Source organism: Pseudorasbora parva, chromosome 14, assembly GCF_024679245.1.
Source record: "Pseudorasbora parva isolate DD20220531a chromosome 14, ASM2467924v1, whole genome shotgun sequence".
NCBI classification, from domain to species: Eukaryota; Metazoa; Chordata; class Actinopteri; order Cypriniformes; family Gobionidae; genus Pseudorasbora; species Pseudorasbora parva.
The window spans coordinates 43,001,414-43,073,502 of NC_090185.1; the positions used below are offsets into that span (position 1 = coordinate 43,001,414).

The window sequence follows — 72,089 nt, forward strand, 5'->3', positions numbered from 1 at the left end:
GCTTCAGCTTGTGGATGTATATAGAACCTCGTTGGGTCTGAGCGATTCCCAGATTCTTCTCGAATTACCTCGCTTCCTAGCCAAAGAACCCAGGAAATGGTTTTCAGTATTGAGTGAACACATCACAGCCTGGACACAATTCCGCACCCTTTTTAAAAGTGTGTTTCTTCCATCAGACAATCAAGAACGCATCTTGAGAGGCATCCTAGACTGTGTTCAGGCACCTGATGAGCCTTTTCCAACATTTGTGGCGCATCTATTGAGCGAATTCAAAAAGTTAAAGTCTCCACCAACAGAACAAGATCAAATTGAACTGATTTGTAAACATGCATTAGAGCGATACAGAGTCGCAATTTATGGTACACAGATCACGTCAGTCGTCGACCTCCTGATGCGGGCACACGAGCTCCATTCTGTTCTTGGCCCAAATAGCCGTAATGAGCCTCAGCTACCAATGAAAGATCGAGCACGTGAAATTTACTGCTTCAAATGTTCTGAACCTGGTTTCACCTCCCGAAATTGTCCAAACTGCTGCTTTGCAGCACAAGCAAATGTATTCCCGGGTGTTGAAAAGCAGAACTTTCAAACAGGATATGGAACACCAGGTCGTAGTCAGAGTAGCGAGAACCAAAGCAATAACAACAGGGGTGAGCAGGAAAACAAATTCGGCCAACAGAAGGGAAACTTCAGGGGAGGGAGGACATTTTACAGGGGCAATCCTCCCTCCAGAAGATAAATATGCCCCAAATCTCTCCAATGTCCACCCTTGAGCCACCCGTCCTGGGTCATGTGGAAGACCCGGCTTCTTCTTCATTCTGGAACACACCGTTCATTGTTAAAGTAAACCTCTACAGCAAAGCAGTTGATGCAGCTCTCGATACAGGTGCTTCCCTCTCCGCGATTCGGACTGATATTATTTCAGGTGTACTAGGAGGCTCTGAAAAAGTGCACCCTTGGTTATCACCCCCGATTCAGTTAGCTAACAGAGCAACTTGCAGCCCAACCGGGGTCATTTGGCTGAATATTGGATTCCAAGGAAAACGTTTTTACCATAGATTTGTTATTATCCCTGATCTCGCTTCACCACTTATCTTAGGGATGGATTTCATGTTAAGAGCTGCAGTCAACATTCATATTCCATCCAGGACTGTAACCTTATGTGACACTATTGCACCAGAACCATGTGAGCTAGCAAGTGAATGGATGGAGATGCCAGGGATAGGGTGCGTGATGTTCATGGACATCCAAAAATCATACTTAAGAAGGAAAGTTGAAGAGGCATGTTTAGGACAGGAACAAAAAGCTCAGTTCCTTGCCCTCGTGAAAGATTTTTGGTGCATGTTTGATGGTCACTTGGGCCATACGTCAATGGCGGAACACATGATCGACACCGGTGGTGCGAAACCTGTACATTTGCCACCTTACCGTACTTCCCCTGAGAAAAAGCAGGTAATTGAGAGCCAGATCAAGCAAATGCTGGAAGAGGGAATTATTGAACCCTCGTCAAGCCCGTGGGCTGCGCCAGTAGTGATCGTAAAGAAACCTTGTGGAGAACCCAGATTCTGTGTTGATTACAGGGGTTTGAATCAGCTCACACTGAAAGATTCATATCCTCTACCCCGGGTGGATGAATCATTAGACTTTCTGTCCCGTGGGAAATTTATTACCACTCTGGACCTATCTCGAGGGTATTGGCAAGTGTCCGTTGAGGGAAAGTATAGACCAAAAACTGCGTTTATCTCTCACTGTGGCCTATTTCAGTTCAAAGTCCTTCCCTTCGGGCTCAGCAATGCCCCCGCTACCTTCCAAAGGGTCATGAACACTGTGCTAGCTGGCCTGATTTATAAATGCTGTGCAGTGTACTTGGACGACATTGTAATAGCTTCTCCGACCTATGAACAACATCTTGAAGACCTTCGTGAGGTTCTGTTGAGATTACAGACAGCGGGTCTCTCTCTGAAGCTGAGCAAATGTCAGTTTTGTCTAAGTGAGCTCATATTCCTTGGCTACCGTGTCACACCAGAGGGTATATCTCCAGACCCAGCTAAAGTAAAGGCGGTTACCGAGTTCAGAACGCCAAAAGACACAAAGGATGTCAGAGGATTCCTTGGCCTTACGGGCTATTATCGACGCTTTGTACCTGGCTATGCGAGTAAAGCAGAACCACTTTTCCGTCTCACCAGGAAAGAAACGCCGTTCTGCTGGGATGAAAATTGCCAGGCCGCTATGGACTTCTTGACAAAGTGTCTCACATCAGCACCAATTTTGTGTTTTCCGAATTTCACACGGCCATTCTTCATACACACAGCTTTTGTTTTATTGAACTTAAATGCAATGTACGGACTTGTAAGAATGTACTGTTGTGCATTGGGTTTTGTTTTTCTCACCCTGTAACAGCTTTTCAACTGTGGCATGTATGTATAGTTGTTAAGTGAAACAGTAATGCTCCTTGGTTGTGTACGGCTGGGGTCAGCCTTTATTTGACAGGGTGAATCTGTAACAAGTACAATTCGGTGCTGCTCCTTTAAGGCTGAAGGCACCTCTTTTTTTGACTCGCTCGCTGAGTGGGCAGTCCTTCAGATGGAGTGCGAGCTGTTAGCTGCATGTATGTTTTCTGATGCTCTTTATCGTTTATTTTCTTCTATTAAGTAACGCTGTCGTTTGTGCAAATTAACGTTACCCCATGTGTGCATGGGAACGGAGCTAATAATAAACTCCATGTGAAACGCCAGATGGCCGGCCTACGTGAGTTTGCTTGCTCTTAACTGCCTCCATTCGCTCCAGCTATCCGGTCTCCCTCTCTCCCGAAGCGTTACACACTGACAACAGTAGTCCGGCCAGGATATTTTCATTTATTTAAAAGTTGTTGTTGCAGCCCTCAGCTGATGTTGATGATGACATGTAAGGTGTGTTCGACATCAGCTGCGGCTGGATGCATGACGTGAAGTCGGAGACTTTCTGCTTCCCGTGGTGACGCTTGCACTGCGTTTGCAAACTTTATCACAGCTGAAGTTAAATAAATGCAATATTTCTCAAATACACAGATGTTTCAAATTATATTTTCATCCAATACTTTATGTACTGCTTAATAAAGCGTCTATTTGGACAAGATTAAAGTTCAACATATAAACCTACACTATCAATGAAGTGTTGTCAACGGTTTTTATCAGTTTTAGTTTGATAAACAAAATAACATCGCGACTACATAAGAGGTTTTACTGTTATAAATCAATGATTTGTGAGCATTAGCGTGACATAAGTTTTTAGAATAAACACGAAACGCACGTGATCGCTGTCATAAGGCGAATCGGCCAATCGTGGATCAGCTGTGTCGTCATCAGAGCTCGAGCAGCCTCCTGCAGCCACCCTTGAGAATCTGCAGCGGCTGCATCAGCCGCCTGCTCTCGAATCGCTCTCGCGGTACTTTGTTGACATACGTCACAGTCACGTGCCGTCGGCGCTGTCTCAAGTCGGACAAAATTTCTAACCGGCATGCACTGCTTTAAGTCAGCCGTCGATCGGTCTGCGCATCGCTAGGTCAAGTCGAACAAGCCTGTTGTGTGTTTTGCCCTGGAGCTCCGCCCCCACCTATCGCCCAATCACGAAGTCAGTAGTGTTTCGGAATCCGGGACAGAGAAATGGAGAAAATCTGTAACTTTGACTACACGAGGAGAAAAGAGAACTCTCTGCATGGGAGACAGTCCTGTAGCCAGAAACTTCCTCCAGACATTATGTACAACATACGGCTGGATTCTTTAGCTGTGGAAAGAGAGTGGCAGGACGTGAATTATCGGACATTATTGGCCAGAATCCACTTTGAATGGATGTCGATAAAAAACGTTTGCGAAATAACGGTTACCATTAACCGCTGTTTTTCTCCCTCTCATGATAAGTCATTCCAAAAAGTATGCAACGTATGTTGGTAAGTGTGTGTGTATCCCAGCACCGCATTAGCCATTATTTTTAATGGAAGGATAGGCGTGTTATCCACGCATTCATTAAAATTAAAAGAACGAAATGTTTGAATTTGCATGGTGGTAACTCAAAGGTTTTTCTTTTCCTCGTTATTTTGGCTTTGAATTTCATTTAGAAATATGAACTGAATTTAGAAATGCTTTTAAAATAAAATAAAAAAATTGCGTTTAAAAAATGTGTTTAAACAAAACACATTTTTTGAAATGAAGACAGCGTTTAAAGGGAGTGCGTTCAAAATAATCTGTTCTCTGAATCAACGATCTTTGTGAGTGTACACAAATAAAAGTAGACAGTTTATAGTTTATAATTATGTCTTGCACATATCTGTATTGATAAAAATGTCTATTGTATTGTGAGTTATATCTGCTGCCATAAAGGTCAATGTCCACCAGAATGAGCCGGCGACTTCATAAGCCATGGGTTGAAGAAAACGTATAGCCTATTTAATTAGGCTTTGTTTAAATATTAGCCTCTAATATTTTTATTTATTTCATATGTTGACTATTTAAAAAAGCAGCATGAGTAAGATTAGTTTAGAGTATCTTATGTAAGATTAGAGTAAGGTTATACATAAGATGCGCATATGTCTGGAGACATGGAGTGGGGTCAGGCATTGAGTATGGTTTTGAATATAAGTCTTTATTTAAAATGAATTTCGTTTCATTTTTCAATGAGTGTGGATTTCTAGTGTAGCCTATTTACTTGAACTTCTTAGGTAGTCTAATATCTATGGTTTCAGAGGCAGCCAAAATCAGAATGGGAATGGACCGAATGAAGCTCTCTCTACGGGCCTGACGTGCGATGCCACGCTGAGTGACATATCACTGTCTCACGCAGAGAGAAATAATGCAAGTTAGCCTACTACATAATCAAATATGAGCAAGTAGATAATACAGAAGACAAACAGAATGTGGGACCGGACAGCCAAAGGAGAAGGCTCTCCGGCCGCCACATACGACAAACAGAAAGTGTGCCTGAATGACTTATTTCATTGGAGACAACGAGATCTGCCGTTTTAATTCATCACTTGCCAAAAAAAAACCATTACTATATTGGGGTTTCAGATGGTAATGTTAGCATCTGCTATCTTTTATTATTAATAGTATGTGGTCTGATTTTTCCCGTTGCAAGAATACTTTTCTGTTTCTTATGGGGTGAGTTTCCATAAACATCAAAGTTTGTCGCTTTGTGTTAATTCTAAGAACACACACACACGTTATCTCATGTTTAGACCTTCCCATACCTACCTGTTGTTATTAACTGTCGTTTTAATTCATCACTTGCCAAAAAAACCCATTACTATATTGGGGTTTTAGATGGTAATGTTAGCATCTGCTGTCCTTTATTACTAATAGTATGTGGTCTGATTTTTCCAGTTGCGTCTGTCGTTACTGTGCAACCCTGCAGCTTTACAGGGGGTGTGGCTTATGTAAATGAGATGTAAATGAGCACTATTGTCACTCCCAGCAGGTGAGAACTGCAAAACTTTAGAGGCCGGTTTCTCCCCTTTACACTTTTTTTAAATGCCTACATTCAAAGGTCCACAACTTCTCCAAATATTATCAGATTTCCGTGTGTTACACATCGTTGGAAAGCTTGGAGACTACACTTTCAGAATCTGTGAATAACTCAAAATGCCCCAGAACCGACTTGTGTCCCTACTTTCCGCGATTGGTCAAATATGCATACCATTCAGTCAGGAGCTTTCTCCACAGTGTCATTTCTCTGTAACGGACACAGCATTTGAGGACTAGTTAGTTTTGTTTTATTTGATGATTTATTTACCTCAGGTGCTGTCTTATGTCAAACTCTATATGGGTTCCCTTGCGTATCTACGCACACTCTTTAAAAACACTGTTGGTTGTTGACACTAAAATATATCGATTGAAATCTATACATTTATATTTAAATTGGATAAAGGAAATAGACTGTTTAACTCTCTTATTGATCTCTAATCTCTACATGAGGGGAGCAGTCAGTAATGGTCAGAAATTCAGTAGGAGTGGGATTAAGAGAGAACTGTCCCCTTGACTCTTGTACCCACGAGTACATTTCGAAGACCCATTGGTACATGGGCTGCTATTGATGTGTTTTGGGGGACCCGGATGCTTCTGGCCCCCTGATGTAACTCTCTGACTCTCACTTGGTCGCCCCATGGGCTTTTTTATGCACCTTTTCAGCCATTTTTCAAAACTTTGTGTGTTAGCTGGCCCAGGCAACCCCCAGTAACGGCCCCCGAAATGCTTCTGACACCCACGTGTGGGAATCCCACAAGAGTAAGAGAGTTGCAAAAATCTCTTAAATACTAAAAATTAAAGTGCTAAGGTGCATTCCTAACTGGCCATTATTTGTATTCTTTATTTTAAAAGGTTGCACATTTCTGCACATTTCTTTTTTAGTCTTCAGACAAGTCACATTTTCATGATTTTCAGCTGACTGATCCTGACTAAAAGGACAAATCACTTGAAATCAAAGATGTTTTACTGATATGTTGCATAGTTTAAAGTATGAAACAATTTCATTTCTTTTCTTATTACAGTTTTTATTTTTTAAAGTTTTTACACACATTGTAGAACTCTACACACAAATAATAATAAAACACAAACACACACACACACACACACACACACAATGGGCAACACCCCTCAATTCTCCTGCATAATGACATTACTTTCAAAACAATGATATTTCTTCTCAAAATGGCATTTTGTTTTCAAATGACCCCATCATATTGTAACAAGAATGACTGTGTGAGTTTAATGTCTCTGGGAATAATTAACTCAAAAGGGATTTAATATTCAATATTCATGAATTTATGAATATAATTTGCTAGTCGTTCATTACATATTAAAATTTTCCGATAGGGAAAAATGTTTAATTAAATACAAGTAACCCTTTACGGAATTGCTTGAAATTATCCTACTAAGTTTGTCCTGCAAATTAGTTATAGACTTTTCAAATCAATTCTCAATAAGGGATTACTGCTTTACGAGCGCATAAGAAACATTAACTTTACTGATCAGGACAAGTTCAATATTTCAAATGGTCATACAGTTTACTTTACTAAAATAGTAGCATAAGCAGTTAGGTAACGTTAGATCACAAGTTTCATTGACTTTGTGTATGTGGAAGAATAACAGATTCAGCTCATTAAATGTCTTTTGGGAGTTTAATAAACACAGACTAAAAAAAATAATAACACTACAATTCACACAAAGTACACACTAAATATGCATCAAGAGAGTAGAAATATAGATAGTAAACGAAAGAATATACATAAACGAAACTAATGAATAGACTAAAATTAGAGAGATAACGAGATAGAGAGAAAGAGAGTGGGGGGAAGAGGCAGCTTCACTTCAGTTTATCACACAGAGATCTCAAGGGGTTAACTTGTCCCAACGGGAAAATAACACACCCTCTTAACAGCAGTTTGAATTTAGAAATAAGAATACTTGCTTTAGTTTTGGCTTCTCGCGTGTGTGCGTGTGTTGCGAGTTCAAATGTCCTGCGTGTCCGGCGGTTCTTTCTGAGGTCGGGGTGGAGCGGCTGGTAGCTCTAGAAATGGGCTGCGTTCTCCCTCTGAAGAATGCCCTCGGGGGCTAGGAAGTTGGATGCGATGCAGAGGCGAAGAGCGGCAGGAAGAAGAGAAGAGGAGAGAGAGGGAGGGCATCCGAGCACCTCTTTTTAAGGTCTGGGAGTAGTCCCACCCTCCGGGGTTAGACTTAACCAATGAGATTGTTGGGATTTCCAAGCGGGAAATTCCTCTGGAGATTTTATGGCTCTTTGTTTCAAGCTTGAATCAGTGGGTCTCTGACCATTCATAGTCTAATTAATGCAACAAACACACACTGCATTTTCTGAATAAGTGATATACATGGAAGTGTAAGTCGTGAAGTGAGCATTAATTTGATAGGAGACATGACATATATGAGGTTACCTGAACTAGTAAGTTGTTAAGACAAAGACAAAAAGATGCAAAATACCATACAGAAGAAACATTTTACAAGACAGTTATGTGTTTACATATAATGTCCTGGGGTGCATGTTCATTTATAGATGGTTTGTCTATAATTTGAGGCAAAAGCGTGTGTTTTACAAGCTTCGTGTCTTAAACTCTTTGTGTATGAAACTTTTCCTGTGGCCAAATTCTTTTGGGCCGTAAAACGTCTTATCAGATGGTTTCCAGGGTAACGGAGAATCTTTCTCTGTTGTGTTGGGGGAAGGTCTGCTAGTGAGCACAAAGCATTCAAAACATATTTGTTAAATGTAACTGGCGATTGTGTGTTTGATTCGCCTGAGTCGCTACATTATGATGAACATTTATAAGAATCGGTTGAAACACTTGTGTGATCAATGGAAAACAGTTCCCTTCATCATTATTCATCAACACCTTTTTTTTTTCAGTGTTACACTTACTACAGACAGTACATACATCAGATATTTGAGAATATTATTTTTATACTAGGAACACACAAATACATGGCAAACATTTTATTTTTCCCAATGTACACAGTGCAGATCCCAACCTACACAAAGTTGCACATGCAGTGCTCGATATGCAAAATAACAGGATTATTTGCTTTATACAGTTACAGAAAAATTAAAATAATCTATGCTGCATCTTCTCTTCGGTGATATATTTGGCGTAACCATATTTGAATCATATTTGACAGCACAGTGGCTTTAATTTACATTCAAAAGGCTAATTTTATCATTTTAACATTAAGGTTTTTATTTTATTGCATTGACATTTATTCATCTTCACCTCTATAATGTAAAAAAGTGCTACAGATGTTCCCTCTTTTTTTCAGTGTACAGCTAGGAATGATGGAATAGGACTGCGGTTCTATTTTGTGGGTTTTTGGAAACCGGGGTCATGATTGAGAAGGACGGCCGGGGGCATTCGTATTGCACCGCTAGAGCTGAAATTCTTGGACCGGCGTAAGATTGACGAAAGCCAAAGCATTTGCCAAGAATGTTTTCATTAACCCTTAAAGACCTAGAGCGTTTTTGGGGCACCTGACACGCTTCTGCTTTTCTTTTGTTTTTCTCACCCATTCTAGCAGTTAGCATCAAGTGCTATATATCATTTTAAACAGGAGAACCAGAAGTTTCCATCTAGCTCATTTAATATCCTAGTTTGACATTTATTTATTCTGAGAATCGATAATAAATTCATAGAACTTCAAGAACTAATGATAAATTATTTCTGTTTAGCTCAGGGGACCAACCCACGTGTGTTTCCTTGACAAATCAATGCTGCATATGTTGAGGACTCATCCACGCTGACTGCGGAGACTCTGAATGATCAATTACGAGAAATGTTACACATATGGAAAGCGAGCGGAGATTCTCCTCTTGCGGTGCAGTTTACAGAATACAGATTGGATTAGCGGTTTAAGTTATTAAACATATTAGAACGATTAGTTATTTTATAGCCGCGGGTGGCTGTCTCTGTCTTTAAGGCTTATTCAAGAACGAAAGTCGGAGGTTGGAAGACGATCAGATACCGTTGTAGTTCCGACCGTAAACGATGCTGACCAGCGATCCGGCAGCGTTATTCCCATGACCCGCCGGGCAGCGTGTGGGAAACCACGAGTCTTTGGGTTCCGGGGGGAGTATGGTTGCAAAGCTGAAACTTAAAGGAATTGATGACCAGAAGTGGAGCCTGCGGCTTAATTTGACTCAACACGGGAAACCTCACCCGGCCCGGACACGGAAAGGATTGAGAGATTGATAGCTCTTTCTCTATTCTGTGGGTGGTGGTGCATGGCCGTTCTTAGTTGGTGGAGCGATTTGTCTGGTTCATTCCAATAACGAACGAGACTCCGGTTTGCTAAATAGTTACGCGGCCCGAGCGGTCGGCGTCCAACTTCTTAGAGGGACAAGTGGCGTTCAGCCCCGCGAGATGGAGCAATAACAGGTCTGTGATGCCCTTAGATGTCTGGGGCTGCACGTGCGCCACAATGGGCGGAGGCAGGAGTTTTGGAACATCTACCTCAGGTTTAGAGAAAACAGATTTGGCAGCTATTTTCCATGCAAAACACTGTTTTTCTTCAATGCCAGTAGTAATAACCTGTTTGAAACTGTGTGTGTGTGTGTGTGTGTGTGTGTGTGTGTGTGTGTGTGTGTGTGTGTGTATGTGTGTGTGTGTGTGTGTGTCTATAGACCAGGGTATCATAATTAATATTCAGGAAATGGGAAGAAGGAAGTCAAGTCATGTCATCAGTGTGATTTTTATTTCTAAATAAGAGATTTTTGTTTAATGGTAACACCAGTGACGCTGCGCAACTCCCAGGGGATCACTACTTTCATTATGAATTTAAAATATTTATTCTGCTTTTTAAAAAAAAATCAATTACAAAATATATTTGATAGTTATGTACACAATATTGTATTTTAAATTATGTAAAAACCTGTTATTGACCTCAAAGTAAAGCATTTTCCCTCTGTACATGACTGTGGGGATGAGCACTTCTGTGGTGCTTGGAATTTTATATACAACCCCAAATCAGAAAAAGTTGGGACAGTTTGGAAAACGCAAATAAAAAAAAGAAAGTAGTGATTTCTAAATTTACTTTGACTTGTATTTCATTCCAGACAATATGAACACAAAATATTTCATGTTTTGTCTGGTCAACTTCATGTCCTTTGTAAATATGCATCCTTTCCTGTCATTAAGACCTGCAACACATTTCAAAAAAAGTTGGGACAGGAGCAATTTAGGGCTAGTAATGAGGTAAAAGGGTTAAATAATGATGTGATTTGAAACAGGTGATGTCAACAGGTGATTGAAATTATGATTTGGTACAAAAGCAGCATCCAAGAAAGATCTAATCCTTTAGGAGCAAAGATGGGCCGAGGATCGCCAGTTTGCCAACAAATACGTGAGAAAATTATTGAAATGTTTAAAAACAATGTTCCTCAAAGAAAGATAGGAAGAGATTTGGATATTTCACATTCAACAGTGCATAACATAATTACAAGATTCAAGGAATCTGGAGGAATTTCAGTGCGTAAAGGACAAGGCCGCAAGCCTAAGCTGAACAACCGTCATCTACGATCCCTCAGGCGGCACTGCATCAAGAATCGTCATTCATCTATAAGCGATATCACCACATGGGCTCAGGACTACTTTGGCAAACCTTTGTCAAGTACCACAATACGTAGTTACATCCACAAATGCCAGTTAAAACTGTACTGTGCCAAAAGGAAGCCTTATGTTAACAGTGTCCAGAAGCGCCGTCGACTTCTCTGGGCTCGGAGGCATCTGGGATGGACCATCACACAGTGGAAATGTGTACTGCGGTCAGATGAATCAGTATTTCAGGTATTTTTTGGGAGGAATGGACGCCGTGTGCTCCGGACCAAAGAAGAAAAGGATCATCCAGACTGTTACCAGCAAAAAGTCCAAAAGCCAGGGTCTGTCATGGTATGGGGTTGTGTCAGTGCCCTTAGCAAAGGTAACCCTCACTTCTGTGAAGGCACCATTAATGCTGAAAAGTACATAGAGATTTTGGAGCATAATATGCTGCCTTCAAGAAGATATCTTTTCCAGGGACGTCCATGCATATTTCAACAAGACAATGCAAAACCACATTCTGCACACATTACAAAGTCCTGGCTGCGGAGGAAGAGGGTACGGGTACTTGACTGGCCTGCCTGCAGTCCCGACCGGTCTCCAATAGAGAATGTGTGGCGCATTTTGAAGCGCAAAATGCGACAACGAAGACCCCGTACTGTTGCCCACGTTAAGACTTGTTTGCAGGAAGAATGGGACAAAATTACACCTGAAACACTTCATCACTTGGTGTCTTCAGTCCCTAAACATCTTTTAAGTGTTGTGAAAAGGAATGGCAACATTACAAAGTGGTAAATGCTTTACTGTCCCAACTTTTTTTGAAATGTGTTGCAGGTCTGAATGACAGGAAAGGATGCATATTTACAAATGACATGAAGTTGACCAGAAAAAACATGAAATATTTTGTGTTCATATTGTCTGCAATGAAATACAAGTCAAAGTAATTTTAGAAATCACTTTTTTTTTTCTTTTTTTTTTTACATTCCACACTGTCCCAACTTTTTCTGATTTGGGGTTGTAAGTAAAAAAATCAAATATTGCCACTGATGGCTCAAGAAAGTGAAATTGTTCAAATAACATTGTTTTATTTTAAATGTAAAGAAGTTGTAAGCCTAAGGTGTGTTTTTGTGTGTAATACTTCTGTAGGGACAAACAAATGGACTTTTCATAGAATTACCCAATTGTGTGTGAATAAAATACAGGCCCTGCAAAACTAAGCATGTCCAGCGGGTGGCGATGCTTTACTGGCTGGCGGTGATCATCTGGGAGAACTTTATCTGGTTTCAACTTTGATCCTCCTGTTAAAATCATATTCTTTCATTCAATTGTTATGCAACAGGAATGTTTTGCATGTTTCAAGTTTCACTTTATTTATCCTTAGAAAGGAACTTTAGTGTGCAGCAGGATATCTAGAAAACAAAAACAGGATAAGAGCACCACCAGATGCCAACAACATCATACACAACACGGGATACACATCAACACAACAATGTCTCTGTAATGGTTATAATATGTAGTTTTAAGTGTGCCTAATCCATTTCCTGTATCTTGTTCAGGTAATTAAAATCAAAGGCAGACCTGCCAACCTTGAAGAAATTTTATGAGTACTACCCCCCCCCCCCCCGTTGCCCACCCGCCAGTGAGAAATCGGAGATACCGATCGAACACCATAATACATAAATATGCACATAATATACTTTCACCAATTAAGATTTATTAGTTACTCCAGAACCATATACAAGTAGAACATACATGCGATACAATTACTGCACTTTGAATTGAAAGCAAACTGAGGCATAGCCCATGGAAACTTCTTCCACCTGAAAATCTTGGCAGAAATAAAAGTAAACTAAAGACATTTGTAAATAAATAAATGTGCAAAACCAGCAGTTATCAAAAACAGTTTGTTAAAAACAAAAAAGATTGACATTTTCCTAACTTAGAGCTTAAACTGTGTTGGAAACACTTTAGAATAATGGTCATTAGTTAACTACATTTTCATAGGTGTGCCCAAAGTGCACCCCAAAGGGACCAGTGTTGTGCATGAACGCGTTCAATGAACGACGTTTACTTAACACTTTCATATTTTTGCCAAGCGCTGAACGAATCACTTCTAATTTTGGGAATATAAATAAAGGGAGTTCTTACACTGGCGGTTTAATTAAGAACAGGGCACAGTTCGTATGAAAAACGGGTAATGTGAAAGCTGTCGTGCGGACCTGAGAGCGCACTAGAACCACACCACACCTGGAGGAGTATTATAGCGCGGCCCCTTTAAGAGATGCGCGTCCTCCATTGAACTGCCGGTATTGTGTGTGTGTGTGTGTGTGTGTGTGCAGAACTGTGCCGTGATTCACACGAACAGTGTGAGAAACACAGACTTGGGAGCGGTCTTGTTCAGAAAAGTAAACTGCGTATTTGTTTTGGCCGATTGCAATGTATTTAGTTCAATAAAACATGTAATGTAAGCGGTAATGGTGTTAATGATTTACCTCAGATATGAGCGAGAGTGAGCTTCAGTGCATCGCGCTCAGACTGCAGAGATGTGCTCGGTGTGAAACTCAGGAGGCCGCAAATAATTTGTCAAAGTTGCAGGAAAGTTGCGGTGACTGGTCAAAATCGCAAGTCGCACTGAATTCACAGAGATTTGTTGAAGTTGCGTTATTAGTTGCGATCGCAGAATCGCGAAATCATGGATGGACTGCATTATGTTTCAGGGGGTGATGAATATTTGTGTGTGGACAAACAAACAGGGCCTGCAAAACTATGCATGTCCATATAGATGTGTGTCTATAATCCAAAAAGGGATGTGGAGATGAGTTTCCTTCTGAGATCATGACGTCATGTGCGCCCGGTGATCTCCCCGAAAACACCACCCAAAATCATCAAACATATATCATTCTTATCAGTTCATCTAGACGGTTCCAACAAGGTTACATTACAACAACACACAGAAAAAAGGGCATAAATAAATGACTATATTGCAGCGAGGAATAGCAAGGGTGGATTCCTCATGGCTCCCCTCCTCCCACAGTGTCAGGATCTGGGAAGTCTGTGGAAGGTTTGAAGTCCACCCCTGCCTCTGGATCCAGGCCTCAATCCCGGTCCCAGGCGGCTGATGCCGACCAAAGTGTTCTAGAAAGACAAATCACGAGGATCATTAGCCATTGTGGTCATGTTTTACGTGGTTTCACTAGCTGTCAATCCCCGACACACAATTTTTGTTGCGAAATGTGTATATAGATGTTTACCGAAGACACGACGTTCCCGGAGCTTGAGCTGCTCGCTACGCCAGCAGTCGTGCGTGCCACACAGCTGGTGTCTCTTTGCCCTTTTAGGAGGAAGCCCATCCAGAGTCTCAGGGCAAGACTGGACCAGCATGTCAAATACTGTCCATTCATCCACCCGGTCCTGCTGACTCGTGGACGCAGCGGACCCACTTCTACACGACGAAGGAATAAAGAATAAAGAAAGTGCCAATGAATGACTCCTTTGAGTAGAAATATTACACATAACGATCATCTCATTCTCTAGATTTCGTATAGCTAACCGTGTTTTCCAGCAAAATCCTCCTCCAGACGCTGTGGCAAGAAAGCGTCCGCCGGAGTCCGCATCCGGTAGTGCTTCTCAGCGGTCTCAGGAGTGTGTCCCAGCAGACGAGCCTCCGCTTCTGATCCACCGCTGGAAGGTTTTCTGCAGCCGTCTCAAAGGCCATCCTGGCGTCACCGCTGGACACTGGTGGACCTTTGGATCTAGAACACAGGGCAACATTAGAAGGCAAAAGAACAAGAGGAATATGTGTGTAGAAATGTGTTCTTTAGATTGAGTGTAAAACAATACAGATATGCATAATGGCACTTACTTTGCATGGAGTCTAAACAGGTCATTACAGGGATTATGAATCGGCCTTCAGCTGCTCGAAATAAAGAACTGGCCCTCTGCCGTCACATCATCCCCTGACCTGGACCCCTGGAGGATCACCGGCAGAATGTGTGTAGAGTACAGGCTGAACCACTGGGAAAAAAAATACATACATTAAAAACCACACACGCGATTATAATGTAATTTTAAATGCAACCTTACAAGTTCCTGGTCAGTGGTCAGGGGAACTTCTGCGACTTGTGAGGCAGCTCCTTTTTTTGTGCTCCTTTACGGCCACACACACACACACACACACACACACACACACACACACACACACACACACAGTCCATTGAAATGCTAATGAGTTTGGACAGTGCTAACTACATTTTATAAGAGAGACCGAAGCACTTAGTACATGTAGCTCCAGTGCACACTTATAATGTTGCAATTATATTTAAAAAATGAGAAGTCAAACTATCAAGGAGTTATTTGGAGCTCTTATTTTAAGCGTATCAAGTCTATTGGTACTAATAATAGAAAGAATTAAATCAAAGAATTTATTAAGGTAAATAATTAGGTTACCCTTTTAGCATTTTGAAGCATATTTTGCCCCCTTTCTGTGAGCTTCAGCCAGGACCATCAAAATAATTAGGTTACCACTCGTTTTGTTTTGAGAAAACGAGAAAAGTTGAGGTCTTGATATTGTGCAATTGTGTTATTAAAGATTATTAGAACCATTTAAAGAAGGGGGTTACCATTGTAAGGAAGAGTTGAGCATTTTTTTTTTTGTAAATATATAAAATAAATAACTTTTCAAACTTCTGGTACTGACTGGTATCGTGTATAAACTGCTGGTGGGGGAAATGTGTTAATAATATGACTCATTTATACTGAATAATTGCTATGGTAGCAGGGCCGGTTCTAGACATTTGGAGGCCCCGCACCCCCAATATATATATATATTTTTTTAAACACTTAAGACCAATATGATTCCTAACCTTTTTATTTATACATTAAAATTTATATGTAACATATTTTTACTTACACACTTAGCGTGTTGTTTCATAAGTAGCCTGCCATAAAAATAGCTACAAAAGTAAAAGACAAGATGTTTGTATTAAAAGTTAAAAAGCCAACACACTACTACATTTTTTAAATGTTTCAAATAAAGGATCACATATCTTTGGGTCTATTATCTATATTATGCTGATGATTAGATTATACCCTGACATCATAGCCTCCTTACGCCAATAATATCAGTTTAGATTTTTTTTTCATGCTCAATAGCGATTGTGTCTTTCTCTTCTACTTGATTTGTGTACAGCATATTTAAGATAACAATGCAACACACCATATCATATTAATATATAAAAACACTTCATTATGTTCATCCATTAAAGTGGTATCCTGGAACTGTGAATAAATTGAATAAAACAGCAAAATAACAACGACAACAATAACTGTACTGTGAAATTGTATTTTAATAACAATATAATACACAATATAAGACTCTGGTTCAGCTTTGGGGAAGTCTGTGGAGCATCACAAAACACTTATATGGATCCCTGCGTGTCCTTATTGGAGGAGAACTGTCAGAAGCATCCACTCTCTGTTCCCTGCTTGTGGACACTGCACACTCACTTCTACAAGTTCAGTGAATAAACAGTAAAGACAGGGTCAAAGAATGATTGCTTTAAATAGAAACATTAAACAATCCATCCAGGCAGGTGGCCCATCCGCCAACCTAGCCTGACCGACCATCGGAGCCCTCGTCCACTAGATTTCATTTAGCTTACCCTGCCCTTTTTGGAGGAGGTACATCAGAAACATAAACCGGCTGTCCCCTGCTTGTGGACGCTGCACACTCACTTCTACAAGTTCAGTGAATAAACTGTAAAGACAGTGTCAAAGAATGATTGCTTTAAGTAGAAACATTAAACATAACGATCAGCTCGTCCACTAGATTTCATTTAGCTTACCGTGTTTTTCCAGTAATATTTTCAACCAGACGCTGCGCCAGGAAAGCATCCGCCGGAGTCCGCATCCGGTTGTGCTTCTCGGCTGTCTCGGGAGTGTGTCCCAACAGCCGAGCCACCGCATTCCGCTCCACCTCCGGCAGGTTTTTCGCAGCCGTTTCAAATGCCATCCTGGCGTCACCGCTGGACACTGGTGGAATTTTGTACCTAGAAATCAGGGCCACATTAGAATGCAACAGAACAAGAGGAACATGTGTGTACAAATGTGTACTTTAGATTGAGTGAAAAAAAATACAGATATGCATAATGGCACTTACTTTGCATGGAGTCTGTACAGGTCATTGCAGGGATTGTGAATCGGCCTTCAGCTGCTCGACACAGAATTGTCCCTCTGCCGTCGCATCTTCCCCTGACCTGGACCCCTGGAGCATCACCGGCCGAATGTGATTGAAATACAGGCTGAACCACTGGGGAAAAGAAAAACATACATTTAAAATCACACAAACACACACACACAGTTATAACGTAATTTGGAATACAAACGTACAAGGTCCTGGTCAGTGGTCAGGGGAACTTCTGCGATTTGTGACGCAGCCGTTTTATGCTCCTTTACGGCAATACAGGAGCCCTCTGGAAAGCGGGTTCTTCCCTGCCATTCCTCAACCTGCAAACACACAGACATGCACATTCAATGACAGGAACACTAATAAACAAAAGGTAAAATAAAAAAAAATTAATAAAGAAGGCTACTAAAATACACGTACTGTCATATTGGTAACTACTCCAGGCCACTGGAGGAGCTTGAGCATAATAATTGCCTCCAAATAATAGCGGATTAGAAGGCGGTCGCTCTTCTCAAGCAGCTCCCCGGAAACGGCTGCTGGACCCTGTAGTTTCCCTATTAGTGCCAGGAAGTCAGTTTTTGCCAAATCGAGGATCGCCACACAGTCTGCTGGCAGCTTCTCCTTTCCGTAACCCCGGTATCTGAGAAATAAAATAGTAATGTTGAGCTCACCTGTGATTTACGTGCAATCGTTAAAAAGGAGTGATTTTTTCTTTTTTTTAAATACATACCGTTTTTGTGTCAGCTCCTTATTTACTTTTTTTGACATCCCTGCCCGTATGCCGTCCAAAGGATCAATAAAGTCTTTACAATCCATGTAGAGAGTTTTGTCCTTGCTTTGAAGGCTGGTGGACGTAATGGTGTACCTCATGAACCTTAAAGAGAGAGAAAGAAATGATTGTTACAGCCAGAAGACAGCCTATCTGATAATGATCAGTTGACAGTTACGTGATGTGTGTTTGTTACGTTAAACAGTCCTCACCTCTTGAGACTCTTCCAATAATTGAGCACTGTCTGTTTGGCGAGCTGGGTGTGTGTGAGTACATTAAAGTACTCTCGCACCTTCTCCACTTCTCGAACAAACGACAGGCTCGGCTCATTGGGGTCCATGAAGAACATGAAGCGGGACACATTTTCCACCTGTAATTATACATTACACATTAAAAATCTGCGGGGCTGAAAGTGAAACAGTAATTATATATGTAAGTAATGTGTAATATTAGTACATTTACTTAATATAGTATTAGGGCAGGGTTAGGATTTAGATGAGGTTTATTTGCATTTAATTATGCATAATTAACTGGTACTGACTGTTAAATAAAGTGTTCCCAAAATGTAGTTTGGTTCGTCTCCATAAAATGTATGTTCAATGTATGTCGGGTTGTCGTCCTGTTATGGTCACATGTTAAACTCTGTAACAATGGCACCTTAAAATTGAGTGTGACCTATTTTATTCTTTAAATGTATTTATTTATTTGTGTGTGTGTGTGTGTGTGAGAGATTATTTAAAGCGATCTTTTCTTGTCAATTACCTCTTGTTTGCTCCGTTTGTTTCCCAAGTCCACACTCAAGTAGACATAGAACCCCTGAAGAAGAGGGTGATCGATGGGGTGCTTCTTATAGAGGCCCTTTCTTCCCATCTCCACCCGAACATCAGAGGACCAATTCGGCCCCCCAGAGCTGAAATCAAATAAACCAGGTGGTCATATGATTGTGCATATGTTCACAAGTAATGATGTACAATCGCTGCATCTGCTTTCTGTGAAGGATGTAGTGAACCTTTACCTCTGATAGTACTCCTCAGAGCTGTCATCAGATACTGGCTCTGGTTCTGGCTCCAGAGCCGCTGGTGCACGCTCAGCAACCCGCGTGGAGCTCTGAGGAATGCAAGTTGGAGCAGGAAGGAGGAGTGGAACGTTCCTCACTACCAAGCCTTTCCGTGTCATTTCCTCCAACAAGCTAAGAAAAGAAAAACAGTGAATACACATTTGATGGAATATGGAGTATTGTATTTCAAGAGGACAGTGTAGTCAGGTATAATGGTTAATTACACACCTAGCCAGAGGATTAGCAGCTCCGCAAATCTCCCGAATCGTCTGGTACTCCCAGAACCGGCCGGTGTGGGAGAAATCCGCCATTTCTTTTTTGGCCTGTATAACGGTCGCTCGGATGTCCTCTTCCGAGCTTCCCTTCATACAGGCCGTCCTGAGATGGCCAGGGAGAGTGCGCGGAGCCTTCTTGCAGTGAGGGCAGAGGAAGTAAATCCTGCTGTGGAATGCACTGTATGAACAAACAAACAAAAAGTTATTTTACTACTAAAGAACAATTGTAAAAAACAAAACAAACTTCTTTTTTTTTGTTTTACTAAATGTAAAATAAAATTTTCAGAGCCAAGCTGCAAATGTGCCTGGCCTTAAAGCATTTTGTCACAGGAAAATAAAAAGTGCTTTTCTTTCTTAGTTTTTTGTTGTTGCTTATTTCCAGTCCAAATATCAAACATTTATTCAATAAAGATCCATTTACTAAAGTACTAAAATTAAATTAGATGTGTTGTTTTCTGGTGAAATAAAAAAAGAAAACTTTTTTAATAAAAAAAAAAAAAATGCAAAATTGTCAGGGTACACTGAAAGAGGACTCAAATGCAGCAATGAGTGATCAGAAGGTTTATTAAATAAAATAAAACAAGGCAAACAAAACAACCCCGAGGGGGAAAAACAAGACTTGACTTGACGAGCAGGACACCATGAGGAATGCTTGACGAGGAAGGTTTGACGACGATCCAGCACAGGACTGCAAACACAAGGAGATTAAATGGGGAGCAAACAAACGAGGGTAATGGGAGAAGACAGGTGGGGCAAATGAACCAATAATCAGGAAACAAGGTGGGTGGGGTTAGACAATTGACATGAGAGCACATGGGACAAAGAAACACATGAACATGTGCTCACACCAAACGTGACATGAACATGCAGTTAATGAAAACTCATAAACTGCATGTTCACACGAAACATGACAACAAGAAAGCATGCAGCAAGTAAAACACCAGCTGCATGCTACACAACACAAAACACACAGACAGGACAGCGCACACACCACAACACAGAGTGCACAAGAATGAGCGAATGCTCATCCCGTGCACTCACAACAGAAGACAAAACACAAGGAGCATGAATGTCCGAATCCCAACACAAAACCGAAACCCAACTAGACAGAAGTGCCGGGACCCGAACACCACGCCCCACTCAGAAAATGACAGGGACAGAAGAGCACGCAGCTCGAGCATGCTCAAAGCTGCATGCTCAGACAAGACAAAATACAGGAGTGTCAGGACTCTGTCACCAAACCAAGAGAAAGCTAGACCGAAGTGACAGAACCCTGACACAAAATGATCTGCCAATGGGGGTAAAACAAATACAATCTCTGTTTGATTTGTTAAAGTTTATGTTTGAATTAACAGTTTTTTTTTTCTTACCTCATTGGCAGATCATTTTGCTTCTCTTAAGCTTTAACTCACTTAATCTTGATTAATTCCCACGGAAAACAGGACAAAAAATCTCATGTTATTTTAGTTATCCCTTTTATTGACAAAATAAGTTCACAAGCCCTGCAAAAAGCAGGTTATGTGACATACCTGGGTATGTTTAAGGGTAAGTTCGTGGATAACCTCAACGTTCGGTTCCAAAAACAGAGGTCACTTTCTGGGTATGTATGTCACCATAGCAACTGACTCTCTGAAGATAACCTGCTTGAGAGCAGGTTATGTTTCAGTGTAACTTCGTTTCAGAAGGTTGGTGAGCATGGCGTGCTCTTTTGACGAGGATCCTGTGGACGTAGAAGCACAAATTATATGAGTTTTTTTTTGTCGGGAGAGGGTTATAAGACCGCGTATTGATGTGTTTGCATACCCTAATGGATATTTAAAAGAAGGTTATCGTTTTTCAAAAGATTCATTAGTTTATTTAACATGTCTTTTAAAACCGCATATCGCAAATGTGACAAACCGCGGCTCTGCGCTTAGAACAGAAAACATTCTGTGCATAGCACTTAGGTTTTTTGCGTCTGGCCATTTTTTGTACAGTGTGGGCGATTCAGAGCATGTGGGAAAGGCAACTGTGTGTAGAGCCGTTCGTACAGTGTGTCTGGCACAAACAGTTGTTACCCACGTTTGTACAATTCCCTGGCCATAAACCTCTGCTTGTTATTAAAGACGAATTCCACAGAGTGGCAGGTTTGTCCTTTGTAGTAAAATATATGACGCATATGTAATATTTAGTCATATTATTAATATCTATACATGTATTCATTATGCACACACTTCATACTTCCATAACTTTCTGTTTCAGGGTTTCCAAATGTTATTGGGTGCATTGATGGCACTCACATTCCTATTAAAGCTCCTTTAATAAATGAGATTATGTTAATAGGAAATCTATTCATAGTATCAATGTGCAGGTAACAACTTAATTTTTTCCCCTTCTTAAAATCATCAAAGTCATTACTTTTTCCACTAACTATAGGTAATATGTGAGGCAACCCAAATCATCACCAATGTCGAGGCAAAATGGCCAGGATTTGTGCATGATGCCAGAATTTTCCGCGAGTCATCATTATGCCAGACATTTCAGCAGGGTATGATTTGCTTTATACAATTTTTGTTTTTTCGTTTTTACTATATTTGTGTTGTACACTTCAATCATTACAGGACAGTACATTGGTTACTTGCTGGGGGAAAGAGGATACCCTTGTCTGCCCTATTTAATGACACCCTACCCTGAACCTGGACCACAGACACGGTTTAACCTGGCTCACAGCCGAACACGGGCCAAGGTGGAGATGACTATAGGGATCCTCAAATCTCGGTTTCAGTGTCTGCGTGGGCTCCGGGTTAGTCCAGAGAGGGCATGCGACATTATTGTGGCTTGTGTTGTGCTTCACAATATTGCCACTATAAGAGGAGAGAGCCACCCTCCTTGTATTGAGTAAGATGGCCCAGAGGAACACCGACAGATTTTAGAGGCCAACAGAGACGGAAGACTGTTGAGAGACAGGATTTGTCAAAATAACTTTTATTAGTTTTTTTTTGCACTGGTCTGCCAGGCAGTTTATTTCTTCATTTCCTGAAAAACAATAAAAGTAAAATTCATTAAAATGTTTAAATTTAAAATGTTTTTTTATATTGCTTTACACATACAGATAGATGGTGGACACTGGGGCCACATACTCAACTGTCATTGGAGGGGGCAGTGACAGCTGACATGTTGACTGACAAAATAATTGAAGTCATGGGGTTCTCTGGGGAGGCAGAAACTTGGCCTAGAAAAAAAAAAAAAAAGGCTCCGTCATAACTTTCTTTACTCCACAAAGGCCCCTGTGCCGTTGTTGGGCAGAGATTTGTTAATCAAATTAGGAGCCAGCATTTTGTGTTCACCCGATGGTATAATCATCTCCTTCCCAAATGGTACGATTCATAATTGTTCAAAAGAAGGGGTTGGTGGCAAGCCAAAATGGTCAATGGCTACTGACCCCAGCAAAAGAAGGGGAGGGGGCTGATATATACTGGGTGGAGCTGGACGTGGGGGTTAAGCCTGATAGTTTGATTGCAGCATACAACCTCTGGAAAGCCTGGATTTCAAGTTTAGAAACGTACATACCCCCGCCAGACCCTTTTATTGCACCCTAAATTATGACAGGGTGGGACATCATTTATGAAGAATCTTTTAGTCTAATAGAGGGACAGAAATGGGAAGTAAAAGGACAAGGGTTATTGATAGGGAAAAGGGGGTAGTTGGCTCAGTTTTACTAACTTCAGAACAGGAAAATTGGTACAATAACAGACACAGCAGATGACCTGTTATTAGCTGCCACAACAAGGAAAGATTGTTTAGGAAAAATATATATATATTTGATATTAAAACAGCTGTTGGACTCTTGCTTTAAGGTCAGTAAGGATAAGGTACAGGTGTGCAGACAGCAGGTTACCTTCCTGGGACGAACAATTGCGGCTGGGGGTAGTGGACTGTCGGCAAATCACAGAAAATTAATTTTGAATCACCCAAAGCAGGCACTATGTCCCCATGTATGCACTCCTGACTGAACCGCTAAGGCATATGATTAATGATGAGGGCATGAGAAATCCAAAGGCCCGATTGAAATGGACTACAGAAGGGGAAAAATCATTCATAGAATTGAAACAAAAGCTATCCATGGCAGCAAATCTACAGAGTGCTGATTACTCAAAGAAGTTCTACCTAGACGTGTCAGAATCGGGTCAAAGTGCACATAGTGTCTTATTCCAGAAAGCACAGGATAGCAGGAGGGTTTTGAAATACATAAATCTGCTGCTTGATCCGGTAGAACAGAGACAACCACCATGTTCTAGGTTTGTCGCAGGATTGGCCAAGATAGTTGAAAAAGTTCCAATATTGTCATGGGTCACCAATTGACAATATTGACCAGTCATTCTGTGGTGTCGTTCATCAGCTCTGCATTATTCAGTTTCTCACCATTGAGACAAAGACGTATGATAATTTTGACAGCCACTAACATCAGCTATACACATGAGGGAGTGAATATGGAGTTGATGTGTGAAGGGGAGTCACATGACTGCTCACCAATTACTGAAGTGGTTTCAAAAATTAGACCAGACTTAAAGGCAGACAAGTTGACAGGAGAAGGGGTGATGGAGCTATTTACTGACGGCTGCTGTTACAGACATACCTCAGGGTCTTTATGTGCAGGGTATGCTGTAGTTGAGGCTGTGAATGGTCAATACTATACAAGAAAATATCTGCGTCCACAGGCCTGAACTGGCTAAATGACTTATCAATTGAACTAATGACTATTTGTTCCTCTGTTAACAGATGTGCAGGGTTCACCCCATACGAGTTATTGACTGGCCGACAATTTCCGGGTCCAGCAGCAGGACTTCCGTGTGGAGATACACTAACACTGACTGTTAAACCATTTTTTTGACAAACTAACTTCTCTGATAAGTGTTTTTTCCCCTCAGATTTCTGACAAGCTCCCTGACCCACCTCCCTGCAGCTCGGAGTGGGTCCGCCTGAGACAATTTCGGAGGATGTGGTCTTCCCCGCGGCAGTCTGCCCCACTGCGTGTAAAAGCCGGGACATCCCATTGTGTTCAGATGGGGGGCCGTGTTGACACTTGGTATCATATTTCTTCTTGTGTTGTGTGTGATCAACCCAGCAGGTCATTGACTGAGACCAGGTTGGACCTGACTGCGCAGGTCCAAGAGGGGGACAAACAAGAAGAAGAACAAACTGAGAAACAGATAAATGGTGGAGTACAAACTCCTGGGAATTCTGAGGACACGGGTTTGGCACCACAACTGACAGACACAGTAACTCAATTGAACATCACACCAACTCACTCTAACATACAATTCAAAACAGGAGACATTTTTGAAACACCTGAATCAGAGCCAATTGCTCATTGTATAAGTGTAGACTGTGCATTGGGGGCAGGGATAGCAAAACAAATTCGTGAGAGATACAGGGTGTTCAAAATAAAACAGCAGAGAAAACAACCTGGACAGTGTGCAGTAACAAGAGAGGGAGACAGGATTGTTTTCCACTTAGTGACTAAGTTCTGGTGTACTGACTTGCCCTCGTACAGTACACTCACAGAGAGCCTAGTTGAGATGAGAGAGTGGTGTGTGGAGAATGGAGTGAAAAGTGTGTCAGTACCACGGTTAGGCTGCGGATTAGACAAATTGGAATTTAAAGAAGTAATCAAGATATTGGGGGAAGTGTTTGAAGGGACAGAGATAAAGATCACGGTGTATAGCCTATTGAAGTAGAAGGGAAGAAGGAAAAAAAGGAGACATTTTTGGGTTCATTTGGTGATCGTTAACATAAAAAAAAAAATAAAAAAAATTACATTTTTTTCCATAACAAATTATTCGGTCCCACTTTATATTAAGTGGCCCTAATACCTGTGCACTTACATGGTAACTACATGTGTACATAGTATGTAACTACAGTGTAAGTACACACTGGTACATAGTATCTACAGGTGTAATATTTGTGTACTTACACATATGTAACAACTCACGGAATGGTATGCGTAAGTACAAATGTGTAACAGTACACTGGTAACAACACTTTTTTTACTTCAGTAAGTACACATGTAACAGGAATTATGTAACTACATGTTGTAACAACAATATGTATTTAATCAAGTTGTTCCAATTCCAAATGAAATTCAATACTGCAGTTACCAGTTTGGAATACACTGAACCTATATGTAAACCAGGATGATTCCTATATTTATACCATGTATTTATGACTGGCAGGACTAATGTTGAATTACAGCGTACTTACATGGTAACTCCTCAGCAACAGTAAACAATATAAAGTCTACAAAGGTCATTCTTACCTTATTATTTAAAACACTGTATTTACAGTGTACTTACATGGTAACTCCTGAGGAACTGTCCACTTAATATAAAGTGTAAAACGTTCATAATTACTGTGGAATATGCAAAACCCAAACTTGTTAATGTCACATGCCTGTCCTGTCTTGTGTGCACATGTGGGTTTTGTCATTCTGAGCATGTGCTCCTGTCATTGTCTGATCCCTCCCCCTTGTTATCTGATTACTGTTGATTTCTCCCACCTGTTCCTTCTTAATTTCTTCCCCTTATAAGCTCCTTGTGTTTGTCAGTCTGTGTTGGATCCTTGTTTCATGTATACGTCTTCCGTTCCCCCAGTGACTTCTGTTGGTATGTTTTGAGTTTTAGTTTATGTTCTATTATGTGTTTTGCCCCCTCGTGGGTGTTTGTTTTGTATTTATGTTTTATTTTGTTAATAAATTATCACTTCTTCCTGCACTTGAGTCCTCGCACCTTTTCCTTTGTATGTGACGTGACAGAAGGATCCAACCATACTAGGAGGACTCAGCAGGAGGTGTTTTGTTTATTTATTTATTTTTGTTCTCTGTGGAAATGGACTTAGACAGACACTTACAGGTGATGTGGCAGGTAAACTCCAAGTACATCCGTCAACAGGGGGCGGGTGTAAAGGAGTTTGCCTGCCAATTCCTCAAGGAGGTGCATCACCTGTACCTTAACGAGACAGAGAAGGCAGAGGTGTTTAACCTCTGCCTGGACATGCCTCTCAGTCCCACGGAGGTGGAGAAAATGGGGACTCCGGACTTTTGGGAGTTTGTGGACCGGCTGGACTCCAGTCCCTCTAGGACCAGGGTCCGGATAGCTCCGGTGGTCCCTGTTCCGGTGGTCCCTGTTCCGGTGGTCTCCAGACGGAAGAGGAGAAGGAAGGCTCCCTCCGTGCCTGCTCTGGTGGTCCTGATTCCGGTGGTCCCAATGCCGGTGGATCGCGTTCCGGTGGTCCCAATGCCGGTGGATCGAGTTCCGGTGGTACCAATGCCGGTGGATCGTATTCTGGTGGTCCCAGTGCCGGCGGATCGTGTTCCGGTGGTCCCGATGCCGGCGGATCGTGTTCCGGTGGTCCCGATGCCGGCGGATCGTGTTCCGGTGGTCCCGATGCCGGCGGATCGTGTTCCGGTGGTCCTGAAACGGAGGAGGAGAAGGAAGTCTCCCTCTGTGCCTGTTCCGGTGGTCCCAGTTCCAGTGGTCGCTGTGCCGGTGGTCCCACTGCCGGCGGATCGTATGCCGGTGGTCCCAGTGCCTGCGGATCGTGTTCCGGTGGTCCCTCTGTCGGTGGATTGTGTTCCGGTGGTCCCAGTTCCGGTTGTCCCTATGCCGGTGGACTCTGTTCCGGTGGACGCCGCTGGGCAGGAGATGCCTCCCAGGCGTCCTGCTCTCACCGCGCCTCCCAGGCGTCCTGCTCTAACCGCGCCTTCCAGGCGTCCAGCTCTCACCGCACCACTTAGGCGCCCTGCTCTGTCTGCGCCGTTGAGGCGTCCAGCTCTCACCGCGCCTCCCAGGCGTCCAGCTCTCACCGCGCCTCCCAGGCGTCCAGCTCTCACCGCGCCTCCCAGGGGTCCAGCTCTCACCGCGCCTCCCAGGCGTCCAGCTCTCACCGCGCCTCCCAGGCGTCCAGCTCTCACCGCGCCGCTTAGGCGTCCTGTTCTGTCTGCGCCGTTGAGGCGTCCTGCTCTCACCGCGCCTCCCAGGCGTCCAGCTCTCACCGCGCCTCCCAGGCGTCCAGCTCTCACCGCGCCTCCCAGGCGTCCAGCTCTCACCGCGCCTCCCAGGCGTCCAGCTCTCACCGCGCCGCTTAGGCGCCCTGCTCTGCCTGCGCCGTTGAGGCGTCCTGCTCTGCCTGCGCCGTTGAGGCGTCCTGCTCTGACTGCGCCGCCCCGGCGCCCTGCCCTGCCCGTGCCGCCCTGGGTGTCTGAACTTTTTGTTTTTCTCATGTGTCCCTTGTTGACCCCTCCCTTGTCTGTTCCTTCCTTGTCTGTTTCCCCTGTCCCTCCCGTGCCCCCCCGGTCAGTCCCTCCCGTGCCCCCTCGGGCCGTCCCTCCCGTGCCCCCCCGGGCCATCCCGCCCTGGTCTTTCCCTTCCTGGTCTGTCGCGCCCATCCCTAGAGGAGCGTCTGGTAGCCGCTCCTTAAGGAGGGGGTAGTGTCACATGCCTGTCCTGTCTTGTGTGCACATGTGGGTTTTGTCATTCTGAGCATGTGCTCCTGTCATTGTCTGATTACTGTTGATTTCTCCCACCTGTTCCTTCTTAATTTCTTCCCCTTATAAGCTCCTTGTGTTTGTCAGTCTGTGTTGGATCCTTGTTTCATGTATACGTCTTCCGTTCCCCCAGTGACTTCTGTTGGTATGTTTTGAGTTTTAGTTTATGTTCTATTATGTGTTTTGCCCCCTCGTGGGTGTTTGTTTTGTATTTATGTTTTATTTTGTTAATAAATTATCACTTCTTCCTGCACTTGAGTCCTCGCACCTTTTCCTTTGTATGTGACGTGACAGTTAAACACTGTATTTACAGTGTACTTACATGGTAACTCCTAAGGAACTGTCCACTTAATATAAAGTGTAATTGTTAGGGGTCAATGTTGTGTACCATCATTGTTGTTACATGATAATTTCATAGGAACTTCCCACTTAAAAGTAATTTAACAATTTCATGGGTAAAATGTCTAAGTATTAAACATTGATTACTTGTCGGTAAATCAAGTATAGAGGACTGCAAAAAAGAGGGGGGAACATTTAATAAAGATAAACAATGTTTATTAACAAGCATTAAACTCAGGGTTTAACAGATTCTGAAGCAGTGTATAATTCTTGATATTAATTATTGTTCTGAAATGGTTACTGAGGTTAATTTGACAATTTTGATCATGGTTTAAGGAATATCGCAGTATGGCACAGTGCACTGGCATGAATTACAAAATGTACCTCAACAATAATATCTAAACGAGATTAAATAAGTGGATTGGAGGTTTTGTTTTTCTATCTCAATTTATATTTTATTGGCAGCAGTTTACGTTCTTTTTTGGATTTTTCTATGTCAGACCTTAGGTCTGCTGTCAGTGACTCCGCAGAGTTTCTCCTCCTTTACTCTGAACTTTGAGATGCTTCGGAAAAACTCTGGATTAACAAGCTGTATTTCAGCCACAACAGCTGTTAATGCCAGTGTATTTCGGTCATCCCCGACTTTGGTGCATGCCTTACTGATACTCCCTTCTTTCTTGAAGGCGTGAAGAACTTTATTGTACCGCTTCAGTACATCTTCTGGGGTTGTTGCTGTAGAAAGAATAACAAAATTAAAACCAGAAAAAAACAAGACTTGCATCAAACTGATGAATTTCCAATTAAAACACACACCACACAAACATATAAAAAAATCTTGGTGTTCTTGAACTGCTAGCATTTTTTACAATTAGTTTCCTATCATACAAATCATGTTCGCATTTCTCAGACATTTTCTAAATATGTTACTGTTCTAACAATATTGGAAATGCATCCATAATAGGGGTCAACTGATTTTTTCAGGGACGATATCAGTACCAATTGTAGTCAGAGAGAATGATAACTAATATGTGCAATGTGTTGTATGGAGTAAATACACATGAAAGATAGAAAGATGAGATCCGAAAACAGAACATGCGCTTACCACGTGAGCTGTGCTTCGTATTTGACCTGGTAGCTCTCTTGGTCTTCTTTTTATGACCTCTTTTCTTCTTCCGAGTAATGTTGCTATCAGATGACTCTGAAGAGGAGCAAGAACTCAGGGACTCCTCATCAGTGCCACTGCTGCTGCATTCAGTGCTGGAGTCCAAGAGTTTCTTCACTTTCGTCTTTACCCCTCTGTCTAAGAACACAATAACACATTTAGTTAGACAAAAAGTCAAACAAGCTTAGAAAAGTAATCAGCATTTCATGATTGATGTGGAAGTTAAAAAAAATCCTAGTCAGTGATTACTAAATTATTTAGTAAAACAGAGCAAAACAGATATCTTTCTTACTTGAGAGTTTTAGGACAGTTTGACGGAGAAAATCTCATTCCTCTTCAAGTGCCTTTATTGCCTGGGCCATGACAATCAGCTTGTCTTTGTTTATAAAGGAGGACATGAGGAGTCTTCCTCCTTGGAGGACAAAGTTGTGAGGAATGAGACTTTGGAATCTGATGCAAGTTAACAAATTTATTAGAAAGATGAGAGCAGACAGTGAAGGAAATTTCCACAACGGATCTCAGGTTAAAGTGTCACTCAATACTGAACAGTCCTCCTCGGGTCTCAGGGCAGCAGTAGAAAACTGGGTAGTGTGATGCTCCCAAACGATACTGAACAGTCCTCCTCGAGTCTCAGAGCAGCTGGAGAAAACTCGGTAATGCGGTGCTCCCTGGAACTCAATACACGCTCAACCGGATCCAGTCTAAAAGGCAAGACACACCGATGAGCAACGTTGAAAGACAAACGAAAGTTCACAGGATACTGTTGGAAATTTTCTTCTTGCAAAAACCATTTCCCAAAGATCATTTGATTTCAGAAAGACTTTATTCAAATTAACAAAGCCGAGTTTCCCCTGCAGGAGACAACTCCAGTTTTTTGGTTTACCTAGCATATATACCCAGCTGCTTTCCCAAAATGGTCACAACCTTCAGCTAGTTTTCCAGTTGGTTTCCTGGCTCATATGTCACAGCATTCCCAGTTCTTTTTCTGTCCATCATGCATCTTCTACATGTCATTTTCAAGCACGTTGTCAAGGTCCCCAAGAACTTAAAACAGGGCAAACACAACCTCAGCAAACAGCCAATATCTAATAGTGTCTTATATACAGCTTATTTTACATTAAATTCAATAATAAAAATCTTCTACATTCCCCCCTCTGGGGCTTACCTAAGCCCCAATTTTGTATCTTTCTTCCAGACGTGTAGCTTCAAAATCTAGCTTCCTTAGTTATGCTTCCTAATGACTTAAATTAAGTCACTCACTCTTCATTGCCAAAGACCAGATTATGCAACCACACTCTGGATGAGCATCAGAACCAAACATCTCTTTTCAGACATTTTTCTTTCTTTTTTAGGTGTATTTTTTCCTTTGTATTCTTTTTCTTTTTCCAAAAAGAGTAAAAGATTCTTTTGCTCCCTTTAAAACTAGACCATTGTTGTAAGCATGAACATACATACTTTGTTTGCCCTCTTAATTGTTGTCTCATTATCTTAACTTCTTAGCATTTCCATGTGCTTAACCATGGCTTTGACAATTAGTGATATTAACATGAAAATTTCACAGCAGAACAATAACCATGTTGATACAGAACAATCTTAATATTGCAACTTTTAAAGACATCCCTTATTTAGCAAATCACTAGAATTAAACCAGTTTTCTTTAACTTCTGCTCTTACGCCTCTTGTTTAATTTATTCATAACTTTGTCTGCCAATAACCAATAATCAACTAAGGGCTTGCCTATTTTGCCGTCTCATTCTATTTGTTTCATGTAATTGTTCTTATATAGCACAGGTAAAGCATCATCTCTAAATCTCCTGACTATAGTAAATATAAATTAGCCATTTTCTGTTTTTATTTTGCTTGATCCATATAATTGTTGGTTAAACCAAGGTAAACTATCTTTCTTATTTTTTGATCAATTCCTATTTTTATAAAGTCTTATTAATTCCTTAATCTGAAGAAGCAATCTTTTAGTCAAAATCATTTTTAGATGATGAATGATCAGAATATTGTTCTGCATTTGTTATCACAATACACTTAGTTCTTTGTTAGATTGTTTAAATTCTTGCCTGTTTATTACAAAAACTAACAATAAATATAATTTTAACTTAAGTTTAATGCAGTCTGACTGATTGCTTTAGTGGCTCAGTTCAAGCTGCTCATGAAGCAATCATTTCTTCCTTTTTACTACTAACAAAACTCTAAAACTTGATTAGAAGTAGAAACGTAATAATAAAACTCCCTTGTGTGTAATTTAAGTGTTTGTTCATTAATCAATTACTTATCGCTTTTAGTGCTTTTGTTCGATATTTTGGCACAAATGTTCACAGTTCAGACTGAAAATTCTTACATTGCTTATAAATATTCATTAATCTTTCCTTATCATCTAATATCTTATTCCCCCCTCAACATTCTTAGATGTCACAAACTATGCACATTGAAGAATGTTTAAAAGGGTTGTTGCAACAATTTGTCCTTTATCTGAATGGCAAATATCTTTTTTGGCCTTCTTTTGTTGCCTTCTAATGGCCTACTTTTTATTAAATTTGGTTGTGGTTCTGTAAGCACTACTTGATAAATATTCAAATTAGTTGTATCATAGTGTCTTACTAAATCAAGCTATCAAGCTTTTGAATTGAAATTGAAATTCGTGGTAATACCTATAGTCCTAATTCAAACTTTGTTTTAACTTTAGACTGAAATTTATTCGGTATACTTCTGGAGTCATCTATTTTATATTAGGATCTTGTTCATAAGCTCTTTTAGTTCTACCTTTGTAAGCCTTTATAAGTTGTTCTGATTCTCATTGATAATGCTTTAATTAGCCGTACTCTAGCGCTCATTTCTTAGTGGCAAAGAGGCTAGAAGTCATTCTTTACCACAAGTCCAAAGATATCTGCTACTACTATTGTCTAAACTTCAATCTTTTATCTACGGTAGTGATATAGTTTGCATTTTACGTTTTTCTTCTTCTGTATTATTATTATTAGTAGTAGTAATAATATTTATTTATTTATTTTCTTATTCTTTGAAGTTATGGGGCTCTTACAAGTATTTTTGCATCTCAACCTTTTTTTTCCGTCTTATTTTTCATTATCTGCACCTCTACAGTTTTGCAGTTTTATCTCTTGTTTTTTAATCAGGTCTTATTTTACTGGGGTTTTTAAATTGTTAATACGTCTGTTGAGATCTAAAGCATAACATTTGAAATTCTGGGTTGATTCTTCTGCCTTGCATAGCTCCTTATGAGCTTTCAACACTCTGCAACCTTCATTGTGCATCTCTGGTCCAGCCTATCCCCTTTTTTCCATTTGTTGAGATGATGGTCATTCTGTGAGCAACTCTTCACCAGGGTGACTCTTTGCGAGTCGTTGCAATGGGCTTTCCCTCGTTGGTAAGGGAGAGACGTCACTAGTACGCTCTGTATCCCCTACTTCATGGTATGTGGGAATGCTGAAGCTGGCTGATGTATTTTAAGATGAGAAGCATGAACTCAAGTGTCCTCTGGTGATCAATGCACACTCTTCTTATGAGATCACAATGTGCATTCACTGGTTCTTTTTGTTGGATCATACTGGAATCCTTCCTGGAATTGAGGTCCTGTCACCTATAATTGAGACTAAACCGTTTCTTGTTAGTGACAACAACATATAATAATCATCTGCTCGTCTGTCCCACTGTTCCTGTGAAAAGCTTTTGTGAGGCTGAGTGCTGTCCTGTCCCCTTTTAGGGCTCTCAACTTACATCACTAGCAGGGCTTAAACCCCTTATTCATAATCATTTTTGTCTTATACCATTTTTCCCCAAAGAGTTTCAAATTTATTATTTACAATTAGCCAATTCAACTCAGTTATTTCATTGTTTTGTGTCTCATTATCCTTTCCTAATTTCTGATGCATATGGAAAGCACTCAACCCACTTTGCTCAAGTTAACAGTTACATAATATTACACTTTTGAATCCGCTCCGCCAGCTCCATAGCGATATGCTGTAAAGAAATGTAGATATGTTATGCGCAGCGCAAATGTGGCAATATTTTTCCCTCTTTTTTACCACAAAAGTATTGACCAGGAAGCTTAACCAAATTCATCCTTGGTCATTGTTTTATTGGGCATAATTTGCCCTGTGGGCCCACATACTAAATTTAAATACAGCTGTTTTGGCAAAATATATTTTTGCCTTAGTGTCTCTTCAGACACTCTCTGTCAATCCACTCACACTCCACGGCCATCAATCACATTGTATCACACCCACACTCACACCCCATGCCCATCACCCCCATCATGTATTTTTGTTTCTGCTTCAACAGGTTGTGCTCTAATTGAGGAACAATGCCACAAGGTCTGAACATGGCACTGTAGCATTCCCTGTACATAAACCTTTCTTTTTCTCACAAAGTCTAATAGATAGTAGACCTAGTTATGGTGCAGTTGAGACAGTCAATTGTAATTTCTCAAGTGCATTTAATAATTTGTTCGTCTCATTTTAAGTTTGTAATTTTCTTTTTGCTGTTGCTCATGAGCTTCTTTAAGAATGATATTGGAGATCTCTTCATTATCATGGATCCTTGGCCAATAATATTTTTATCTCGTTATCCCACTGATGACAGCATTCTGACTTCATGTTTTTGACTTTGGAGTTATTATTATTTAATCCAGCTCTAGTAAGATTAAATTACTAAACAAGATGGAGTGACCAACATTCAGTTTACCTACCATATTTTTCTGTGAGACATCTCGTGTCTATATTTTCTTAACCAATGAATACATATTTAATGATTTTAGCCCTAGATGTTTAACATTCTAGCCCTTACTATACCAAATCCAGCCTCAGTTGTAACTATTAGGTGAGTTGAACACCCACTATTGTCTGTCAATGCACTGTGTTTTTCTTTTCTCTTTTTTTTTTTTTCATCAGACATAGGGCTGGACTGGTGCCTATACTGAAAAAGCAGAGAAGGTTAGTTTAGCAGAGAATACAAAGAACTGCTATGAGACCAGTGAATTATCAAGATGAATTAAGTGATTATCATAACTAACAAATTTGAAGCAGACTCTAGAGTGATCATTGTAGATGCCGCACCTGTGCCGCCCGTCAGGGAATCGATGTCACTCATTCTGTATAGATCATCAGTCTTTTGAAGCTCCTCGGCTGTTGTTCTGCATGTGTCGTCAGCCGGATGTCACTCAAAGGCCTGTTGTGAAGTCCTGGTGTTGTCGAGTGGAACTTAGGCTCTGTCGTTTCTCAGCCTCTTCTCCATTTTAGCTTTTGACTGATCTTGTCAAAGTTTTGCATGTCAGGATATTGTCTCTGTTCTCGGGAAAGCCTCAAGTGAAAGTTTCACCTTTCCCTGCATTAAATCAGTCTTTTTCCATGCTGACCTTTTGGAAAGCGTCATCTTCTCCTTTCAGGAGGGGAGCTGAAAAAAGCCCATCATCCACTCTCTTCTTCTCTCTGCAGCCGCGTCTTCACCTTTCCCCACTTGTTGCTTCAGTGGTCAAGGCACTGTCATTGAAGCCATCTGAAATGTGAACACTCAGAGATCTGCATGAATCAAATTGAACTTTTATATCTTCTAATTCCAGTTGTATCTGAGCAATCAGCTCTTTTTCTAAATTCCATTCTCTAACCCTTTTCTTCACTAGTTATCAAATGTCACTGGTTGACTACAGCAGTTCCTTCATTCTATTTTTAGTGAAGCAAGTTCTTCGTTGCAGTATGCAGAAAAGAAAGACAATAATCTATCCTAATGATACTGAGTGTAATACAGCTAAATACTTTTCATTCTTCTATATTCACATGCTGGGATAAAAATAATCTGGCAAATAAAACTTCTCAACCAACAGGAATTCTTTCTTGGTTTAATTTGAACCACCAAGTCCCATTCTCTAAGGTCCTATGATTGTTGCAAATTATCTATAAATGTTGAAACTTTTCTTTAAACTTGGTCACCCAATCTCGCTCTCACTCAGCTCAATGCACAAGTTATTTTAACACAAGCATAATTCTCTGCATTGGAATACTTTCTCATACTGTCCTCTAGGGATAAAGAGATAGACATTTTTAGACGTCTTCATATATAATATATAATACTTTAAGCACGTGCAATCTTATTATTTATTCATCTATTAAAATAAATAATTACATTTATCAAATAAATATATATATATTATTATTTTTTATATATATCATATTACAGTATTCTGCAGAACTAATACATTGAAACAATATTCTAATTTCCTTTATTTATTTTCAATACCTCACATTTAAGTTCCTGGGCTCATTCTCTCATTCACTGTTCTCAAGTGACCAGGGAGGGGGTCACTATTTTTACCCACAGACACAGTCAGACAAGACACAGGATCCCACACAGATACTTCCTCAACACAAAGTCTTTACACTATCCCGTCTAACCATTCAGACCTCTGTTGTTTATCTCAGAGCGGTATCAAAGACGTAAAATTCACATGCCTATCCATTCAGACCTCTGCTTTAAAGCAAAGCGGTATCATAGACATAACCTATCGTTTCCCCATTCAGACATCTGCTGAACATCAACAGACCGGTATTCCAAACGATTAGACTATCTATGCAGTCCCCTGTAATTTTACAACAAGGCGGTATCCATAGTCTTTTACACTATCCCGTCTAACTATTCAGACCTCTGTCGTTTATGACAGAGCAGTATCAAAGACGTAAAATTTCCATGCCTATCCATTCAGTCCTTTGCTTTATAGCAAAGCGGTATCATAGACATAACCTTATCGTTTACCCATACAGACGCCTGCTGAACTTCAACAGACCGGTATTCCAAACGATCGTTTTACCCGTGCAGTCCTTCTTGTTATACTTTGATAACAGAAGCGGTATCCGTAAAACTTTCCTTTTCAGTTTGCCCCGAGCAGTCGCTCACTAATTGAACCGGTAACCGGCAAACTCCATCTGTGTGCATGCATTGACACAGATTAACCTTTTCCCTGTATTCATGCTTATACAGATCAACCTTTGTTTACCTCAGTCGTTCGTAATATAGCCGAACCGGTAAACTTACCCTGTATTCATGCTTATACAGATCATGCAATTATTCTGAAATCAAAGATCCTTATTCCTTCTTTAGTTCTTTAAATTTGGAGAAGCTTTTTTAGTGACTTACCACTTCCAAGCGAGCCCTGGTGATCAACACAAACTTAAGAAAAAGCAAAAATTTGCTCACCTCAAGATAGTGGCCACTTGATGTTTGTGTTGATCATTCAAGGTCATCAAGCTTGCAGTGGTTTGTCATCAGCTCCGAAGCCAGTCCCTTCGTGGTCGCCAAATATGTTGGAAATTTTCTTCTTGCAAAAACCATTTCCCAAAGATCATTTGATTTCAGAAAGACTTTATTCAAATTAACAAAGCCGAGTTTCCCCTGCAGGAGACAACTCCAGTTTTTTGGTTTACCTAGCATATATACCCAGCTGCTTTCCCAAAATGGTCACAACCTTCAGCTAGTTTTCCAGTTGGTTTCCTGGCTCATATGTCACAGCATTCCCAGTTCTTTTTCTGTCCATCATGCATCTTCTACATGTCATTTTCAAGCACGTTGTCAAGGTCCCCAAGAACTTAAAACAGGGCAAACACAACCTCAGCAAACAGCCAATATCTAATAGTGTCTTATATACAGCTTATTTTACATTAAATTCAATAATAAAAATCTTCTACAATACACAGTACCGAAGGGAAGCGAAGAAGACAGCTCAGTCTAGTGGCGAGATACGCTTGACAGCAGAAATCCAAAGATCCAAGGAGGAATCCACAGGAGAGGACGAGAGAGAGAGAGAGACTCACAGAGATCCAACAAACAGGTGAAAGGAGAACGGCCCGGGCAAACACAGTCTCAGCTGAGTCCTGGAGGCAAAACAAAAGGTGAATGCAAAAACAAAAAGAAACAAACAAAAAATCAACACGAACCGGCCAACACACGGCAGCGATCACACAGGAGGAAACAACAAACGCACAATGAGAACAAAACATCAGGACATTAAATAGAGAGATGAACACGAGACAACGGTGGAAAACAATCAGAGATAACGAGGAGGGAGGAGACAGAGAGTGTACATGTGGAAACAAGGGGTAAACAAACAATTAGAGCAAATCACACCGGAATCCTGACACAAAGTAACAACATATTTTTTATGAAAAAGTAATAGAAAATCAGCGGTATCACAGTTTTCATATATGAAGGCCAGTATCACGGATATTAGTAATTTATACTAATGTTTTGATGAAAACTAAAAAAGTCCAAATTTAAAACAATTGTCAGGCTTCAAATACTAGAATTTAAAATAATTCTCACTTAAAAACATAATAAATGTCATATTTACCTGTACCTTTCCTATCATATACAAGAATTGAATAAGGTTTTAAAAACACTGCACTGCATAAATTAAAAATAGATGAATCTTAGTACGCTACAAGCTTTCTTTAGTCAAGAGCAATGAGTAATTTTCTCTGTTCCCTTTGTTCTTCGGTTAACTTTACTGACAGAGATAAATAGGCTGCTGCCACTAAGACCTGCAACTGCTGACAGGATCTCACGCATTTCATTCTCTCACTACTGTACTCTTTACTAGTTAGATTTTATTTAACTAATTTAAAGGGTTAGTTCACCCCAAAATGAAATTTATGTCTTTAAGGACTCTTCCTAATGTCGTTCCACACCCGTAAGACCTCCGTTCATCTTCACACACAGTTTAAGATATTTTATATTTGGTCCGAGAGTGTATGCAAGTGTATGCACACTATACTGTCCATGTCATATGGACTACTGTGATGATGTTTTTATTCCCTTTCTGGACATGGACAGTATAGTGTGCATACACTTGCATACACTCTCGGACCAAATATAAAATATCTTAAACTGTGTATGAAGATGAACGGAGGTCTTACGGGTGTGGAACGACATTAGGGAGAGGAGTTAATTACATAATTAAAAATTTTGGGTGAACTAACCCTTTAAGACTGTTCCTCGACAAAACAAATATTTTGGTATAAATGTGTGTGTTATTGTTCGTTCAAGCGCAATACTGGCGTGCAAGTCTTTTTGAGTGTTGTGTGTGTCAGGATGTTCTTTTTTGTCTTGTCATTCATGAATGGTTAAAACAATTTGCGTGGATAAGAGCACAATCGTATAACTAAAGGATGTACTACAGAAATAACAGATGCTGCGTTAATTGCGTTAAAGCTGGACAAAAATTAAATGGCATGCATTTGAGTTAACTTTGAGAGAACTACATGTCATACATTGTTGACAGAAAAAGTGGACAAGACCTCAGCTAGAGCTGCGGTTTCATAAATTTAAAATGCATACAACCTGGGCTGCGTTTCCCAAAAGCATCGTAAGCCTAAGTTGATCGTATAACAATTGCCACCAATGGTCTGTATGATATGAAATTAGGCTTACAATGCTTTTGGGAAACACAACCCTGTTTAGTTCCCCATTAAGTAAATACAAACTCACCTGCTTCTGGAGATGCCACTTCAACAATAGATAAGTCATTATCATCGTCTTTTCCATGGTATTCTTCATCTATTTGCTTGGCCGGATCATCTTGTAAAAACATAAAAGGATAATGTTATCGTCTGACAAATGTAGCCAAACTGATGCAATGTTGCATCAGGGACATTCATCAATACTTAAAGGGTTAGTTCACCCAAAAATGAAATTAATTTCATTAATGAATCACCCAAGTGTCGTTCCACACACGTAAGACCTCCGTTCATCATCGAAACACAGTTTAAGAATATTTTAGTCCCAGAACATATGCAGTCAATGCCCACTATACTGTCCATGTCCAGAAAGGGAATAAAAACATTATCAAAGTAGTCCATATGTGACATCAGTGGGTTAATTAGAGTCTCTTGAAGCATCCAAAATACATTTGGGTCCAAAAATATCAAAAAATATGACCGTGTTCCTCCAAAAAGATTCAAACGGTTAATGAATCAGTGAATCGATCAATGATTTGGATCGCGTCAAACTGCCAAACTGCTGAAATCATGTGATATTGGCGACCCGAAACATTGATCGATTCACTGATTCATTAACGGTTTGAATCTTTTTGGAGTAAAACGCGGTAGAGAAGACAATGCTTAATAAATTCATAGTTTTTGTTATTTTTGGACCCAAATGTATTTTGGATGCTTCAAGAGACTCTAATTAACCCACTGATGTCTCATATGGACTACTGTGATGATGTTTTTATTGCCTTTCTGGACATGGACAGTATAGTGTGCATACACTTGCATACGCTCTCGGACTAAATATAAAATATCTTAAACTGTGTGTGAAGATGAGCGGAGGTCTTACGGGTGTGGAGCGACATTAGGGAGACGAGTTAATGACAGACATCTCATTTTTAGGTGAACTAACCCTTTAACGTGAAAAGGCTTAGCCTAAAATGGCTCAGTGTTCCAAAACTATAGTCAATGATAATCAATTTTTAATCTATGTATATCTGTGTGGGTGTGTGTGATGTAAGGTTTGCACCATATCTGCCCTAAACTAACAGTGTTGGCGATTACGAAAATATATATTTTTAAAGTTTCTGTAATAGTTAATCTACACCAGGACACAGTAGTGTTTCTAAAGCTTAAATATAATAATTTTACAAACAAATTTGGGATTTAGTCGATTTAAAGACCACACAAAATGTTTTATGAAAAGCAAGTCTTTGGGAACAACTTGAAACTATTTGGAAGTCAATAACAACAGAGGCTGTGGAAAAGTACATACAAATTCCAGGAAGAATGCAAACTGTTATCAAGACCAGGATAGGCCATACAAATCATTACATTTTTTTGGTTATTTTGTGTGATTAAAAAATATTTGTTTCACTTAGTTATTTGCATAAGAAATTACAATAATATTTTTAGTTTTTAAACCATTTTTTGACAGAATCCGAAAATACATTCTCTTTATTTTGACAGGTGACGGAGGTGTAATACATTTGACAAGCACTGTATAGAGGGCAGTTTTACCTTATTAAAACCTGTGTATCTGCATTTTTCAAATACTTAAATTACTTTATTCAATCACAATTCTACAAACGGTTACTACCACCATCAACGAAAACAATTTTTACACTGCAAAGGTGGAACATAAGCTGCATGTGACATGATATTTACTGTGTTTATTTACACATAGTGGTTAATGATGCTCATGTACATTTACATTTCATAAGATAAATAGCCTGTAAAAAAATTATTCAGTCATTATATTATATAAGTCAATATAGAGGTAAAGCTGCAATATTAAGACAAAATCATTATGGTTGATTATTGCTCTTGAAATTTTAATGATGATTATTCATTTATTGGTGGAGAAAAAAGCATATCTGACTACAGAAAAGACAAAACAAAGCTAAGAACCGTTAATGAAATTGTTTAGGCCTATTGTTTTTTTTAAATTAGAAATAAAGACAACATAGAAATATAGTACTAGCAGTAGCACTAGCATGAAAACAAAATGGTTATTGAAACTGGGAATATATTAGAAAGCAATCAAAAAACACTGAAGCAGTCCATGACTTCAGTCTAATCCGAGTTACGCAAAATTAATCTCTTGACGTTACTTGCATCTTTTCTCTCTTTTTCTGTTATTTATGATGGCTAATAAGAGATAATTCAGAATTTATTCAGTAAGCGCATGCAACCCTCATGACGTGATGACTAATTAAATTGTCTCTGAAAACTAAGTGTAAAATAAATAATCATCATAGTGGTACTACTAGCTAACATTAGGTCATAAGAAGAGCTGACATGTTAAGTTAGCTAACTGTTACCTTTGTCCAAGAGGTCAATGGCATCAGGTGCGCTGCCTTGGAGGCAGTTCCTCTTCAGAGAAGCCCCTTTCTTTCGTGGCATACTGTCGTGTGGATGTAACGTTAGGTAAGTAAGAGGATTTAAATTGGTAATACAAATGGGAGACTAACGTTACCTGTATGCTGTAGAAATACTCCTAAATCCCGTTCAGTCTATGATCCTGATAGTGATCAAGTTGGCGCCGGACGGTTCACAATGCAACAGGCCAATCAAAACCAACTTACGTCAATGTCACGTTTCACGTAGGCACTAGGCAGCCATTTACCAGCGTCGCGCCAAAAATTTCAAATCGGACAGTAAATCTAGATGGCTATGTGCTCAAGGCAATTAAATAAGTTAATACGCCTGTGCAGTAGTGGAAAACATAGAAAAAAAATAATCAAATGGCTACAGAAGAAAGGCTTGCTGTGCAAGGCACCAAGTTGCCGCAGCTGTGGAAAAAAGATGCGAATTACAACACGCAGTGGACCTGATGGTTACATATGGTAAGTAAGTTAACTTCAGGCACATAGTTTAATTCGTTATTTGGATAGCCTAGTTAACGTTAACATAATTTTAGGGAATGTTGAAGAAATTTTTATAATTTATGTTTGAGTTCACACAAGAAGTCAACATCTGTTTCTGCCATAATAAAACACCATAAGACAGTGTCTTTTGAAACCCAGGGGGTAGGGACGGGAACCCTAGTTTGAGAGTTTTCCCTCATCAGAGGTGTCGGCTAATCTAAATTAGATCTAAGACCACTGTTTGTTGCTTTTCATTTAAATGAGTTCTAAGACAGAAGGGGGGCCATGTATGTGTGTGTGTTTCTTACTTTCCCTCTGTAGGTACAGGGACCATTGTGTCCCATGACAAAAGGGTTGGGGGGGAGACATTTGTTTCATCTTTCCTTTTGTTTTTGTAAAACACTGACACGGGTATAAAAGCTTGAACCTTTCTTTGTTTCCCCAGTTCACACTCGACGCAGGCATTGCCTGGTTGATTGTGGATTCATTCTTGCAAGGATTAAATCTTTATAAAGACACGATTGGCTAAGGTTTGTCTCTTATTCAGAAATGCAACGGAGTTAATATAATTTTGCCTATACATTTTGGTGTCAGAAGTGGGATTCCTTGGATGTGCCTTCCGGACCCTGAGAGCGGACGGTGACCGATCATCCTGGACGTTAGAGTCACAGCCTTACCCCGACTGATTCAGGGAGAAGGGCCGGCTGCTCTAGGGGTCCTGGAGGGTCCAACCACTGGAATTAGAGAAAACGAACCCGGGGTGGCAACGGGACGCTTCTGGTAAGAGACAAACTTAAAAATTTGGGGAAGAATTTTAAATAGAATTTGGTTAAATTGAAATTTTAATTGATAGGGATTAACCATACTGGGGGTCTGAATCTGTGGCAAATGCATCGTGAATTTATGTGTTTTACGGGGTGAAACTGAAATCACGAGGGCGAAAATCGGGCGTTTGGGTTAACGTCCGTCCCGTCTGGTCTGGGTGAAGGATCAGTAAGGACGCTAGGGTTAGCGTCCTCCCGTCTGGTCTGGGTGAAGGATCAGTAAGGGTGCTTGGGTAAGCGTCCTCCCGTCTGGTCTGGGTGAAGGATAAGATCTGTACGGAGACGTCCGACAGATTACTAGCGTGCACGCGAACAGCCACAAACTCAGACTGCCAATATGGGGAAAATCCCAAAGCAAGCTAGCAGAATATGATACACCGGTGTTTTTGTCAAATGGGAAAATTATATGGCCAAAAATGCATGCAAGGTATAGAGAAATTAATTGAATTAATCATGATTTCCAAAAGAGGGAATGCTGTGTTTCACCAGGCTGAAAGTGGTCTGTTGAAGAGAGGAGATTAATCAAAGGGCTGTTGTGGGGGATGTGTGTGAGAAATGCAAAATAACAGTGTTGAATGAAACTGATAGCAGGGAAAGGAAAATGTTGTCTGATCACACAGAAGCCACAGCTGTTTAAAGATCGCTGGTGAGTATGAGATTAAGCAATGGATAACAATTTATGATAAATAAATTAGAGCTAAAAATTTGAATGGCATGATGAGTAACTTGATTAGTCTGAATAAAGATTTTGAGACTAGAGAGCAAATGCTGTAAGCAGCTCTGCTCTGAAGATAGCAATTGAAATAAATAAGCAGAACGTATTAAGAAAATGGCCAGCAATGTTTAAATTATGTTTAGAAAATTATATGGCAACTTAACTGGCTACAAATAAATTGAGAACAAAAGAAATTCAAATTTCTAGGTGTTAATGCTTATTCATGGGTTGTAAAATGGGTGGAATGCCATTAAACCCTGAAGGAAAGATCCCAGTAACTGAGGGATTGTATAATCTGATAACATTAAACCCTGAAGGAAAGATCCCAGTAACTGAGGGAATCTGATAGCTAAATGTGATTTTTGTTTTGAAAAAGCAGATGAATGATACCATTAATTGCAAGACATTGTATGTTTTATTGGACCAGAGCTCTTCTCTGACTGTCCGAGCGATTGCCGCTTTAGACACCGCCTAACAGACTGGGAACCAGACTGAAATGTCGATTGCTGAATAAAATGTGTGGTCAGCGGGGCATTTTTGCACATAACTGTGTCCACTCACCCATAAGGTGTTGAAAATGTGGCAAAACGAGACCACCAGACTAAATTTTGAAAACGAAACTAAATAAAGAATAAATTAAATAATTATTTTTTGGAAAGAAGGAGTTGTGATAATTTTAATTTTAATTATGAGATAAAATTAAAGACGATAAAATATGTTGCAAAGATACATACATTTTGATGTAGAGGATTTAAAATAAATATGCTCTTGCTCTTCTCACTTTTGCAAAACTTTGATAATGCTTATTTGACTGAAATTGGATTGCTGAAATAACTATAGGTGAGTTAATTTGTTGGAAAACCTAGAAGCTGATGTTTTGGGTTGATTATTTGGAAATGTGATCTCAGTCCAAGAATAGAGTTAAAAGGAAAATGTCTGATGTCTATTTGGAACCAATTTTAATTCATAGCCAGGTCTTACACTGAGGTAGTGTGAAGAGTGAAAAGTTTGTGAGAATGCAGTGTGCCAGCCCTGAAGGCCTCAGAGTCTCTCTCTCTTCCCAAATTAGCTCAAAGCTGATATGTGGACTAATGTCACAGTATGTCATAGGATAAAGACACAAGGCATCAGCTGACAATCATAGAGACAAAGATTTATAAAAAATAAACGATTGCCAATGGGAGGGCAATGATAAATATTCATGAAGAATATTTCAAATTTTTCAAATATAGACTACAAAATGAACTGAAATTTTAGACTAATCTGTTATATGACCAGTAACTTCCATGCCTGCTCTTAGCCACCACCATGTACAGAACTGATGGCTTTGGTCACAGAACATTAAATTGTTATGACCAGATGTACTGAGTATAATCTATTAATTTTAATGATTAAGTTGTGTTGTAATTAACCTGTCTCCATGTTTTACCAATAGTAAGCAGACCAAACGGCTCTAGTGACTCTTGAATGCACTTTCCCCAAAGTTCCAAAACACAGCCGATCCTGTTGAGGGTCAAAGATCTCAAGCGGGGAGTGGGCACGAAGTGATTTTCCCAATGACGGGTAAGATTCTGTGTGGCCTGACGCAGAACAACCTAAGCCAGGGGGATCACGCTGACACTCAAGCTCCGCCCCCAAAAGGAGGGTGGAGTCTATGTGAGGTGTGTAAAGTTGAACAGATGTCTGTATGAGGCAATCAGACTCACTGTGTGGGGGGAGCTGTGTCTTGTAGGGGCCGAGAGTCCAGACAGAGATACAGCAGTCTGCCCCAAAGAAAGGTTCTTCAATACCGCTCACCAAAACAAAACAAAAACCCGCATATATTGTGTTTGAATGCCAGGGAATGCCAGGGAGCACCCTGAGGGAAAGTTATGATGGTAAGGGGCATTCAAGAGCCAGCTGAGACCATGAGGTGATTGTCATTAACTTTTCTGGAGATCAGAACAAAATTTATTAATTGGTATCAGTAAAACTGTGTGATATTGAACTAATATGTCTCTATCATAGTTTTAAATCCTGCAGGTCATTAGATATGGCAGAGGATAATTCAGAGACATGGTGATGGCTTTGAGATGAGGACGAAATTTGAAGTTTAAAAAGAAGGTCTGGATAACAAAGGTATTTAAACTCAAGATAACTTGAAACAATTTCACAGAATTTAATACTATAAGTTGCTCTGAGTTAAAGTCTCAGAAGCTGTTGAAAAGATTATCTGTGTAAGAGACAGAGAGAGATAAAGTGAGAGAGAGAGAGGCTGCTTGTGGAAGCAGGGATGGCACAGTGTCTGTTAAAACTGAGACAGAAAAATAAATAAATAAATAAATACATTTGGAATCAGCTGACTTCTAAAAGACAACTTAAAAGTGAACAGACATGATTTGAAACTGGTTAAGAAACCAAGTAGAAGCAAATTTTGAGAATGAGCAGTTCATATTTATGTGTCCTGATTAAGGTAGTGTTTTAGCACTACATATAATAAAGTTAAACAACAAACTTTAAAAGAAGCTGATTATTCTGAATCTGATAAAGAAGATGATCCAGAATTAAATTGGGACGAAGCTTTAAGTGGATTGATATCCAGCTCTGTCTATTAAGGGTAGTTATGACTACTTTTGTCATTTATGATGTTGAATTACACTCTGGATTAGTAAATGCTATAGATTTAGAGACAGAGACAAAGTGACAGATTGGCTGAAGTCACTATTGAAATTATCCAGAGACTCCATCGCATTTATGAAATGCTGGAGGGCGAACAAAGGAATAAAAAATAAAATAAAATAAAAAAATAGTAAAAATAAAAATAAAAAAAGTTTAAGTTGTATGGTTCATAAGAAGGAAAGCATGACATTTGACTTATAAACAGAACTACAATTAATGTAAGAGAATAATAAAAATAAAATTAAAAGGACTGTGATGCTCTCTGTGTGACTGGGATTGAGATGAGGTAAAAATAGGGATTGTTTTAAAACAAGTTTAAAATAAATTTTGGAATTATAGTACAAATTTGAATACTTTATTAAAGTAATTTGTATGACAGCAGGGAGCAGGTGGGGTAAAGTCTAGAAAGGTGGAGGTTTTGATATGGAGAGAAGAGGAATGAAGGCAGAAAGACAGCATACATGTGTATGAATGAGAAGAAACCAAGTGGAACAGTGAGGTTTACAGGGAAAAGAGAAGTAGGGGAAGAAGTCTGTGCAGGCAGGTTGGAATGGGTGGAGAAAGGTGTCAAGTCTGTTGATTGATAAAAGAGAAAGGAAAGGTGTACGGGACCGTTGTGAGAGACCAGCGATGGTGTGTGGTTTGGAGACAGTTGCACTAAGGAATTGAGCTAGAGGGAGGAAGATGATTCTTTGACAACCCCTGAAGGGAACAGCCGAAAAGAAAAGAAGATTAAATAATATGAAAACCATTTGTAAGTTCTTGGTAAAATTATGATAATTTTGGAGTTTTAATTGACAAAACATTGGATGAAAAAAATGTACTTTGAAGGAAATCCTAATTATTATATCATATTATACCGTATTATATCCTAATTGATAAAGAATTGGGTATTGAATATGATTAATCATTAATGTCACAAGAGAAAGATGAGTGAACGAGCTAATTGAATGTGATACAACCACATAATTATGTCGTTCTGATAAAGTTTTCAACATTAATACATTTTGATTTATGTTCATAAGAATATGATGTACAGTGAGAAACTGTACAGATCTAGATATAAACATGAAGTTGAGGTTGAGGATAGTGACCTCAGACATTTGAGCTTTAAACATAAGTCATGCCTGGGCAGAGGAGTCATCTGAACTGTGGGCAAAGCACAAACATAAACTGAAGGATGTTTATATATATAGACTTAAGGGCTTAGATTAATTATTATCTATATATTACTTATTTTTTGTTGTTCAATTTGAATTGGACCTCTATTGGAGTCTGTGATGATTTGGATTAATCAAGAGAAACAATGATTGTTTCTTCCTTCATGTTTTCTAAGAGTGTGTATTTGGTCTCTGAGGAGGGACTGGGGGTCTGTCCAAGGAATGTTTGACGTGTCACTAAACAGTTGATAGCAACGAGGTGTCGTGTGCTGGATTTTGAAGGTTTCACACCCCTAAATTGACAGGAGTGCAGTGACAGTGCTTACTCACTTAGCCCGGCTTGCAGATATGAAATATAAATCGTATATTTACTTTCACTGAAACACGAAAGAATCAAGATAAAGATTGCCTGGTTAAGACTGAAGCCCTGACTGAAGCATGTTGATGAAAGGTACAGGTGTAACAATTTACACACAGTTATGTTTTGCGTTCGGATTTGCCCATGATTTTGGGGCATTGTGAAAACACTGGAAACCATCTCGCCATTTTGCGAATTGGGTCTGTTCCTCTAGACGCAATTTTTCTTGCCTGGCCGGGTTGATATCTGTAAATGCGCAGCGCACACTAATAACAAAGATTTGATTTCAACAGGAAACGTGAGAGCAGATGAGGCTGCAAAGGCCGGGGCAGAGCAGCAGTCAAAGGAACCATAATGTCTTTTGATATGTGAAATTAACAAAAAAATGCTTTCACTTCTTTACAGAGTATGGAGACCTTCGCCACAACAGCAGAGACAGCTGTGGAAATGATGTGGCTGCACCATTCAAAATGGTGTGGTGATGACAAGCCTTGTTTACCCCCAAAATTATTCGATCATTATGCTAGATGGCTGCATGGATGACCAGGCAGCCAAAGGGGGAATTATTAAATATAAAACTATCTGGGGTACAGTATTTGATGAAATTTTTTGAAAAAACTAAACTGTCTGCGGTACAGTATTTGAGTATTTGATGAACATTTTTGAAAAACAACAACAACAACAACAACAACAACAACAACAACAACAGAGGCCTACAGCAAATCTGAGACCATTTAAAAAAGTTTTCGGAAAACCACCATTCATAGGAATGGAAGGGGGGTAAACAATAGCTTACATCAATAGAATTGCGAATTATTGCAAAAGAAATGTCTTTGCTGTTTGTCTAAGATCTGTGTGCAGGTTAAGGGACCCGATATGGTGATATGGGACCTTAGAGCTGGAAGGCGTAAAAGTGGCTAGAGCTTTTGTCATGCTGATGACGACACAAATGGCCGTCAAGGTTGCTGAGAGAGAGAGACGTGGGTGCATGCGAGCCATTGCAGACAGGGGAGAAGGAGCTGAGAGGAGAGGAGCAGGAGGCACACGTCTGTGCGGGCCAAGATCAAACACAAACATCACTTGGCATTATGATCTGAGGAGCAGAGAAACTGGCAAAACGTGGCGCTGAGGCAACCATTTCTCAAGTTAGAACCTATTGTAAGCCAGCAAAATCGAGACGCGCATAGAAGGTGATTGGACAAGATATACAACCATAGTTGGTCCATCTGAAGAGAGGTGGTGCCTTTTCATTAAGAGAGCAGAAAAGAATACAAGCACATCAAAGACTAATCCTCCTGACTTTCTGGGCGTACAACTGTGGGATTCATCTTGGCAACTAAAAGGACGGAGCAAGCAAAGCCATGACACCCTTTTCGAGCGCCTGGACTGTGAGGCTTGAAGAGAACAACATTAATACACATTTTAAATTTTTCTTTTGAGTTATCAAAGAATGATAAAAGGGGGAATTGTTGAAGAAATTTTTATAATTTATGTTTGAGTTCACACAAGAAGTCAACATCTGTTTCTGCCATAATAAAACACCATAAGACAGTGTCTTTTGAAACCCAGGGGGTAGGGACGGGAACCCTAGTTTGAGAGTTTTCCCTCATCAGAGGTGTCGGCTAATCTAAATTAGATCTAAGACCACTGTTTGTTGCTTTTCATTTAAATGAGTTCTAAGACAGAAGGGGGGCCATGTATGTGTGTGTGTTTCTTACTTTCCCTCTGTAGGTACAGGGACCATTGTGTCCCATGACAAAAGGGTTGGGGGGGAGACATTTGTTTCATCTTTCCTTTTGTTTTTGTAAAACACTGACACGGGTATAAAAGCTTGAACCTTTCTTTGTTTCCCCAGTTCACACTCGACGCAGGCATTGCCTGGTTGATTGTGGATTCATTCTTGCAAGGATTAAATCTTTATAAAGACACGATTGGCTAAGGTTTGTCTCTTATTCAGAAATGCAACGGAGTTAATATAATTTTGCCTATACAGGAACTTCCTTCTTAGATTTACTAATATTTTGCACTGTTTTCTTAGGTCATGTCGAAGAAACACTCATCGCAGAATTACACTCTCCATTCGCCATGGGTCACTGTTCAATAACTCGAGAGTTTCTCTGGTTAAGTGGATGGAGTACATATACAGGTAACGTATGATAGCCAGGCACTGTTTAAACTGTATTTTACTGTGTCGTTGTTACAGTGTAATTATATGTTTAAGTACACTGTATTCCCCAACAGTGTTCTAAACTCAATAAAATTGCAGAGTTGTACTCAAAGCTGCAATATTGTTCAGGCACCACAAAAGTTTTAAGTTCACTTAAGTAGTTTCCAGTTATTGATTATTTAGACAAGATTAGCTCTTAGTTTATGAGTAGAACTGACCCCCTAACTCATTTCGTTCAAGAGTGGATTGAAATTACGTCTGACGTAATAATGACGTGCAACTTCATTGGAGGTTCATATCAACATGGCAAATTCAAATAACCTAATAACCTATACAAACCAACATAAACAAATAAAAAAAATCGGACATTCCAATGAATGGTGAATGACCTAGTCTATGATCGATTGTGGCGGATGTAAATAAACTTTGACATTGTTTGCAAGGACTGCTGCGCGCACCCGGATGTAGGCAGCAACATCAAGAGATCCATCATCAACAACATCAGTCTGCATGCTAACCGTAACGCCTGTACACAAAGGTAAGGACACGCCTTAATGTACTTTGTTTATTTATTTGTTTGCCATCTTCCAGGCAGACCTCAGCTAAAGCGTAGGCTTGTGAGAGAGACCTTTTGCAGCTACCTGCATGTTTTAGCGAATTAACTAAAGTTAATTGTCTCAGCTGTCAGCCAGCCAGCCTTGTTGCACTACTTTAGTGGGATAACTGGACAGACAAACCGTATGGTTTTAGCACTACCAAAGATCCTTTATCCGTTACTGGTGATATCATATATAGGCTTTGGCCGCGCAGGTTAGTTTATAGACGGACACTGAAGGTATAGGATGAGTTTAGACTCAAAATGATTAATAAATGCACACAATTGTCCATGAACTTGATAAATGTTGCAGACGTATTTCACTATCCACAAACAAATGCCTTATAACTTGTGTGTGCAAAATACAATTTGTACAAATAGACACATAATTGTGAATACAAAACTTCGATTTTATATTAAGAAGTCAGAATTTGTGCATGCAGCGTGATTTGCATTTGTGGATCCGTTGACGGATAGGCTAGGCAAGATTAAATCAGGTTATGAACACTACATTCATCACAACAGTTTTCTCCCATAGAAAACCATTATAAAATGTGTGTTATGCAATAGCACGTTCAATAAAGTGTACGCCTACTTTTAATGTCACCGTTTTACTGCAGGAATAAACGTTTTTATGGGAGAAAACGCTTATGTTCATAACTTGATTTAATCTTGCCTATACAAAGTATGCGTTATTAATACTTTTATTAATACCTTTTTAATGTTAGCCTACTTTTAAGCGTTTTCCTCGTCTTTATAACGAGTACACATAAAGCGTCTTATAGGCAGAATAACGTTCACAGTGCCGTTGTCTGTTTCGGCAGAATACTGTCATCTAGAGGCAGCAGGTGGGTGTGTGTGTGTGGATCGTGCAAGGCCAAACCGGCGAAATGAAAGTCTCAAAATCCAAATGAATCAAATAGGATCGACTCACAAACGAGTCAATGAATGCACGCGCGTCACCGGATCCGCGAATGCACACACACCGCTAGCGTAACTACACTGTCACTGCAGCTGCAGACGCCCGAAGCCTTTGTGCAGCGGCTCCCACAATGCTAGCCTAGAGCCTAAGCCTATACTATACCTCTGAGTACTAAATACTAAACTAAAGAAAGTTTATTATATTTTCTGGCTAGTTTACTTTATACTTTCTATAATCATAACCATACTTTCACCGAAACGGATTAATTAAAACAAGTTTAAATGGGTACATCTTCTAAAGATGTTTTTCATTCTTCGTTTTCTCTTTAATGACATACTCCAGTTTACTTTATTTTTTATAATCATAACCATTATTGTTTCACCCAAACTGAATAATTGAAACAAGTTTAAATGGGTAAATCTTCTACAGATATTTTTTATTCTTTGTTTTCTTTTTTGACACACTCGTTATTGTTAAAGTACACTACACGTGCTTCTGTGTGCATTTTAAGCACTTTTTGTGTGAAATCATATTTATTTTGTCCATTAAAAGTGTTATTTCACTTTAATTGAGCGTCAGCAGCGCAGCAAAATAGGCTCGCCGCCGAAACCCCCGCTTCACTGCTGCTCACGCGACGCTTGCGGTGTGAAACGGCCGTTCATTGCACGCACAAATTCTGACTTGCATTAATACAAAATCGAAGTTTTGTATTCACAATGGCCCTCATTTATCAATCTTGCGTAGAAACTGGTGTATATGTTGGCGTAAGATTATTCTTACACTCCTCTCACCGCCTGATTTATGAAACTGTGCGCACCTCTGCAATCCAGTGCTGCGTCCCAATTCGCCTACTTATACTACGTCCTAAAAGTATGTACTCTTTTTGTGAAGAAAAAGTATATACTTTTGAGTGTGTAGCAGAAAAGTATGCAAGCTTCGGGACATACTACTTCGCCATCTTTAACAGACTCTGTCGCTTAGTTACGTGCATCCCGTCACCGTTTATCTGCCCTGTCAATCATCGTCAGATTCGTCACAGTTCAAATCCTCCACATTCAGTTTAATCTCCTACCGTATCGGAGAGAAATGTAGCCGCTCGTTGATCTGCCATTTGTGGGTCTTTAATGCAGAGACTCTCCTCATGTGTTTGCAGTTTGAATATAATGATGCATTTAAAAGTTAATGGCCAAACATGTCATTACAAAAGTTCACAATGCTGCTGCAGGTGAAATATAATGTGGACAACACTGAATAAATATATTTTTGTCAGGTTAAATATTGATAGGGTCACTCAAACCCCTTTATCTAAACTTCTCTACTTAACCGTTGAACTCGCACATCCGTCATGTTTGTAGTTTTTTAACGCTTTTTATCCGCGTTTGTAGTTCTAATCGAATCCTCGTCCAACTCGCAATGGGTTGTGGGCAATATCAGCCGTTAGAGTGCCCATCGATCCATACTGTGAATTCGGACCGGAAATAGTAAACCATCCGGGAATCTTTGGAATACTCTTTTCACCATACTACGATTTGGGACATACTAATTCTATTTTCGTATACTATTTAGGATGGATAGTATGCGAATTGGGACGCAGGGCAGGTGTACGCAATACTTGGCCTTGATAAATGCGGCGGCTGAAAACGATCGTCATTAGAATAACACGCCCCTATATATTCAAGTCTCCGCCTCTCCCACGCCCTCATTTTACGCCATGGACACACAGAAGACGGCAAAGAAGCGAAACTTCTCCGACGTGGAGATCGGGCGCGCTCAATCATCTCACTAGTCCACTAGTCAGGGCACTGACTAGAACATAAGTCAATGGGCTGACTCCCTGATCAGTGCTCTGACTGAACTAGAGAGATGATTGAGACGCGCCCATCGAGACCATCACCAGGGAAGTGAAAAAAAACAAAAACGAAATTGTTTTATTTGAGAGTTTAAAGAGTGGGAATAAAGGCACAGACAAAAACAAAATATGGATCTAAAAAAACGAGTACTCTTAATAATGTGGAGGTTGAGAAGCACACTCCAGCAGTTTAAAGCTGTTTGGATGATAAATTACAATGCATTATTTTACAGCACGTTTTGAAAAAATTAGCAATTTCGTATCACGGCATGTATTGGGGTGTACAATAGTGATGATGATGTGATGTGGAGTACTACCATTCATTCACAATAATTTACATGACAATTTGTAAGATTATTATTATTATTATTATGATTATTATTCTTAATGACGCTTGTTATTCAGAAGAAGAATGTCGTTTTTATTGATTTTATTATTATTTAAAAGAAGAAGGTCATTTTTATTATTTTGTCAGTCTGAATTATTTTAGTCCCAGTCCGTGCGCAGCTGCCGGGCCAGGCGCGGGCCTGAAACGTCAGATACAGCGCACAGGCTCGCGACTGGAGGAATACATATGCCTACAAATCAAACGCTTTGGTAAAGTCACACAAATTAAACATTGACGTTCATGTTACACAAAAATAAACACTGAATGTTGTTGTTGTGGTTTTTAACAGTGGGTCATATAGCATATCTTGTCAGTGCGTTTTGTGGTGTTATGACTTGTTAAAGTTAAAAGGCATTTGTTTGTGGATAGTAAAATAGTAATTTTTTTACGGATAGTAAAAGCTCTTCAACATTTATCAAGTTCATGAGTTATTGTGTGAGTGTAAAATCATCCCATACAAAGCAATGTTTCATAACTTACACGACTTTTGTCAAACACATGACATGCCAGGCACACAGGCAGCACGCTTTTAAACATTTTATTAGTAGACTACCTAGCTAGTTGCCATAGGCTACATGGTTCGCATTAGCTGCTAGATGTAATGAAAAGTAACACTGCAGTGATTGCATCTGTCTTATATTAACGTCCATTACTAGTGTCACAATGTAGCCAATGTGTAGCCTATATTATTATAAGTGTTTTGTATGCATTTATTTCCCAATGAAAATAGCCTAGCCTAATCTTATCCCTTTGTATCTCTCCACAGGGATACACAAAGTCTAGGGTTGAGTGAATATTTTACTGAAAAGAAATTACATAGTGCACCTTTAATATATGCGTAGGATTAATATTCTACTGATTTGTCTTCCTATTACCCCACAATCCCTCTGTCTTTCTAGGAAGACGTCGATATCAACAGCAGACGGACAGTTACTCTGCGGGCCCTTCCCATCTTCCTGCGGGAAGATGCTGCTGGATTTTTTAAGACCTGGAATGTAAGTTTTTGATTCAACTGTGTGTCCTCTTTCACTCTCTTTTTTTTTCTTACTTTGTCTTCTCTGTATATCTCTTTCTATTTAACCCTCTCTGACCTTGCAACCAAAAGACAACAACCCCAACCATCTTCCTAGCCACCAGAATAGCAATTTAATCATACCACAGTAATTCACCAAGAATGTCATATTTGGAAATTTCACCTGAACTTTTCATTCACTGGTATTTCATATTATATTAAATACACATGTAGTGTTTTTCATTGACTACTCTACTCATTAACTAATTACTGTCATGTTCTTCAGGCAGATGAAATTGACCTGCCAGACATCTCGGATGCAGCTCTTGCTTATTCTCACTGTCTCAAGTGATACGGACTCCCTTGTGAAGTTTGGTCCTGCTATCAATTCTATAGTTCTTGAGGGAGATTTTGTTGTGCGTGATATAGCGGAGTTGACCGAGGCGTTCATTTTGCTGTTCGGCTTAATTTATGCACTTCACCTTGATTATCCAAAACAATTGTCATACACATTAAATTTCATTCAGAAAATTATAATGGGTTTGGATGACCTGAAGCGGTTACCTCCAAGACTGCTTAGCCTTAAAAATGAGTTGATGATGGATGAGTACTAAGTCTGTTTTCCAAATGTCATTGTTTGGACTGCCAGCATGTTTATAATCAAGCAAGAAATGGAATACCATTTCCCCCCGCTTTTTATTAATGTGTGTGTGCCTATTATTGTCGACCTATTATTTTTGGATTGGCCTATTATGTTGGCCTATTAATTTTGTTTTGTGAGTATTATTACCTTTGTTGTTATTTCTTTGATTTTCTGTATGAACCCCATTGCTAGGGAGGTTTTTCTGTTAAATAAAAAGAAAAGGAATCTGCAGTGAAATTGTCTTTTGAATAGTTTTTTATTTGAATCATACAACTTAAATATATTTGATTTTGAGGAAATTAATAAACATAAACAGTCAATAAAATGTGTTTTTAATAGACTTAAATTAACTTAAAAATATAAGAGGCTGAATTGACAATGTTTAGGTGTGAGGAACTGAATGAGTCATAACATAACCTCAATATATTATTAGGAGTGATAACTTTAAAAAAACAACTCTGTTTCCAGTGTCAATTTTGTTAGTTTTAACAATGGTTTCAAATTCATCAGGTTCATTGAACTTATCCAAACTTAAAGTACTGATTACTTAAATTTTTAGTTTGTCAAATTATTATGTTTCAGTTCATCAGCTTCCTCAAAAAAATGAGTGTGAATAATGTTTCTAGTTTAGAGTAGTAATTACTTAAAATATTTGTTTGTAGAAATTATTTGTTTTAATGTTGTTCATTTTCTCAAAGATTTGGAGTCTAAAGAGCTTGTCTGACTAATGTAGTAATTACTTAAAACATATATTTCTCACATTATTCTTTTTAATTTTATCCTTGTCCTTAAAGATTTTGAGCATTAAAAAAGTATAATTTTAAGTAGAAGTTGCTTAAAATATTCTTTAACATAGATAAATATTTTGAGGTAATCAGTTTCATCAAATATTTTGAGTTCATTTAACCTGTTGGGGAATACAGTGTACTGAGTAATGTTAATTAAGTAAGTTACATGCACTTACTATAAGTTAGGGTTTGTTTGGATAATTATGCATATTTAAATGTTGATACTATTGCAAATATTGTAAGTACAAGTATGTAACAAGGACACTGTAAAATAACATTTTTTAAAAACCTGTCAAAAATAAGCCGTTAATATCGCGTTAACGCAAATTCATTTTAACTGCATTATTTTTATTAAAGCAGCGCCCATTTTCTGTTTGACACATAAAATACCGGCAGTTCAATAGGGAGCGCTCATCTCTTAAAGGGGCCACACTATATTCCGACTGGTGGAATATGGACCTCCTCCGGGTATGGTGTGGTACTGGTGGGCTCACAGGTCCGCATGACAGCTTTCACATTACCAATTTTTCATACAAACTGTGCCCTGTGCTGAATTAAACTGCCAGTTTAAAAACGTTCTTTATTTATATCCAAATGAGAGAAGTGACTGCTTATTCTGGTCCTCTCCAAAAGTAGAAAAAATAACTCACTATTCAAGTTTTAATGTACAACTCTCCACATTAGTGTGTTATAGAAGTTTGCAATGACATTCCACCTAGGCTACTCCATATTACCCATTGTTTTTAACTTGTGTATTACCTAAACATACAACTAAGACTCAGCAATTATACCTAAAATAACTTTTTTAAGAACATATTACTGTTTAAAAGGCCGCTATTATGCAATTTTATTAAAAAAATAATATTTATTTCTAATCGTCTTGTATTAATTAAAATTTTTGTCTTTAAAGGTTTTCACAGGGTCTACATCTAAGACAGATTGATTTGATGGAAGACTGTGTTGCCAAAACATCAACAACATTGTCCAGAATGAACAAATTGCTCAGAAAGGTAGCTAAATTTAATACATTTAATAACTTTTCAGTACTACATTGCTCAGCTAATTGAACTGTAATTAATATAGTTTATACACTGTAAAAAATTTTTTTTGTTTTTTGTTGGTTTAACTTAAAAAAGTAAGTAACCTGGTTCCCTTAAAATTTTTAGTTTATTGAAATAAATAGTTTTGAGTTGATACAATGAAGGAAATTTGTTCAATAAACAGAAACTCAAAATATTATTGTATCTGGACCACATAAAAAATTTGATAAATCATGAAAATAGCACAATTTGGCATGTTTCACTGCGTCATCAGAAATAAGACACACACAATTACCCAATATGCTTACAAAATCTTTGAATAGTATTTTAATAAAGGTTGTCGAATCTCTAAAAATGTTCATTGTATTAATTCAAAATTTTAATTTCAATGAACTCAAAATTTTAAGGCAACCAGGTAACTTTTTTTCTAAATAATTTTTTACAGTGTACTAATATCCACATTTTTTACAGGTTTGCATTTATGCATTGAGTAAACTGAAAAGAAAAACAGGTCTTAGAGTTGGCGGGAAGTCAAGACAGAAGTTTGTGGCCATAGATGAGTCTAAGTTTGCTCACAAGAGAAAGGTACATCTGACATGAGAAATACAAACAGTTTGTTTTTTACCATGTTGAAATGCTAAAGTTGAAATTCTAAAGCGATATTCACTAATACCACATGCAATTAAAAGACGTGATTGAATGATGTGAACCAATAGCTGAACAATTAATTTCTACTGTCAGAGGTGTAACTGGAGTAAATGTAATTAGTTACTTTACTTAAGTATCTGTTGTAAATGTACTGAGTATCAAATATTAGCAAATTTTACTCTCTATTTGACAATTTTACTCCAATACCTTTGTGATAAGTAATGTAAGTACGCATTACATTTTGCATTAGTGATGGGAAGTTCCGAGAAATGAATTTCACGGAAATTCATTTCATTTCCTTCATTCAACCGGTTCTTTCGGACAGTTAGTTTCAATGAAACGGTAAAAAAAAAAAAAAAAAACAGATCAACGGTTCTTTTACGTCCTTACGTAATGACATAATTTATATCATCCTGGCGGATGAAAATACATTAAAACACATTCCTGTAAAGTATTTGTAATCATAACTTAGTATAGTAATAATTATTATTGTCATCATCATCATCATCATCATTTTGGATAAGTTTTTTTCATTTATGTTTTGCAAAAGCACTCAATACAGCCACTGTCGTGCAAACACTGATGTTTTACACGGATTAAATAGACTTACATTGATATAACATAAACTTACACAAATCCTCGGTTCACCCGTGCTCATGTTATCAGCATCAGCTGTCCGAGAGAAACAGTTCGGTTCAAGAAGACGATATCACGCATGCTCAGTATCTCAGCTCATCGGTTCTCAGAATCAGACATGTCCGAAAGATTGAACGTGTCCGATAGAAATGGTTTTCCATTCTGTACTGGTGATCTGAGAACCGCTGCAACTCGTTCCTGACTCGAGAACCGCTGTAGTAGGATAGGCCTATGTGTGCTGAGCTGCGAACTGCAGCAAGCTGAATATTCTAATATCGAACCTACTGTTTTGTATCGACTTAGAAATTAAATAAGAAAAAAGCTGTTCCTAAAAATATAGTGCATTATTGATTACACAAATAAATGTTTAGTTTGACCGTTTTACAATCCACAGTGTTTCCAAACTTTAAAATAATACAGTGATAAGACAGCTTTATGTGATGATGTTTCCAAACGTGATTTTTTTTTAATATATACTTGAAACCTGCATTTCGTTCCTCTGAACAAATAACACGCATGCTCAGCTCTTTGACTTATCGGTTCTAAGTATCGAACGTGTCCGAAAGAAACGGTTTTCGATTCTGTACTGCTGATCCGAGAACTGCTGTACGTTCGGTTACACGCGCAACGCTCAGTATCAGCTGCTCATGAGTTCATCAGTTCTCGACCGGTTCACTAAAAAGAACCGGTTAAAAAGAACGATTTGTTCGCGAACCGGTCATCACTATTTTGCATGTCACCTAACTTTTTCTGCAGCAGTTTATTTCTGCTATAAAGAAGTGATATCACTATCTATATTCATGTGTACTGAGCAATGGCTTGAATGACCACCAAATGGTAATGGGGAGATCAGAATCCAAGTGTATGTTTTATCAAACACAATCCAGGTTCAACTGCTGTTAACATTTGTTATGTTTCTTGTTTTATGCACTTTCAGTTTAATCGTGGCCGCTGTCGTACTACTTGGCAGAGAAAAAAAGGCTGGGTGTTTGGGATGATGGAGGTTAAAGGAGTTCGCCGCCTACCAGTCTTAAAGATGGTAAAGGACCGTTCCAGGACCACATTGATGCCCATCATTAAAAGGCACATCAGAAGAGGGTCAGCTGTTTATAGTGACAATTGGAGGGTGTGGTTCGGGTCAAGGATGTAAGGAAGAAGGCGGGGTCGGTATGACTGGGACTAGTAACACTTTTATTTCTCAAACACAACAGGTTAACACAAACACGCACGAGGGCGTAAAACTCTGTCTCTCCAACACAATCTCACAACTCGTAAACTCTTCAATATCTCGTCTCAGGCTCAGGGTGGTCAACTAGTCCCAGTCCAAACTCTCTCTCCCTCGTCTCTCTCTGCTGTGGCTTATAAGCCGTCTCTCCACGCCAACTACTGCAATCAGAGACAGGTGTTAGTCATTTGCACTTAACCCACTTACGCCCCGCTCGGCTCCGCCTCCTCTCTCCCTCTGCCGATCCCGCAAAACCACGCCTCCCCTGCCACATACCCCCCCCCCCCCGGGAGAGGAAGTCAGCCACAGCCATCTGAGCACCCGGCCTGTGGACCACCTTGAATTTAAATGGCTGTAAAGCTAGATACCACCGGTGATCCGCGCGTTGGTATCCTTCATGCGGTGGAGCCACTGCAGAGGGGCGTGGTCCGAACAGAGGGTGAACTCCCGCCCCAGGAGGTAGTAGCGAAGGGTGAGGACGGCCCACCTGATGGCTAAACATTCTTTCTCTATGGTGCTGTACACCGCCTCCCTCTTAGAGAGCTTACGGCTGATGTACAGCACCGGCCGTTCCTCACCCTCCACCTCCTGGGACAGGACGGCGCCCAACCCCCTGTCCGACGCGTCGGTCTGCAGAATAAAAGGGAGAGAAAAATTAGGAGCCTGTAAGAGCGGACCACCACACAGAGCAGCCTTTACCTGGGTAAAAGCCTGCTGGCACCGCTCCGTCCACTGAACCGTATCTGGTACCTCTTTTTTAGTTAGATCAGTCAGCGGGCTAGCGAGGTCCGAATAATTAGGCACAAACCGTCTATAATATCCCGCTAGCCCCAGGAACTGTCTAACCTCCTTTTTGGTCTTGGGTCTCGGAGAAGTCGCAACTGCCGCTGTCTTATCAATTTGGGGACGCACCTGCCCATGACCCAAGTGGAAGCCCAGATACTTTACTTCTACCCGCCCAATCGCACACTTCTTCGGGTTGGCGGTTAGCCCCGCCCTCCTCAGCGACTTCAGTACAGCACGCAGATGCTGCATATGGCGCTGCCAGTCCGTACTGTAGATGATAATGTCATCTAGATAGGCAGCGGCATATGCAGCGTGCGGCCGGAGAATCCTGTCCATCAGTCGCTGGAAGGTTGCGGGGGCCCCGAACAACCCGAACGGAAGCGTGACAAATTGGTGCAATCCGAACAGCGTGGTAAAAGCGGTCTTTTCTTTAGACATTGGAGACAAGGGGATCTGCCAATATCCTTTCGTTAAGTCCAGCGTCGAATAAAAACGAGCGGTCCCTAGCCGATCAAGCAACTCGTCCACCCTTGGCATTGGATACGCATCGAACTTTGACACCGCGTTGACTTTCCGATAATCTACACAGAACCGTACGGAGCCGTCCGTTTTGGGCACCAAAACTATCGGGCTCGCCCAATCACTGTTAGATTCTTCTATTACCCCCATGTCCAGCATCGCCTCTAATTCGTCCTGCACTACCTTCTTTTTATGTTCCGGTAGTCTATATGGCCGACTGCGAACCACCACGCCCGGCTCCGTCTCAACGTGGTGTTGGATGAGGTCAGTCCGCCCCGGTAGGGGCGAGAACACGTCGGCAAACTCGGCCTGTAGCTGTTTCACGTCAGTGAGCTGCGAGGGTGAGAGGTGATCCCCCCCCGAGGCCAAAACGAGAGAATGAGGCTTTTGGACCGCCTCCGGCCCGAGATCCTCCTCCCCGCCCACTACCGTCGCTAGCAACACTGACTCCGCCTCTGACCATTTTTTTAAGAGGTTGAGGTGGTAGATTTGACGTGCCCCGTCCCTATCCGACCGGCTCACCTCATAGTTGAGTTCTCCGACTCGCCGCGTGACCACGAAGGGTCCTTGCCACTTTGCGAGTAATTTCGAGCTGGACGTGGGCAGCAATACAAGCACTTTATCTCCCTGTGAAAATTGTCGCAGCTTCGCACCTCTGTTGTAGAGCTGTTTCTGTCTGTCCTGAGCCTGGAGCAAATTCTCCATGGATAGCCGCCCCAAAGTGTGGAGTTTTGCTCTTAGGTCCAGGACATACTGAATTTCGTTCTTACTCGCTGAAGGCCCGTCCTCCCAAGCCTCTCTAAGGACGTCCAGCACCCCCCGCGGCTGGCGCCCATAGAGCAGCTCGAAGGGGGAAAACCCCGTGGAGGCTTGGGGGACCTCGCGAACAGCGAACAACAGAGGCTCAAGCCATTTATCCCAATTCTTGGCGTCTTCGTGAACGAACTTACGAATCATGGTTTTTAACGTGCGATTAAAACGCTCCACCAGACCATCTGTCTGTGGGTGATAGACGCTGGTACGGATCGCCTTAATGCCCAATAATTCGTATAGTTCGCGGATCGTCCGTGACATAAACGCCGTGCCTTGATCGGTGAGAATCTCTTTCGGGATTCCCACCCGGGAGATTAATGAAAACAGAGCGCTCGCCACACTTTTCGCCGAAATCGTGCGGAGAGGAACTGCTTCGGGATATCGCGTTGCGTAGTCCACGAGCACCAACGCAAAGCGATGTCCCCGTGCGGACGTTCCAATGGCCCGATGAGGTCCATACCAATTCTTTCGAAGGGGGCCTGCATTAATGGGAGAGGGCACAACGGTGCTTTTGGGGTGGCCGGTGGGTTCACCAACTGACATTCCCGACAAGACGCACACCACCGGCGTACATTCTCGTGAATGCCCGGCCAAAAGAATCGGGCCATGAGACGGTTTAATGTGGCCGTTTGACCTAAATGCCCCGCCATTGGATTGGAATGAGCCGTCTGGAAAAGCATTTCCCGGCGGCTTTTTGGTATTAACAATTGCGTTGTATCTTGCTTTGACTGGGTGTCTTGGACCACCCGATACAAGCGGTTATTTATTACTGAGAAGTACGGATAGGAGAGCGGTTGTTCAGGGTGGACGCGGTGGCCGTCGATGGAGCGGACCTGAGCAAAGGCATTTTTGAGCGTCTCGTCCTGGGACTGTTCCAAGGGAAAGTCATCGCGCTCTGAGAAGATGGGCGGACCCATTGCGCTCGGTTCCCCTGGAACTGCCCCCGGCGGTCCCGAATCCACCTCGCCCGCCTGCGCAACCGCTATCCTCCCACCTCCGTTCTTCCCCCAAGAGGCATCCACACATAAGTGCCCTAATAATTTATTAAACGCTGGCCAATTCGTCCCCAGAATTATGGGATGCCGGAGGCGCGGGTTAACTGCAACCTCAACACTATGCGTTTGTCCCCTAAATTGGATATCCACGGGCACCAACGGATAGTCCACCACTTCCCCGTGCACACACCTCACCTTAACCATGCGGCTGTTATCCAATGCCCTAGGTGAAATCAGGCTTTGATGGATGGAGGTTTGGTTACACCCCGAATCCACCAAAGCCTGATAGGTACCCCCCTTGATACTCACGGGTATCTGGTACAGGCCAGCTTGATCGGGGGCGGCTTGTGGCGCGCCGGGGACCCGGACCAGCGTCCCCACATCCATCATCGGACACCAATCAATAAAGTGTCCCGGGTCCCCACAGCGCCAACAAGCCGGCCCAGGCCTCCCCGCCGCCCTAGTGGCTGGAAGTGGGTCCAGCCCTTGGCGTGGAGAGAGGGACGGGGATAAGGATCCCGGGAAGGGATCTAGGCTCCCTCCTCCCCGGGCCGTGGGCCGGGGAGTCGCCGCTGTCTCGGCCGCGGGCCCCGTTCTCCACCTCGGCGCCGGCCGGGGCGGCCCTCCAGCTCTGGACCTGGGAGCGGGGACAGGTTTAGAGAGAGACGGGGCGGGGTTAGGGGGAGAGAGGGAGAGAGAAGAGAGAGAGAGAGAAGCCGCTGGTAAGGGCTCGCCGACCCCGTGGCACGCCACCATCTGGTCTTCCGCCAACTGGATGGCCTGGTCCAGCGACGCCGGGCGGTGGCACGAACTGCTCCAGCACCACGCGATCGATGATCCCCTCGGCGTCGCATTCTCCGGCCATCAGCCACTTGCGGCACGAGTCCCGGAGCTGGTGCGCGAAGATGAAGGGCCGGCCGGACTCTTCGAGCGCCAGTGTCCGGAACCGCTGGCGGTGCTGTTCCGGTGTCCGGCCGACCCGCTGCAGGATGGCGCGCTTGAGGTCGTCGTAGACCAGGAGGTTCTTGACTGGCAGTTGGTGGGCGGCTACCTGCGCTTCTCCCGATAGCAGAGGCAGGAGCCGCATTGGCCAGTCATCCTTGGGCCAGTCCCGAGCGGCGGCGGACCTCTCGAAGAGGTCGATGAACGCCTCCGGGTCGTCCATCGGTCCCATCTTCGAGAGCGCGATGGTGGCGGCTGAGTCGCTGGTGGGTTTGGGACTGGCCTGAACCTCCCAGTCCATCCAGCTCCGGAACAGCTCGCGGTCCTCATGCTGGGCCTGGAGGAGCGCCTCAAATCTTTTTTGCTGCTCCTCCCTGACGGCCCGCAGATCTTGATGAGTCTCCTGGTGGAGGCCCGCGAGCGATTGCACTAGGTCCGCAAGTGGGTGGCGGGATGGAGTTTCCATGGCGGCGTGCACCCTTCTTCCTCCCGGGTTTCGGCACCAGTGTGGTTCGGGTCAAGGATGTAAGGAAGAAGGCGGGGTCGGTATGACTGGGACTAGTAACACTTTTATTTCTCAAACACAACAGGTTAACACAAACACGCACGAGGGCGTAAAACTCTGTCTCTCCAACACAATCTCACAACTCGTAAACTCTTCAATATCTCGTCTCAGGCTCAGGGTGGTCAACTAGTCCCAGTCCAAACTCTCTCTCCCTCGTCTCTCTCTGCTGTGGCTTATAAGCCGTCTCTCCACGCCAACTACTGCAATCAGAGACAGGTGTTAGTCATTTGCACTTAACCCACTTACGCCCCGCTCGGCTCCGCCTCCTCTCTCCCTCTGCCGATCCCGCAAAACCACGCCTCCCCTGCCACAGAGGGCATATCTGAATGCGCTACAACCACAAGGATACAAACACCTAACTGTAAACCACAGCAAAAATTTTGTTGATCCCCAAACTGGCTGCCACACACAACATATTGAACGGGCCTGGCTAGCCATCAAGGCACAGGTATCAAGATTCAGGGGTAACAAAACTAAAAAACTATTGAAAGAACACTTGAAATTCATCCAGTGGCACTACTGGCTGGCAAGAAGAAATAGGAAAGGTGCTTTGGGACAGTTGATCCATGATATTAGAAAAGCATACAGGTTTAGATTTAAATAAAGTAATATCAGCTGAAAATGCATGATGTTTTGATTTTCTAGATGACCTCTCTTTTTTAACTTTGCTGTGACCTTTTTTCAGATTCGTAAATCTGAAGAAAAAAAAAAACTTCTTTGGTTGATTCTGGGATATTACTGCATAGCACTTTTAAAGATTTACCATTTATTTCCTTTATTTTTTCCTTTAATTTCTAATTTTTAATGAGACATTCTGGTGACCAAGTTGCCTTTACAGTAAATTACAGTATTCTGTTATTGTGTAGTGTACACAGTGTAACTGCAATTGCAATGCTTGCTACATTTTAAATGCCACATTAAATAGAGTATTTAGAAACGAGGTTTCAGTTAATATTATAATGTTAATATACATATAATTAATGTACATATACAGTAAATTGTGGTGGGTATCAAGTATTTCACACTTTATATTAAGTTCCTTAGGAGTTACCATGTAAGTACACTGTAAATACAGTGTTTCACAGAGGTTTGGGTTTTGCATATTACACAGTAATTATGAACGTTTTACACTTTATATTAAGTGGACAGATCCTAAGGAGTTACCATGTAAGTACACTGTAAATACAGTGTTTCACAGAGGTTTGGGTTTTGCATATTCCACAGTTATTATGAACGTTTTACACTTTATATTAAGTGGACAGTTCCTCAGGAGTTACCATGTAAGTACACTGTAAATACAGTGTTTAACAAGTTTGGGTTTTGCATATTACACAGTAATTATGAACGTTTTACACTTTATATTAAGTGGACAGTTCCTCAGGAGTTACCATGTAAGTACACTGTAAATACAGTGTTTTAAACAATAAGGTAAGAATGACCTTTGTAGACTTTATATTGTTTACTGTTGCTGAGGAGTTACCATGTAAGTACACTGTAATTCAACATTAGTCCTGCCAGTCATAAATACATGGTATAAATATAGGAATCATCCTGGTTTACATATAGGTTCAGTGTATTCCAAACTGGTAACTGCAGTATTGAATTTCATTTGGAATTGGAACAACTTGATTAAATACATATTGTTGTTACAACATGTAGTTACATAATTCCTGTTACATGTGTACTTACTGAAGTAAAAAAAGTGTTGTTACCAGTGTACTGTTACACATTTGTACTTACGCATACCATTCCGTGAGTTGTTACATATGTGTAAGTACACAAATATTACACCTGTAGATACTATGTACCAGTGTGTACTTACACTGTAGTTACATACTATGTACACATGTAGTTACCATGTAAGTGCACAGGTATTAGGGCCACTTAATATAAAGTGGGACCAATTATTCAGTATTTTTACTCATTGTTTTATATTGCTTAAGGATATTACGGATTGTTTTGTTTGTTATAATTTTGTGTCAACAGTGACCAGAGTGTTTCGGAGTTTCAAAGACTCATCCTCAACCAACAATGACAATGAGGCTGTGGGAAAATTGGAAAGTGCTGGGAATGGTAACCCTTTTGGCCATAATACTAGTAGGGACCATATTTGGTATCGTAGAAAAATACTATGAAAAGGAGGACGGTAAGAACAAAAGAGATAAGGTAACTCAGGAAGTGAACCATCCAGGGGGAGTAAAGCTAGTGTTAGAAAAGATGAAGGGGAAAGATGCCATGTGGGAATTTGACTTATGCGAAGTTATTGATTGTGGAGAAACTCCGATAGCCTGGAGGGGGTACGATGTATATGGTTGCCTATGGCCCTCTACCACTTTAGCACCATCTGGGCCATGGTGCCATACATGGCATGACATTAGTTGGTTCACCAAACCAGGGTTTGTAAAGAAGGTACTAAGCTCACACTGGAAACCTAATAATATCTTATTTAGACTCTCCCTGTTTAGAGGATATGATGATGGATGGGACAAGAAAAAGATGAATAAGATAGTAATTAGACTAAAAGATGGAGGGGATGAGGTGGAAGGACTGGCAGAACAACTAGCTCTGACCTCATTAATCGCAATGCAGAATCATATGGCCTTGGATATGTTACTAGCAGAAAAGGGAGAAGTGTGCTCTATGATAGGAGAGATGTGCTGTACCTTCATTCCAAACAATACTGCTCCTGATGGTAGTGTGACTAAGGCCTTAGGTTTGGGCTTTGAGGGCTTTGTCAAGGATTGAAGGCTTTGTCAAGTGAAATGAAGAAAAACTCTGGTATAGATAACCCAGTGGACAAATGGATGACTAACATGTTTGGAAATTGGAAGGGGGTAATCATTTCGGTAATTTCTTCCCTGGGAATATTTTTGGGAATATTTTTGGGAATAATTGTAACATGTGGATGTTGTTGTATACCATGCATAAGGTCTCTTTGTAACAGGATGACCGACCTCCAGCCTATGCAATGCCAATTCTGGGAGCAGAGGTGGAATGTGATGATATGGAGAGTGAAGTGGAGATGATGTGATCTCTTTGATAAGAGATCAAGAGAGGGAATTGAAGGATATTTTCATTTATTTCAAGGATATGTTCATTAATTTCATGTAGTCGCATATTAGGATATGAAGTATTAGTCATGTGGCATATTATGATTCACAGTATAAAGTATTTAGTATACAGTATTAATTGTGTTTTTCACCATGAAGTATTAACAATTGAGTGATGTTCATTATAAATTGAGTTGTTCTTCAATTTGCTTATGATGATTTAACTAGCAAATCTACAGAAGATTTGGGGAAGGTGCTGAGATTTTTGCAGGAGGCTATAAAGAGTGTGAAACGAAACTAAGGATAAGGATAGGTGGTACGACATGGTACGAGGTCAAGCAAGGGTTAGACAGAGGGGGTAGGGGATCTCCAAGATGGAAAATACCAGAGCTGTACTTTCTTTGTGTGTATGTGTGTGTGTGTTAACCTATTTTCATAGAAATGCTGCCAGGAGACTGATGACGCGGGACACCCCAATTGGAGGAGACGGTACAGAAGGAGAAGGGGATGAAGAACAAGAATATAAAATATGCATGATAGAGTTGTGAAATTCATTCAAGAGCAGCCATAGAAGTCATCAGGATTTTCCTGATGCTGGTCTTTGCTGGTCTGGATCCTGAGCTCAGAAACCTTTTTTACTCGCTGTTACTTTAATAAATGTATACTTTTGATTGATAACTCGACTCCTGGCCGATCATTGAACTTGGGGAGGACTTTGGGGAAAAAAGTCCAACACTGGCCATGCCCCCAACAAACTCACTCCCAACGTGGCAATGACCAAACAAATGCTAACTCAACAAATGCTAACTCCCACACACACCGTGAGAATACACCAAAACTAATAATACACACCTCTGCACTACACAGACACACTTATCCAACAACAAATGAACAAACAATCAAATGAGAAAAGTTACAAACACTTACAGAGTAGTTGTCTATCAGTCAATTAATTGCTCCTCTCTAGCTCTCTAGAATGTTGCCGGAGCATCATTGGGTGTAGAGCTTGCATTGAAGAATGGGCATTAACATCAAACCAATGCTTAAAGTGGAGATCTGAGTTCTCTGTGCTAAACATCAGCAGGGTGGCTGGTCTGTCAACTGTTCTAGATGTTGTGAAAGAGTTAGTTTGAAATGTGATAAGGAGATAAATTAATGTGATAAGGAGCATGCAAAAGTGTTCTAGAGTGTGAAATTACACACAAATGTAAAATCCTTATCTTTGTTCTGCAGCAGAGTTTATACAATACATCTTCAGTACAACAGGGTACCAGGTTGTACATTTTTTATTTATTTATTTTTTTTTTATGTGAAATTATCCCAACTTATAGATACTGTTCTTGTACTAGAATTGGTAAGGTGTTTGTTTTCCAGGGAAGAAGTTCCAGGTGGTAAAATCCCACACATTTACACAGCTGTGCATACATTCCAGGGCAAAGAATTAAGGAGCGTTAACTTGAAGATATTTTATTTGTCTTCTCTCATTGGTAAGAAAATGTATTCAATGAATGTGTGTTTAATAAATGTTTTGTTCAAACAAGTACATGCTTGAGAAACTTTAATTTGCTCAAATTACAGCTACTGGTTGTACAAATCTTAACCAAAAATAGAAATGTTTATTTAAGTTGACTTAATTCACTAAATTTGGTTCACAAATTGAGACCCACAATCTTATTTAAAAAGATTATCAATTAACATTTAAATTCCACTATCTTCACGAAGAGTGCATGGAGATACACCACCTTTAAGGATTTGAATATCTGTGAGTAATGTTAATAAGGCACATAACTGCTTCCTGAAAATGTCTGTAATTGTTGTTAATTACACTGTTGCAGATGACAGACAGGAAACTGATCAATAAAGGACTGCTCTGCATATGCACAGTCCTCTTCTGTTACGAAAGGGTAGATACCAAATGTTGTTGGTGTGATCAGAGAGGATCCCATCTCTTGTAAATACATGTTTGCAGCGACTATGGAATTGGGTAGCAGGTCTTCACTTAACTTTTTGAAGCAACCGCCTTCTCCCAAGGTATTTGGAACGCCTCTCCCTGCAAAAAATTAAGTGCTTTTAGTTTGTTTCTCAAAAAACGAACAAGCAAAAAAACCTGGTTGCTATTCAGAAGACCTGGTATTCTGTGGGCATTCCATGAGTTCACTACTCTTCCTACACCAATACGACCTATCTGGCATGAGAGCTCAGACACACAGTAGCAAGTGGTGGGGTCCTCCATGTCAATCATTTCCTGATCAGTCAGCTGAATCAAAGCCTCCTTAATAGGGTAATTGACCCGATTGTTTATCTCCGGCCACATACGCTCAATCCTGTGGTTCTGATTTAAAACTTAAAATTACAATCTTTCAGTCGACCACTTTTATGCATACTGAACATATGAATCAAAGACATTAACTTAGTTTTCCACAGGGTTCAAAGAATAATTATTTTAAAAAAATACATGCTCACCTTTGTTGAAGGTGTCTGCTTGTAAGGCTCTCTTACTGTGTTATATCTGTATGCAGCTAGGATATCTTGCATAAAAAGACATAAATACAATTCTTTCCCACAGTCTACACGTACTTGGTCCCAGATTCCATTGGACAGAACAGCTGGTCTGAAATACAGTAAGGAAAGCGTTAATAAAAAATACTCAAATCCTAAAACCTTACAGTTGAATTTACTAATTCAGCTGTATTTTTTTACTTATTTCATATTATTTACTTATTACAGAGGTTTTTCCAACTAACCTGTACACCTCCTCATAGATAGTAAGGTTGTTCTTGACAGGCATGGTTGCATGCCCAACGACTTTGTAGCTGTACCCATCAACTGCTATCACATGTGTAACTCCAAACATTACGAGTTTCTCGTTTTGATTAGTATTGTATTAATTCCTCATACCCCAATTTTACTATACACATACTGTGCATATACACACACACACACACACACACACACACACACACACACACACACACACACACACACACACACACATGGGATATGAGGAAATAATACTAATCAAACAATGCATACATTATTACACAATTAAACTGAAAAGACACACAACACTTGAAGTAGGCACCTGTAAACGAGCTTGGTGGTAAGGTTGATGGACCTGCCTCAGTGCTGATCCAACGCGGCGTTCGGAAACACGGAGTCCCTTTGAGGCCAGGTAGCCCGTCATCATTTTCCGGCCAAAAGACGCTCCAGTTTGTACGAAATATGAAACCAGATATGTCAAATTGCATGCGGACAGTATACATCAAGTAGTAGTAGTAGTGGCAGCAGCAGGATTATAAAAAACAAAAACAACAACTCACCTCTCGAATAGAACTGGCCACTGCCACCTCCAAATGATCATCCGACAGATGTCCTCTCTTTACCAGGTTGCGGTCCCCAAGGAACTTCTTTATGCTGGCCACAGAACGGCCTCTTTCAAATCCAATGGACGCCAAGGCAGTGGAAACATCAGAATACGTTGCTCCATTATTTATCATATTAACTATGTTTCCAGCGTGATTTTCCAGGACTGACCCCATCTTGATTGATGAATGACACCTTGTTTGTCGCAAGCGCCAGTAACCAGGGATACAGCATACTTCCGGTGTACTAATACGCGCTTTGTGCATTAAAAACCTCAATTTTTCGTTTTTGGTTTTATTGTTTTTTCATTTGATGCATCAGAACAATGTGTGATGAAAACAAAATAAAAAATATAAATAAAATAAACTGAAACTCGTTTTTATGTCCACGAGAATGTTTGAATATGGGATAAACTAACGGTCTCTTCGTTTTTTCCTTTTTAAACAAAAACGAAAAAACGAATTGTCCGAAGGTACACGGACCGCTGTGCTTCGTATTTGACCTGGTATCTCTCTTGGTCTTCTTTTTATGACCTCTTTTCCTCTTCCGAGTAATGTTGCTATCAGATGACTCTGAAGAGGAGCAAGAACTCAGGGACTCCTCATCAGTGCCACTGCTGCTGCATTCAGTGCTGGAGTCCAAGAGTTTCTTCACTTTCGTCTTTACCCCTCTGTCTAAGAACACAAGAACACATTTAGTTAGACAAAAAGTCAAACAAGTTTAGAGAAGTAATCAGCATTTCATGATTGATGTGGAAGTTAAAAAAAATCCCATTCAGTGATTTCTAAATTATTTAATAAAACAGTCATTAGAGCAAAGCAGATATCTTTCTAACTTGAGAGTTTTAGGACAGTTTGACGGAGAAAATCTCGTTCCTCTTCAAGTGCCTTTATTGCCTGGGCCATGACCATCAGCTTGTCTTTGTCCTCCAAGGAGGAAGACTCCTCATGTCCTCCTTTATAAACAAAGCAATATCAACAACATATTTTTTATGAAAAAGTAATAGGAAATCAGCGGTATCAGTTTTCATATATGAAGGCCAGTATCACGGATATTAGTAATTTATACTAATGTTTTGATGAAAACTAAAAAAGTCCAAATTTAAAAAAAATTGTCAGGCTTCAAATACTAGAATTTATAATAATTCTCACTTAAAAACATAATAAATGTCATATTTACCTGTACCTTTCCTATCATATACAAGAATTGAATAAGGTTTTAAAAACACTGCACTGAATAAATTAAAAATAGATGAATCTTAGTACGCTACAAGCTTTCTTTAGTCAAGAGCAATGAGTAATTTTCTCTGTTCCCTTTGTTCTTCGGTTAACTTTACTGACAGAGATAAATAGGCTGCTGCCACTAAGACCTGCAACTGCTGACAGGATCTCACGCATTTCATTCTCTCACTACTGTACTCTTTACTAGTTAGATTTTATTTAACTAATTTAAAGGGTTAGTTCACCCCAAAATGTTGACAACCCGCGTTCATGACACTGCAGTGGCGCTGCTGACGTAAGACGCTGCTGACGTTTTATCGGGTGCACCTTGTATTCGTGTTCAAATCAACATGGCTGAGCAAAAAAATGCAAGTCTTCCTCTGTGTGGAAATCCTTAGACATGTTTGCGAAGGTTGTTTTGTTTACAGTGTGCGTCTCCCTCAGACTATAAACGAAGCTTGGGCACACCCGATAA

The 72,089-nt window shown here is 40.5% G+C and overlaps 2 protein-coding genes, 2 long non-coding RNA genes and 2 pseudogenes across 4 annotated transcripts in view; 2 read left to right on the forward strand and 4 right to left on the reverse strand.

Moving 5' to 3' along the window:
- Positions 1-13,381: 13,381 nt before the first annotated feature.
- Positions 13,382-14,667, reverse strand: LOC137040652 (uncharacterized). The gene is made up of 3 exons (XR_010897957.1): positions 14,610-14,667; positions 14,311-14,501; positions 13,382-14,194 (listed from the first exon to the last, which is right to left on the reverse strand). It is a non-coding gene; the product is annotated as an uncharacterized lncRNA (long non-coding RNA).
- A 2,570-nt stretch (positions 14,668-17,237) lies between these two features.
- Positions 17,238-18,882, reverse strand: LOC137040755 (uncharacterized). The gene is made up of 6 exons (XM_067416530.1): positions 18,775-18,882; positions 18,225-18,382; positions 17,974-18,117; positions 17,664-17,883; positions 17,447-17,563; positions 17,238-17,366 (listed from the first exon to the last, which is right to left on the reverse strand). The coding sequence occupies exons 1-6, from the start codon at positions 18,880-18,882 to the stop codon at positions 17,238-17,240; spliced, it is 876 nt and encodes a 291-aa protein (XP_067272631.1).
- Positions 18,883-20,409: 1,527 nt separating this feature from the next.
- Positions 20,410-22,225, forward strand: LOC137040756 (putative nuclease HARBI1; annotated as a pseudogene).
- Positions 22,226-28,642: 6,417 nt separating this feature from the next.
- Positions 28,643-41,269, reverse strand: LOC137040645 (coiled-coil domain-containing protein 106-like; annotated as a pseudogene).
- Positions 41,270-49,686: 8,417 nt separating this feature from the next.
- Positions 49,687-55,791, forward strand: LOC137040648 (uncharacterized). Its single transcript, XR_010897953.1, has 3 exons — positions 49,687-50,153; positions 54,269-54,364; positions 54,668-55,791. It is a non-coding gene; the product is annotated as an uncharacterized lncRNA (long non-coding RNA).
- A 13,057-nt stretch (positions 55,792-68,848) lies between these two features.
- Positions 68,849-72,089, reverse strand: part of LOC137040758 (uncharacterized) — a 3,556-nt gene continuing 315 nt past the window's right edge. The window contains exons 2-8 of the mRNA XM_067416531.1: positions 71,230-71,349; positions 70,928-71,068; positions 70,078-70,235; positions 69,776-69,912; positions 69,495-69,642; positions 69,159-69,363; positions 68,849-69,081 (exon numbers count right to left, since the gene is read on the reverse strand). Coding sequence (XP_067272632.1) covers positions 68,849-69,081; positions 69,159-69,363; positions 69,495-69,642; positions 69,776-69,912; positions 70,078-70,235; positions 70,928-71,068; positions 71,230-71,349 — 1,142 coding nt within the window. The remainder of the gene's footprint in view (positions 69,082-69,158; positions 69,364-69,494; positions 69,643-69,775; positions 69,913-70,077; positions 70,236-70,927; positions 71,069-71,229; positions 71,350-72,089) is intronic.

Coding starts and splice junctions, on each gene's coding strand:
- LOC137040755 (XM_067416530.1), bottom strand. CDS start 18,882: ATGGGAAGAAAGGGCCTCTATAAGAAGCACCCCATCGATCACCCTCTT. Junction 17,884..17,973: donor AAGGAGCTGACACAAAAACG/GTATGTATTTAA, acceptor TTTATTTCTCAG/ATACCGGGGTTACGGAAAGG. Junction 17,367..17,446: donor TGACCACTGACCAGGACCTT/GTACGTTTGTAT, acceptor TCTTTTCCCCAG/TGGTTCAGCCTGTATTTCAA.